This window comes from Salvia splendens, chromosome 3 (assembly GCF_004379255.2).
Source record: "Salvia splendens isolate huo1 chromosome 3, SspV2, whole genome shotgun sequence".
Classification (NCBI taxonomy): Eukaryota; Viridiplantae; Streptophyta; class Magnoliopsida; order Lamiales; family Lamiaceae; genus Salvia; species Salvia splendens.
Genome location: NC_056034.1, coordinates 18,919,908 through 18,991,802, shown reverse-complemented (window position 1 = coordinate 18,991,802; position 71,895 = coordinate 18,919,908). Strand labels below are relative to the sequence as shown.

The 71,895-nt window shown below is 40.2% G+C and overlaps 4 protein-coding genes and 1 pseudogene across 5 annotated transcripts; 3 read left to right on the top strand and 2 right to left on the bottom strand.

Annotated features, from left to right (window-relative positions):
* Positions 1–13,655: 13,655 nt before the first annotated feature.
* Positions 13,656–29,422, top strand: LOC121795359 (annotated as a pseudogene).
* A 367-nt stretch (positions 29,423–29,789) lies between these two features.
* On the bottom strand, positions 29,790–37,607 carry LOC121795357 (aminopeptidase P2-like). Its single transcript, XM_042193882.1, has 13 exons — positions 37,141–37,607; positions 36,759–36,884; positions 36,531–36,650; positions 35,314–35,589; positions 34,156–34,328; positions 33,368–33,622; positions 32,559–32,710; positions 31,785–31,975; positions 30,845–30,953; positions 30,582–30,736; positions 30,379–30,471; positions 30,111–30,191; positions 29,790–30,023 (listed from the first exon to the last, which is right to left on the bottom strand). The coding sequence occupies exons 1-13, from the start codon at positions 37,465–37,467 to the stop codon at positions 29,952–29,954; spliced, it is 2,130 nt and encodes a 709-aa protein (XP_042049816.1). The 5' UTR covers positions 37,468–37,607; the 3' UTR covers positions 29,790–29,951.
* Positions 37,608–39,236: 1,629 nt separating this feature from the next.
* On the top strand, positions 39,237–40,964 carry LOC121796699 (serine/threonine-protein phosphatase 7 long form homolog). Its single transcript, XM_042195493.1, has 4 exons — positions 39,237–39,934; positions 40,002–40,089; positions 40,168–40,614; positions 40,698–40,964. The coding sequence occupies exons 1-4, from the start codon at positions 39,237–39,239 to the stop codon at positions 40,962–40,964; spliced, it is 1,500 nt and encodes a 499-aa protein (XP_042051427.1).
* Positions 40,965–44,592: 3,628 nt separating this feature from the next.
* On the bottom strand, positions 44,593–45,526 carry LOC121796698 (B3 domain-containing protein REM1-like). Its single transcript, XM_042195492.1, has 3 exons — positions 45,461–45,526; positions 45,106–45,370; positions 44,593–45,026 (listed from the first exon to the last, which is right to left on the bottom strand). The coding sequence occupies exons 1-3, from the start codon at positions 45,524–45,526 to the stop codon at positions 44,593–44,595; spliced, it is 765 nt and encodes a 254-aa protein (XP_042051426.1).
* Positions 45,527–54,157: 8,631 nt separating this feature from the next.
* On the top strand, positions 54,158–63,066 carry LOC121795354 (DNA polymerase zeta catalytic subunit-like). 2 transcript variants are annotated; one of them, XM_042193880.1, is made up of 16 exons: positions 54,158–54,369; positions 54,553–54,635; positions 54,782–54,839; positions 55,100–55,149; positions 55,252–55,364; positions 55,507–55,549; positions 56,035–56,103; positions 56,598–56,747; positions 56,834–57,005; positions 57,095–57,186; positions 57,264–57,351; positions 57,421–57,647; positions 57,806–61,275; positions 61,398–61,701; positions 61,828–62,442; positions 62,562–63,066. In XM_042193880.1, exons 1-16 carry the CDS (start codon positions 54,264–54,266, stop codon positions 62,733–62,735), a joined length of 5,814 nt encoding a protein of 1,937 aa, XP_042049814.1. In that variant the 5' UTR covers positions 54,158–54,263; the 3' UTR covers positions 62,736–63,066. The 2 variants fall into 2 exon arrangements, with proteins under 2 accessions (XP_042049814.1, XP_042049813.1); XM_042193879.1 differs by having other exon boundaries at positions 57,264–57,647.
* Positions 63,067–71,895: the final 8,829 nt, after the last annotated feature.

The following is a 71,895-nucleotide window of genomic DNA, read 5'->3' as shown; positions in this document are numbered from 1 at the left end:
CATACTTGTCATCAAGTATAAAGACAAGAAAAGGAAATAAGGCGAATTTCAATGCATGATTATCCTATGACCAACTCTACAGACACAACAAAACTAAAAACTCCTAGACCTAGACACACTAACAGATTAACAAGGAGAAAATAACACTTAAAGAAAACAACACACAAAGGCATGAACTAGTTTCCATTTTTAGGCAGCCGTCCCCACAAGCTTAAGGTCTATCCGATTCGTCTATAGTATCCAAATCCTTCTTTTTCCTTCTTCTACCTAATCGGTCTGTCAGTTCGTCAAGATAGCTTATTGACTTCCCACTTGGTGGATTCACTCGATCACTCATTCCTCACCAGGGATGTTAGGATCGAATCACTCTTAAGTCAACGTTATACCACTGATGCGTCGGGTTATGAGAGTTTCTCCTTCCTAGATTCCCATTTTTTTCTTTCTGGGTAAGGGTACTATTGCTTCCTGCCCGTAGGATTTTTCTTCTATTCCCTCTCTTTGTTTTAATTTTTATATTTCCCCTGGACTTCGTCCAGCTTATACCTCCCTTTTTTTTATTTTACTCCTCCCCTGGACTTCGTCCAACTTATACCTCCTTTTTTTATATTTTACTCCCCCTCTGGACTTCGTCCAGTTTATACCTCCTTTTTTTATATATTTTACTCTTCCCCTGGACTTCGTCCAGCTTATACCTCCATTTCCTAGACTTCGTCCAGCTTATACCTCTTGAACCAGACTCTACTCTCTAAGCATCAAGTGGTGGCCGCTTTCTTACAAGTTAGCTCTAAGTGTATAGGCTTATTATAACTCACATCTATAGTGGGGCTTCACAGCTAGGTTATCTAAGGCATCTTTTATCGTCCTTACTTCATTCAAACCGATGTCAGTTTATTAAGGAAACAGACCTCAAAGTTGACATGCATCCTATCTTCAATAGCTCTAACTAAGGGAATCTTGCCTTATTATATTCACTAGCTCATGCGACACACATAATGAAACTAAACCTAAAGACACCTAATCACATTAAAACACAACTGTACGACTCCCTCCCCCTCCCACTTCACTCAAGCTTGTCCCCAAGCTATCCTAGTGAAGGGGGAAACAGGGAAGTACAAAACAGACTACCACGAAACACATAACAACAGACACTCACAAACAAAACAAACTTCTCACACTTAGACCGAGCAACGGGCTAAGTGGGAGAAAGCCCAACAGACATAAACCAAAACATACCCAAAAGAAACGCAAACGTCTCACACTTAGACCAAAATTTGGGCTAAGTGGGAGAAGACACATATAGGCGAAGACAAATATAGACAACATGCGGCATGTTGGAAAAAACAAACACATAACACAAACAGCAAGCAAACAAACATAATAATAAAACTGAAAGAAGATAAAAGAAAACTGAAAGTAAAGTTACTTGGTCAAGGGGGGTTTCAATTCGGGGTTTGGCCCCCTCGGGAGCCAAACTGGGGTGGTACGTAGGGTCGGGTCACTTTTCCTTTCTTCCTGGTCGGCGACTCCAGCTTATCCTCCTCTTTCTCACTCGGTCTAGACACTGGCTTCTTAACTGTCACGGGCTTCGATGCAGATGGGGCTATCAGGGGCTTGGAAACTGGTGGGGGCTGCTGGAGAGAAGAACTTCTCTGCCCTGGCGGCTTGGACACATTGCTGGGTCCAGCGGCCACTTCGTCGTCATCATCATCATCAAGGTTACGGCCTCCGCCATTCGATCATTCTGCACGGATGACCTCCCTGCCAGCTCAGTAAAACTACCCCTAAGGGCCTTAATCTCGTCGCTGACATCTCCAAGCTCCTTCCGCATTAATCCCACTCCCTTTCTCATCTCGTCATACTCTACACTGGCCGCCGTTTCGACAACATCATGTTCTGGCTTCACTTGGGGTTCCATTCTGCCGACCTCATAAAAGCAAACATCCTTCCCATGCATGTAGAGCAAGCCCTTGTTGAAGAAGTAGTCCACACTGAAGATCTCAGGCGGCTCGCACATCACTACCTCCGGCGCAGATTTTGCTATCTTCATGATTGAGTTTCACTGAAGGTAAGCACCGAGAAGGTGGCATGTGTACATGTGGCGGGAAGGATTTGCAGCCATCTGGTGACACGCCTGGGCCAACCAATAGCTCAAGTGCACTTTCACGCCCTTGGCCATGCACCATGTGAAATAAAGGTCTACCGTAGTCAAGGCAGAAATGGCAGTTCCAATCAAATTATAGCTTATGAAAGTTTGAGCAAAACGCAGGATTCGGTTGTCGATATGGAAGGCCTTCGAGTAACTGGTCTTAAACTGTCCCACTTTCGGATGTGTGATAAGCTCCCAAGCAGACTGCAGTTTGAATCCCGGAGTGTACTTCGGTGGTCCCACCACACGCTCATTCCAAATACCTTCGTCGTCTTCTGCGCGGGTAAACAAACCCAGTCGGAGGGACCAGCCCCTGATGCTCATTTCATGTTCCTCTGTAAAGAGTCGGAAAGTAATTGAGTCCGCATCCAAATCAGTGGTGGTCTTCAGTCGTAAGGTGGAGAAAAATTCCCGGGCTAATGCTGCTCGTACCTCCGTGTCACTGTGCTTTAACAGCCAATCAAACCCTATTGCGCCGATGAACTGACGAAACTCCTCGTCGGAGTCTATCTCCTCCAACTCCTCCCGAACATATTGTTTCACGGACTTTGCTAGCTTTCCAGAACCACATCTCTCTTTGTACGTTGCCGTTCTCTTGGGATCCTCGAACTTCCCCATTGCTTCCAGTAATCCCTTCGTTATCCAGACTTCATCTGGCTCAAAATTCAGCGCCTCCTCTGGTTCATCCAACGCTTCCTCTTCAGACTCGCTTCCTGGGGTAGGGCCAACTCGTTCCTTGGCAAATGGAACTTGAGTAGGGGACGGGAGTGTTGCTTCAACAGATTTGCCATCTGTAGTCTGCTTGGACTTCTTGACCCGGAAAGTAGCAGCATGTTTGCCCTTCCTTTTCCGCTCTGCCGCCAGGCTGCGCTCTTCTATTTCGTGCTCATCCCTGCTAGACCCAGGGACTATCTCCGCTCGTTCGCCCTCCATTCCCGGGGCTAGACATTCCCCCTCCGTAGGTAGAGTCAGATCTTCAATCTCGTCACTCAAGTTTCGCCGGACCCTATGCCTGGCCGCTCTCTTGTCCACCGGTGAATCTGCGTTTGCCGGATTTTTGTCCAGATCTATCACTAATTTCAGCCCACTCTCATTGGGCTCCGAAACATCATCAGTAATGGGGGCCTCCCCCCCTTCAGACAAAATAGGGGTCGCCCCCTCAATGTAGCCAGGGGTTTCCCCCCAGCAACTGACTGATCAGAAATTAGGGCTTCACTGCCCACGAGCCTTTCTGGGGTTTCTCCCTGAACAACTTTCTCAGAAATAACAGGGGTTACCCCCTCCAAAACACCGACCTAGGTCTCCCCCTCGGCAACTTCAACAGAAACAACAGGGGTTTCCTCCTCAATCACACCGTCAACAGAAACAGGGGTTTCCCCCTCACCAGTATGTGCTAACCTTTGGTCACCAACCGCCAATTGCTCCATCCCCGCAGCCAGATCCGTCTCTTGTCCCTGTTCTTCGCCTACTGCGGCGTCTTTCTCTGATGCACTGGTGGACAGTTCGGCTCCTGCATATACAATAGCGGGCTGGGCCTTCGAAACTTCCGGAATTTGCGGTGGTGGTGGTGCGGTAGGTGCTGCTTTCTCCATCATCGTCGTGAACAGGGCGAAAGCTTTCATCGACTCTTCTGCACCGCCGAATTTCTGCATTAATTCTGCCATGAACGTTGCCGCACTTGAATCGGCAGATGTGGTGAGGTTCCCTGCATTTGGTGCGTTCTCCATGATCTGAATCTGAAAATTACACAAAATTCTTGGGAGAAAAATTCCGATTAGGGTTAGAGAAAGGTGGGTATTGCGAGAGATAATTTGAGGATTTTTTTAGAGTGAGAAAGAGTTTAGTTTGGGAAATAAAGAATAAAGAAGGCAAAGAAGTAATTTAGGTAGGGATGGGAACGGTTTGCAGGCGGTTGCAGGCATGATGTAAGCAACCATACGCCTTCCCGTAAAGTGAAAATTTGAATTTCGAAACTTTACCACTTTCCTCCCAAACTAAAATCTCTCAGCCCCATGTAAACGCTACCTTCCCGCAATACCACACTTAGGAAAAAACAACAAAAATGAAACGCCAGACTCCTAGGTCAAGGATTCAAAGGTGACAAAACAATTTCCCTAAAGAAATCTGGCATTCCGAAAAAAATTTTGGAAAATTAAATTTTTTTCTTTGTTTGGGTTTTTCTTTACTTTTATAAAACAACTAAATATTTACACTTTCAATTTAGTACTCCCGAGATCCCCTGGTTCAGTATATAGATTAAAAATGCATTCATATTTACCTGACCCAGGAATTCGTCGAGAGCACTCATCACTAAACCAATCAGGTGATAATAGAGAGTGCGCGTAGTGGCACTTCCTCCACCACACACGGCTCAGAATTATCCCTAAAAACCTTCACCCGATGACCATTAACAAGGAAAGGAGTAGAGTTCAAGGCACTTCCCTGGATTTCCACAGCTCCATTTGCTCGAAGACCGACAACAGTGTACAGCCCTATCCACTTGGACTTCAGCTTCCCAGGCATCAGCTTGAGTCGGGATTGGAAAAGGAGGACCTTCTGACACACTTGTAGTTCCTTGACCCGGAGGTTCTTGTCATGCCAGAGTCTTGTCTTCTCCTTGTATCACATTGCAGACTTATATGACTCCAGTCTTAGCTCCTCCAGCTCTTGAAGTTGCAATTTCCGCTCTTCCTCGCAGGATTGAGGTCTCATGTTGATCTCCTTGACCGCCCAATATGCTCGGTGTTCTATTCCCACAGGCAAGTGGCACATCTTGCCAAACACTAACCTGTAGGGCGACATCCCAATGGGCGTTTTGTACGCTGTCCTGTAAGCCCATAATGCATCTCCAAGCCTCTTACTCCAATCCTTCCTTGACGGATTCACCGTCTTCTCCAGTATCGCCTTTATCTCCCTGTTGGTGATCTTTGCCTTCCCATTAGACTGAGGATGGTACGGGGTGGAAAGTCTGTGGTGGACTCCTTACTTCCTCATCAAAGCTTCTATGGTTCGGTTACGGAAATACGTCCCCTGGTCAGATATAATCGCTCGGGGCAAGCCGTATCTGTTAAAAATGTTAGCCCTAAGAAACTTAGCCACCTCCTTGGCTTCACAAGACGTGGTAGTCTTGGCTTCTATCCACTTTGAAACATAGTCAACTGCCACAAGTATGTATGTATTCCCATATGAAGATGGAAATGGACCCATGAAATCCACCCCCCAGACATCGAAGATCTCACAGACAATCACTGGGACTTGCGGCATTTCATCTCTTTTAGAAATTCCCCCTGTTTGCTGGCATCTCTCACAGTTCTGACAGAATTCAAAAGCGTCCTTGTGTAACGTAGGCCAATAAAATCCACTGTCTAGGACTTTTCTCGCTGTCTTCCTCGGTCCAAAATGACCTCCACACGCCAATGCATGGCAATGATTAAGCACATCCTTCTGCTCCCATTCTAGGATACACCTTCGGATTATCTGGTCAGCTCCCATTCTCCACAAGTAAGGATCGTCCCAGAAGTAATACTTGGCCTCGCTCTTGAGTTTCATCTTCTAGGCCCGGGAAATTTCTTGTGAAATAGGCACCTCTCTTGTGACGAAATAATTTGCCAGGTCTGCGAACCATGGCTTAGTGTTCATATGACATTTCCCTTTCTCAGAATCTCCTGGACCTGTTACCGCCATTATCAAATCCCAACTGATAGGTCTAGGAAATTTTCCTAAATGGTACAGATGCTCCTCCGGGAATGCATCAGTTATAGCTTCGTCCGTTTCCCCCTGAAAAATCTGACTCAGATGGTCAGCCACTTTATTCTCTGTCCATTTTTTGTCTCTGACTTTCCAATCGAATTCCTGCAAAAGCAACACCCAACGGATTAACCTTGGCTTGGATTCTTTATTCGCCAGCAAGTACTTGATAGTCGCTTGGTCGGTGAAAACTATCACTCTCGGCCCTAGTAAGTATGGGCGAAATTTCTCAAATAAATACACGACGGCCAGCATTTCCTTTTCCGTGGTGTCATAGTTTCTCTGGGCCTGGTTGAGTGTCTTCGATGCATAGAAGATCACGTAATTTTTTTCCATCAATCCTTTGACCTAGCACCGCCCCCACTGCGAAGTCCCTCGCATCACACATTATCTCAAACGGCTGACTCCAGTCGGGTGCCCTAATGATAGGGGCAGATACTAGCTTATCCTTCAATAGCTGAAAAGCTTTCTTACACTCTTCGTCGAAGATGAAATCAACATCATTATGCAAAAGATGGGTAAGTGGCTGAGCAATCTTTGCGAAGTCCTTTATGAATCTCCTATAAAACTCTGCATGCCCTAGGAATCCCCTGACTTCTTTTTGATTCGTAGGGTAAGGTAATTTTGAAATCTTATCGACCTTTGCTTGGTCAACCTGTATGCCCTTCTCTGAGACTACATGCCCCAGGATAATTCCCTCGGGTACCATGAAGTGACATTTCTCGAAGTTAAGGACCAAATTCTTCTCATGGCACCTCTTCAATACTACGTCTAGGCTAGCTAAACAGGAATCGAACGAGTCCCCATATACGGTGAAATCATCCATGAAAATCTCGATACAATCCTCTAGTAGATCTGAGAAGATACTCATCATGCAACGTTAAAAAGTGCCTGGCGCATTGCACAGTCCAAACGGCATTCTTCTGTAAGCATACGTGCCAAAAGGGCAAGTAAACGTAGTCTTCTCTTGATCCTCGGGGTCTACATAGATCTGGAAGTATCCACTATACCCGTCAAGGAAACAAAAATATTACTTCCCAGCCAACCTCTCTAGCATCTGATCAATGAAGGGTAAAGGAAAATGATCTTTCTTGGTTGCTTCATTTAGTTTCCTGTAATCGATGCACATCCTCCATCCAGTGACAAGTCAGGTAGGCACAAATTCATTCTTATCATTCTTAACTACCTGAATTCCTGACTTTTTAGGTACCATGTGAACCGGGCTGACCCATTCACTATATGGAATAGAGTAGATGATTCCCAGCGAAAGCAGCTTCAAAACTTCCTTCAAAACTTCCTCTCTCATATTTGGATTCAGCTTGCGTTGCGGGTCTCTACAGGCCTTCGCACCTTCCTCCAGCCTGATGTGGTGCATGCAAAGATCTGGACTGATCCCTACTAGGTCTGAGAGAGTCCATCCTATTGCCTTTTTATTCCTTCTGATTACCTCAAGTAGGTCTCTTTCTTGTTCCTCGGTCAAGTCGATGTTGACGATGACCGGGAAAGTCTCATTTTCTTCTAGATAGGCATACTTAAGGCCTGGTGGGAGAGTTTTCAGTTCCTTCTTGGGGGTACTTGTTTCCTGGGGCAAGTGATTCTTTTTTGTAGCATCTGTTGTCATTCCCTTCCCAGACCTGGAAGAATTTTCCATACTAGCTACATGAGCTAATCCCCTTGACCTGGCTGACTCTGGATTCGTACAAAATTCCCTTGTATTCATTGCCTCGCACCATCTAGCTACTTCTCTTTCAATAGAGTGACTTAATTCTGAATTATCAATCTGCTCCTGAATCAACTCAGTCTCAAGATATTCCTGGACCAGGGGGTTAATAACATCGATAGCATGCATATTCTCAACATCTAATGGTTTCTTCATTGCTTCATCTATGCTAAATGTATATTTTTTCCATTATAATCCAGGCATATGGTTCCATCAAAAACATCAATTATGGTCTTGGCAGTACGGAGAAAAGGTCTCCCTAAAATTACACCGCCAGACTCAGCAGACTCATTGTCACTCATTTTGATAACATGGAAATCGGCAGGATACAGAAAATCATGCACTTTGACGATAACATTTTCTAAGACTCCCTCTGGACAAATGCACGACCTATACGCCAATTGGATTACCACCTTTGTATCTACCATCCATACTCCTACCAGCTTCTTGTAAATGGAAAGCGGTAAAACATTTATCGATGCTCCTAAATCACACATGGTATGCTCAATTCTGACATCACCGATTGAAATGGGTAAGGTGAACATACCTGGGTCAGTGCATTTCGAGGGCATCCTTTGCTTCTGAATCACCGCGGAAACATTTTCTCCAATCAGAATCTTCCCACTGGGCCTTGTCTTCCCAGCTATAAACTCCTTGATGAATTTGCTGAAGACCGGTAATTTCAAAGCTTGTAAGAATGGTAAGTTGATCTCCAACTTTCCAAAGATATCCATAAAATCCACTGGTTCATCCTTCTTCCTCTTTGCCTATCCTCGGTGCGGGAACGGTTTCAATTGTTTCTCCGCACTTGTAGATCCTTCAGCTGAAAACTCACCCGTTTCTTTCCTCGCTACCTCATTTTCCACTTCTGGCCCTGGGTCTAGGAAAAATGGTTCAGCCATACTCGGTAATGGTTTCCTCAAATTACCTTCCCGAAGGTCATCTCTTCTCTCGGAACTTCCTGCTCCAAAATTTTCAGACTCAGGAACTAGATCCTTCCATTCCATGCCCTTCACTGGAGTTGTTTCTTCATCCTTCATGTTGGTCCATGTCACCATGTCATCTAGATTCCTTGGTATCTTAGAACTAGACTGGCCGGAACTTAGTCCTGGACCCAGATGTGGTCCACTTCCTTGATTCTGGTGAAAGTTCCCCTGGCCTCCTGAACTGTTGTTGTACTGATTTCCTGGCCCTTGGTTTCCCTGGTAATTGGTTTGGGTATTCTGATAATTTCTGGGGTAGTTCCTTTGGTGTGGCGGTACATAAGAGTTCCCCTGGTGGTTTTGATTCCTGTTTCCCCAATTAGAGTGATCTCCCTGGTTTCGGTTGTTCCATTTGTTCTGCCCCTCCTGACTTCTCCCAGACCAGTTAGTCTGCCTTTCTGGTTGATGCGTCAACTGGGCGTTTTGTTGTGGAGGTGGCTGGTTCGGATCGTTGTCAGACCATCTGAAATTGAGATGGTTTCTCCATGGTGCATCCCTCTGTCTCCCTGGATTCCAACTTCCATCTGGGTTCCAACTCCCCATCGCATTAACTTGGGTCTGGTAATCTCCTTCTTGAGGACCATAATATTGCTGAGGTGAAATTTCTCCTGGCCCTGGAGGCTTTTCTTTTTCATGTGAGGCTGGTGGATTAGTCTTCTCGATTGCATTCAAGAGTGCTTTCTCAAGCCTATCTATTCTCGCCTCGACCCTCTCGTCATCCTGCTCTCTCAGCGCATTTGCTGACCACCTCCTCATAAAATTCCTCGGGCTGTCGTATGCCTTTTTGGCCTCTATCAACTTTCCCAAGATCTCTCTCGTTTCACTTCCCTTTTTCTTCGTGAAATTTTCCCCGCTCGAGGAGTACATCAAATCCTTTGACTCGGGGTTTGCTCCTTCATAGAACAGATAGTAAATCTCTGCCTCGATCATTCTATGATTTGGGCATGCATCTAACAATCCTTTAAACCGCGACCAATACTGACTAAGAGACTCATCATACTCCTGCTTACACTCCACGATTTCTTTCTTGAGAGCGTTGGTCTTGTTTGAAGGGAAAAAGTAATCTAGAAACTCCAACTTGAAATCCCTCCATGTTCGGATGGAATCCGGAGGTAGCCTCAGTAGCCATGTGTTAGCCTCTCCCTTCAGGGCGAATGGAATTGCATGTAGGCGGTAATCTTCCTCCGTCGCATCGTTGGGCCTTTTCTGAATACTGCACAGCTTGCTAAACTCATTTAGGAACTCGTATGGACACTCATTCCTACGTCCAGAGAACGTCGGTAGAATGCCTAACACATTTGTCTTAATATCGATGGCCTCTGACGTGGGTTCATAACTATAGCCTGAGCTGGCTCGCCATCTAGATGGGCAGTAAGCGAACCGATCTCCGGATCTGGATCGACTACGTGTGCCATGTCTCTGATCTCTGCCTCCTCTGTATATGTTTCTGAAGTTGACTTTGGATCCTCCTTTCCTGACGAACTCCAATCGTCGTCACTCTCCGAACCAAACGGAAATGGATCTCCCGTAGATAATCCCGATCTGGTGGTGACCGTAGATGCTGTGTCCCTGACCTTCCAAGTAAACTAATCGTTCCTCCACCCAGATGAGTTACCCCAGTGTCCAAACCGTGAGCTTCTGCTCATAAACTGCAAATTAAGAGAAAGAAAAACAAATCAAAACTATATACGCCAAAATCTCTAAACACAATCATAAACTACGCCATCCATCCCCGGCAACGGCGCCATTTGAAGCAGCATATTTAACAGAAGATTCGTGTGTACTTTTATGCTGGGTCGAGCCCTCAGGTCCAGAGAATCTGCTAGATCACAAGGTCTAGGAACTCAGAGGATCCTGGAAGTCTCGGTCGTCGGACACACAAACCCCCCGCGCTTTCAAAAACCCTCAACCAGCTATACTATGGATTAGTATAGGGAAACAAGGGTCGATCCCACGAAGATGGACGCGTAAGAAAGCATTTAGGAGACTTTGGGCAAGTTGTTGCCTGCTGCCACGCAATTTTGGGTTGAGGTTTAACTACTACTAGACCTAAGAACGAAAATCTGACACTGGACCTAGGAAACTGAAAGCATCATGCTGACGCCGAACATCCTTATAACCACGAGATCTCAAACTAATTTCCTAGACCCAGTAAAGAACTTCCTAATATAGCTAGACAGAAAGCGAGTAAACAGTGGGGACCATTTTCCAGAAACAGAAAGTACGGAAGAAAAGCTGCAACTAACAAACTAAGAATTTAACTAACAATGACGTGCATCTCATTACCTGAATCAAACGCGAACATGAAGAAAACACGGCACAAATCCAGATTCAAACAAAATGTAAAAGTTTGGACGTCGGAAACTTGCAATTAGTCGGAAATAGAACAGATCTACATATACTAGATGGAATTAAACGAAAACACGAAAACCAGGCATCGACCACGACTAATTCTATTTCTGATCCAGACGTCGGAAGCTTAATCCACTCCGTATCCAAGCATTCCTAACCAAACAACCAACAAAATCAACTCCATAACTTCCGATTCAACAGATCTGTCCCGATCTACACAAGCTTCCAACAATTCTACTCAAACTCAATAAACCAACGCGAGAAACAAACATCCAGTTCAGCAACTACGTCAAACTCAAAACAATTTGCATCTATAATCGAAATCAACAGCAGTAAAGTAAATACGGAAACAGAAAATGCATAGATAACGAGAATTCAACAGAAAACAGGGTCGAGCTTCGAACAGCGAAGCTCGGTGAAATTCACGACGACAAATAAAATGAAAGCAAATAATTGTATCATCGCCCTACACAAGGACGGCGTTACCCAACATCAAACAGCAAATGAAATGACCCGAACCCCTACAAATTCCCGAACAGTCCCCCCAAGTGTGTGGAAGTGAGTGAGCTAAGAGAGCCAAGAGCAAAGGGCCCAAAAAAAGTCCTCATCCTCCAGATTGTATGCTCTTCTTCCTTATATAGGTGCGGGTTTGATCTTCTAGAAGCCTTCGCAGAAATCTCCATTCTACCCTTCAGTTTCGTGATCTCCTCCATCTAGTCATTTTTCTCCACAATGCTCACTTATTCGTCAGATTCCTTGGGTCATGCAATTGTCCTCTCTTCTTCCTGGACCTGGCGAACTTTCTACACACCTAGCTTAAAAAGATGTGTTAGACCCCGTAAATGCACGAATTCAACCCTTTAATCAATGCATGAAATTAGCCTTATCAGCATGCATTAGTCATTCCATATCCTTCCAAAAACTTCTTTAATTTATCATTATAGTTCATATAATTGAACATGCGCAATTCATGATACTTTAGCATTTGTCTCAAAGACCTCTTATGCTTGAAATTTCACAGGTCGTATGGAGAAATGATGTTTACATTCTTTTTCCTTGAAAATCTTGAATTTTTCAAAATATTTTCATAACAAGATAATTTTTCCATTAATCAAGTCCTTTCATAAACAACTGATCATTTTCTCGTAAACTTCTTCTTCTTACCTCATTGTTGCGGTTGAACGTGACGAGTCGAGGTGTTGGGATCCTTGTACTTAACATTTTATTCATTTTTTCTAATCTAGTATTATTATTCTAGACTAAGACTTGAAGGAAAGTTCTTGGGTCCAGAGCGAAAGAACGGTGCTCTGATACCACTCTGTCACGACCAAAACTCCCTAGTACTAGTGAGCGTAGCTATTTCGCAACTAACTTAATCTCATCAAACATAACTCATCGCAAAAGGAATAATTAACTCGAGGAAATAGTCTCAAAGGCGAATGGGTACAAAATCAAGTCATAATCAGAGTATTGAACCAATTACATAGTTTTTTTCCTAGTACATCATTTAAATGCAGCGGAAGGTTCCAAGACAAAATAATATGTATGAAGACATACTATTTCAGCTACCTAGTTACTTATTAACGAGTTCTTCCCAACACCTTCATCTCCTCGATCACGTTCAACCTGCACGTTAGAAAAGAAACATGCAGGGCTGACCCGATTCCAAAGAATAATTTAATTAAAATAAAGAAACAAAGTGAAGGATGACAAAATGGAAGAAGAATGATAATTTTGAAATAATATCAGATTTAGTACATATCTGAAATAATATCAGATTTAAAATGTTAAAAGTGTAAAAATACCAAATTGCCCAAACCCTCCAAAAGGGTATTTTCGACCGAAAACAGTGAAAAATGACCATTTTCGAGATAAACCCTTAGTCCAGGGATGTCTGACGATATTTTTAAAGTCCAGGGACTATGGGCGAGATAAACCCATAGTCCAGAGACCATTTTTGTAGTTCACTCATAATAAAATAAAGGAATATAGCAATTGAAGCAAAACGAATAAGGGAGTGTGCAATTAAAACAAAACGCTGGCTTAAATGATAAAATAAGGAGAAGCAGCAATTGAATCAAACGGTGCCGTTTAACAGCACAACACCCCGTGCTGTATTTCCACCATAGAATGTAGTATAATATTGAATGGATCACGATAATTTAGTGAAACAAGTACTTATTGAACTAAACTAAAGACGAGGTCTCAAATATTGTGATCAAGATGAAACATAACATTCCAAAGTAAGTTAGCTTGAAAGAAAAAAGAAAAAAAAATTGTCAACAAGCTCTTGGAGTTTTTCCCTATGTCAATTTTATTAATTTTCTTTTGGAGTTTCGCTTTGGATTTTGGTTGCCAGAATAGAACTGCAAGACATAATAGTAAAAAAAATTCTTATAGTTAATTTTTACTCCTATTCCTATATATAGAGCCGTAAGACATTAATTGCTACTTCATCTATTCCATTAAAACATGAACATATATAAGAGCATAAATTTAAAAACTTAAATGTTATGTATACTTAAAGTGAATAAAATATTTCATTTAAGCACAGTTTACTTTGTGTGTAGATAAATAGAAAGTGCATGAGCGAAATCAGTAATGGTCTTAATAGGAGCTTAATTTATTTCTTTATTTAACTTAAAACATTATGTAAATCATTAAAAGAATATTATCATCCCTTATCAAGTCAGAATATTAAAAAAATAATTGACCTCTTACCAGTATTTTTTTTGTGTTCGCCGTTATTTTGAAGGTATTAAATGAATACTAGATTTCTATTAATGTTCGATGGAATTGAATTATTGCACAACTTTCACATTCCCTGTCCTCAAATACGTGCTATACTTCACAAGAAGTGGTATCAAATATTTAAACTATTACTGTATAATTTGGATTACTGACTGATCTAATGGAGTCGAGCGCTGAACGCCGCCTGAGATTGATTCAGACCCATCTCATTCCCGACCTCGATGAATCTTCGTTTCCGATCTCTGCCAATCCCACCGCCGGTGAATTCTTTATCGGTACTTCTTTTTCTCTCTTTTTTTTAATGTTAATTTCTGAGTATCATGTGGAATTCAATAGAGTAGGGTTTTTTCTTTTTTTGTTTTAGACCACCGATAATATTCCTTGAGTGTACTGGATTTTTTTTTTATTCCGCCTTTGGGAGAGACGCATGACCCTCATGCGTCTCCTTTTAATGAAACGCATGACGGAGATGCGTTTTTTATAGAGACGCATGAGGGACATGCGTCGTTAAATTTTTATTTTTTTTTCTTTATTTTTTTTGAAAGACGCATAAGCGTCATGCGTCACAGGCAAAGACGCATAAGCGTCATGCGTCTTTCATTTTTTTATTTATTTTTTTTATTTTTAATAGTAAAATAAAATAAAAATAAAAATAAAAAATGAAAGACGCATGACGCTTATGCGTTTTTGCCTGTGACGCATGACGCTTATGCGTCTTTCAAAAAAAAATAAAGAAAAAAAAAATTAACGACGCATGTCCCTCATGCGTCTCTATAAAAGACGCGTCTCCGTCATGTGTTTCATTAAAAGGAGACGCATAAGGGTCATGCGTCTCTCCCAAACCCGGAACAAAAAAAAAGTTCAGTACAAACACGGAATCTAAGTTCTATTCTAGAACAAAAAAAAGAAAAAACCCCAATAGAGTATTTAACATTTTAGGCTTTTCTTTGGAGTAGTGCTTTTCCATTTCTTGTTGTCCTTTTTCCTGTAGCAAAAGTTTCCTTTTTATGGAAAGTTATTGGTCTGATTCTGGGATTTAGCTTTATGCACTTCAGAATTCGGAATCAATTTATGTTTATTTTTATACTATATACTTTTGATTTCAGCATCTTTATGGGTTCCTCTACTTTGTCGAAGACGACTCGCTTGAAATACCTCCTCTTTGTTACTAAAATAACTTATCTTTCTCCCATTTGTGTGTGTGCGCCGAGGAAGGAAAGATCGGATCGGTGGTTGTAATTGGAAGGACAAAGAAAGCTCTCCCAGAATATTGTTTACAAGCGGTTCGGTTCATTGATTGCATGGTTGATTGCACAAAGTTTGAAAATTAAAATATCCTAGTACTGTAGTACTCCCTCCGTCCCGCGTCTCAAGTGAGATGCTCCTTTTGGGCATGGGATTCTAGAAAGTGTTGTTTAGTGGTTAAAAAAATCATCATAAAATAGGAGAAAGAAAAATGTAGAGCTAAGTAGGAGAGACAATGAAGTAAGAGAGATAAAAAGATGTTGGTTTTACCCAAAAAATGAAACGCGTCACTTGAATTGGGGCGATCCAAAAAGGAATACGAATCACTTGAGGTGGGATGGAGGGAGTACTGAAAAACTGGTTGGACGGGCTTATGCCCCCTAATCCCTTTCTACAAAAATAAGCGGATGTGCTAAAGTTACTTTTATTTGGATGTTAGAGAAGGATCAAAGAGATTAATTGAGAAAAAAAATGACGTTTCTAGATTTGCTACATTATTGGATTCTTCATGCTAAGCTTCTCTTCTTTGAGGAATTTTTTTATATACGTTCATCTGCACATTGGTTAGGAAATCCTGAATCAGAATGCCTCAACTTGCAAAGGCAGGCTTCCATCTTACTTTTTCTGGCATGAGTAAAATAGGTTTACCTGATGATAGAGCTTCCTCTTGGAGTTTGAAAATTATGGGGTTTTAGCTTGAAAGTTCGTATATTGTATTACTAGCTACCTTTTACAATCTAAGGAGTTTACTCTTCTAGTGTCCGTTTAGTTCAAGACTGACAGATTTTAATGTTATACAGACCAGAAGTACAGTGTAGTTCTTCCAGAGAGATTGCAAATGGGGAAATGGAATGTGTACAGGTGGAAGGTTTACTCTTTCCTTGTGCGTATTTCATACTCCCTCTGGCTTAACTGGGGAGAGAATAAAGTAAGAGAGAGTAAATGTGTTGTTTTATGCTAAAAATGGAAATCAATCGTTGTAGGGGACAATAAAAAAAGGAAATCAATCACTTGTAGTGGGATGGAGGGAGTATATGTTATTTTTCAGTAGACTTATTTGTTCCTCTCCCGGCTACTCAGTACCTGACACATCATGCATTGTTTCTTCCCTATAGATCCGCCCGTTCTCCATTGAAGCTTGTTTATAGATTCCCTGATCATTCCGAGATTGGCTCGTTGCATGATATTTTTGTGTGAGAATGTTTGCCCTTCTCCCCTGCACTACATTGCTAGAGAAGTCTACCCCTATATATTTCATTTTCGTTTTTGATGAATAATACACATGTGCTCAGTTTCATGTCTCCAGCTTATCCAATTTCTGATACTCATCCTCTTGCTTTTTCATTTAATTTGTTGGTAACTTCAGACACTCAGTTGAAAGTTTCCAAGACTACAAATATTTGGGTACACGCATACGGATAGATGGGACTGTTGGAGAGTAAGTTTATTGGAAAGCTTTGCTTTCTCAGGTCATAAGAAATAAAAGGCTATTGACTTTATTTTAGCAAAATAATTATGTGCATATCCTTTTTTTTATGCAGTTACAAATGGATGACATATGGAGAGGCAGGTACTGCTCGATCAGCAATAGGTTCAGGACTTCGACATCATGGATTACAACCAGTAAGCAAACTTTGTCACTTTCATTTCCCGTTCCATCATTTCTCTTCCAAGGTACTTTTTTGAATCTGTATTCATTATAATCCACTCGGGCAATCTGAATATCAAAATACTTCAAAGTAAGTGAAACGGAGATCTTTAGTGATTACACTTAGTTTTTGAGCGGTAACAACAAAATCCTAAGGACCCTTCTTTTTATGTGTTTAAATTTTGTAGCTTCCACCTATATTTTTCTTATGTGAAAAAAGTTAACCTGAATATAAAAATTCTTTCAAACCTGAATTTTGCTCAATTTTGCTCACTTTAAGACACTGACATATTTTTTTCTGGAGCAGGGAGCCTGTGTTGGACTTTATTTTATCAATAGGCCAGAATGGATGATTGTGGATCACGCCTGCTCAGCATTTTCGTACATATCAGTTCCTTTATATGACACCCTTGGTGTGTAGCCGTGTAGGTGCAAGTCATTAAGTTTTCTCTAGCATAGTCAAGTCCATTGATTTTGTAGTCTTCCGATGCATCTGCAGGTCCTGATGCTGTTAAGTATATTGTGAATCATGCTGAGATACGGGCCATTTTCTGTGTGCCAAGTACCTTAAACGCTGTGAGTCTTTTAATATCTCCTGAGTTCTAGAACTTTTGGGTTGATTGGTTACATGAGTTCTACGACAAACTACTCTTAACTGAACACTTGTTTCCAGTTTTATCTCCTGCTTGGCTTTTGTGAATGAAATATATGTCAAGAAGGCCCCAATTTCGAATCTAGAATCTAGATCTACCAAAGCATGTTACATATTGAATCATCCATATCATCTTATGTATTGTAGCATGTAAGTTTACATTTTTTTTGTTCTGCTGTAAGAGAACAGATAGTATGCAATGTATAATCTTGATGTGGTTATTTATATGAGTCTCCTCATTTAAGTGTCTGTGTCTAAAAATTCCTGTCAGAGATTCCTTCTGTACGTGTAATAGTGGTATGCACATATACATACTTTTAATTACTTATATTCTTGTACTACATCATGTTCTTTTAACATCTAGTAATTGATTTGTGAATGGCATAGGTAGTTGGAGGGGTAGATGAACATCTACCATCTCTACCCTCTGCTACAGGAGTCAAGCTTGTTTCATACACAATGCTACTTAGTCAGGTATTTATAGTGCCTTATGATTTTCGTTTTTTCTGATGCTATGTGTTACCACTTATATTGTAAAATGATGCAAATTTTTGGGGCATTCACCCCTCTAGTGACCTCATTTTTAATGTATTAAGTTTATAACATATTATATGTGTGCTCCTTTCACATTTTTGGTTGTATAAACAATCAGATTTTCTATTTATTGAGTAAAAGCTGCCTTCGATTACAAAAGCATCCCCAGACAATTGTTTCCTTGTCTTTTGAAATTCCTATATACTCCCTCCCTGAAGAGTATGCACTATTTCCTTTTTCGTCCGCCTCCAAAGAGTATGAACATTCCAATTTTGGAAACTCTCTTCTCTCTAATGAGGTGGGACCCATTATCCACTAACAATACTTAAAAAACTTTCTATTTCTTACTTTACCAATAATGCATTAAAACCCGTGTCGAACCCAAAGTTCACCTTTGGGGATGGAGGGAGTAGTATATACCATTTGCAGTGCAGTGCTTTTAGTTCACAGTATTCTGAGAAGAACCACAACAATCACATGTATAGAGTTGGGTATAATAAATGATTCTACAGAAAATGTGGGTAGATGAATTGCTTTAATGCTAGGTGGGCCTGTGGAGTTGGTTCTTGGGGTCCTTAGGGAGCTGGAATCAAGGGGGTTGGGGGTCCGGATGGTGGTGGTTCAGTCTACGTCTAGAATGACGGTGCTGGAAGTGTTGCGATGGAAATTATTTATATATAGGTAGAGGTGAGATTCAAAGATGATGTCTTATTTATCTAGGCTTGTATAGCATGTTGAATGAAAATGATCATGAAAGAAGAGTACTATTTTAAATGAAACAGTTATAATTGCTTGAAATGCATAGGTTTGCGAAAGATTTCTCATTGGGTAGCTACTTCTTTATGCTCACTTCATTTTTTGAATAGCAAAATCTGTTAATTGAGCTGGTAGCTATCACACATTATTTTTATCCATGAATATGAATTACTTTTAATCTTAGGCTCTAATATCTTTCGAATGGCTTCTTTACCTCCACCTAAGTGGTTCTGATACAGACTTGCCCACCATCATTGCAGTTTATACCTGATGAATTTTTCTATTTGCTGACAAAGTCAGTGGTTAAAAGGTCTATTATTAAAAGCTAAAATTGTTGAATTTAGGGTAGCAGTAACATGCATCCATTTTGGCCTCCCAGACCTGAAGATGTAGCCACTATATGCTATACGAGTGGTACCACTGGGACACCAAAGGTAGCTCTCTCACTTTTCTTCTTCGTCTAGTATTATAGTTTGAGACACACTTAAACATTTGATTAAAATAATATAGCTCTTCTTTTTACTTCTTTTCTTCCAATAGGGAGTTGTTCTATCGCATGGAAACTTGATATCAAGTACTGCTGGCATGACCCTTTCAATCAAATTTTATTCCTCGGATATTTGAGTTCTCTCTTGGAATATGAAGAGTTATTTTCACTCACATCCCATGTTATGTCTGACATTACATTTTAATCAGTTACATATCTTATCTTCCCTTGGCACACATCTATGAACGAGCTAATCAAATCATGTCAGCATATTATGGAGTTGCTGTTGGCTTCTACCAGGGGGTATGTGATTCCTAGCTGTAGTAAATTGTTTCACTCCTGTTCTTATAAAATTCGGTGAACTAAAGACTAAAAGAATCATATTAGAAAGATATAAAACTCCTCACTTGAACTCCAAGAAACTCTATCCCATTCCAACTGCAAAGTTGGATATTCCTGGTACACCTGAAGGGGTTTGATTTATCTGAAAGGGATGTTCTTACATTGCTGTCTATCTGACATGAAACTATAAAAGTTTGTCTGCATTATGGGTGTTTCTGAAGGCAAAGTAGTATTCTACTTTTATTTGCAACCTCTGGACCTTCTGTTGAGTGAACTGGTTAAAAACAATTTATATTTTATTATTTTTGCAATTTTCCAATTAGTGGATCATGTATGCACTAATTTGCAATGCTTCTTACTATGCACGAGTAAAGCAGGGATCTAAAAACAGGACCAGGATACGATATCTAAAGATCTTAAAGCGCGACATTTTAAATATTGTTCCTCTACTTAAGTTATCTTTTGTATGGTGAAATGAGCTTGTTGCACTCGTATAGTCGCTTTTATCATTCAGGAGCTTTATGTGTTTCCTAATTTACAGGATACCTTGAAATTGATGGATGACTTAGCTGCTCTAAGGCCCACTATATTTTCCAGTGTTCCTCGTCTATACAACAGAATATATGCTGGGTACATCTCTTCAGTATTAAGAAATGATTGTTTTTAACTCTTCTGGTCAAGTGTCAAGGTGTTCTGTTTTTCTATTTTATTTTCTTATTTTTTGTTTCTTGCAGAATATCTAATGCTGTTAATTCTTCTGGTGTGCTGAAAGAGAGGTTATTTAATGCAGCCTACAATTCCAAGAGACAGGCTGTAATGAATGGTATGCTTTAACTGAGACTGAAGCTGGGTGCCATTGTTTTCTTCTTCTTTTTCCTTTCTTCTTTTATTCTCATGTTACTTTGCAATCTATATCTTGCTTCTCAAGTTGCTTAATTACTTTATATTGTGCAGAGTATGTCATTTGATTCCTTCTTTCTTGTTTATGATCTGTTTTTAAATGATTATTTATTTATACTTGGTTGTCATTTTTCCATTTGTGAGGTCGAAAGCCATCACCTATGTGGGATAGTCTGGTGTTCAATAAGATAAAGGATAAACTTGGTGGCCGTGTTCGTTACTTGACTTCAGGTGCTTCCCCGCTGTCTCCTGATGTGATGGAGTTCTTGAGGGTGTAAGTTCTATTTTGTAGATATTCCAGTAGTCGGAATGGCTCAAGATAACTTTCAGTATTCACAAATGTGAAAACATGGTAAATATATATAGGTGCTTTGGCTGCCCAGTGATTGAAGGATATGGCATGACAGAAACTTCATGTGTCATCAGCACTATGGAGGAGGATGACAACCTAACTGGTCATGTTGGGTCTCCCAACCCTGCTGGCATGTGGTAAGTCATTAAAAGAGATTTTCATGTATATGATATATCGCATTATAATGCATATACTCCCTACTCCGCCATTAGGAGTCCCGGTTTACCATTTTAATCCATCTGCCATTAGGTGTCCCGGTTCACTTCTACTATAAATGATAGGTAGACCCCACATTCCACTAACTCATTCCACTCACATTTTATTATAAAACTAATATATAAAAATGGGTCCCACATTTCACTACCTTTTTCCATCCACTTTTCTTCTTGTTAGTATGCCTTGAATCTGTATATTTCGCCGCTAGCCTAACGGGGTGTAATCTGAAAACAATCTAAAACAATCTGTTTTCCGTTTCTTGCCCATGAACGTAGCCAACACAACGTTGGTGAACCACGTAAATTTTGTGTCTCTTTATGTTACTGTTTGTCTCGATTACACAATTGCTCTATTCTGTCACAACACTTCATATTTCTCAAAACCCGTGCCGAACTCAAATGGGACTCCTTATGGCGGACAGAGGGAGTACATCTCAAATATAATGCCAAGGATTTTGTTCATCCTTGGTAGGAAATATTTTGGAAAAGGGGATTACGAAAGAGTATGCTAGCACTTACTTTTGTGTTATGTTGAGCTTGTTCTTGAATTGACACTTACGCATTTAACTGGTTTTCCATGCCTCCAGAAATAAAACTAGTTGATGTTCCCGAAATGAGTTATACCTCGGAGGATCAACCTCATCCTCGTGGGGAGATCTGTGTAGAGGACATATCATTTTCCAAGGCTACTATAAAGATGAAGTTCAGACGTAGTTATCTAACACTTGGAATTTGAATTTTCTGGATCATGTTTAGATGTTATAAATGTTAATCTTGATTGAGCATACAGGAGAGAAGTGGTTGATGATGATGGTTGGCTGCATACAGGAGATATAGGACTATGGCTACCAGGTGGGCGCCTCAAGATTATTGATAGGTAAGTTATCATCTGTAACCCCTCCAAAAAGAAAGGGGAGGGGATATGTTCTCGAGATCTTGTTCAATACCTCATGGGGTCAAATAGTTCTTGTTCACTGTTGACAGGAAAAAGAATATTTTCAAGCTGGCGCATGGCCAATACATAGCACCTGAGAAAATTGAGAATGTGTATGCAAAATGTAAATTTGTTGCACAATGCTTTGTGTACGGTAAGAATAATATTTTTATACTAACTCAAGCTCTTACTTGATTCTTTCATCTGAGGACCTTCATATTTCTAGGTGATAGCTTGAACTCCTATTTAGTTGCTGTGATCTGTGTGGATCCTGATGTGTTAAAGGAGTGGGCGGCATCAGAAAATATCAAGGTACTTCCACTAGTAACTATCAGTGAAACTTTATTATTCTAAAAGTAAAAGCTTATATTTGATCAACTTTCTTCTGTGGGTTCTGCTAGATGTCAGGCTACAAATTCTTTTACTTTTCTCTCTTATTTTTTGTTTCTTAATCAATCTGCTGAAGATTACATGTCATTTACATCAGTTCTTGGAGTTATGAATTACTGCACTTTCTTGTTTTGCTGTTGAAACCTACATCCAGTAGTTATGCCTGAATACGAATCCAAAATTTCTTGTAGTCATTATTATGGGGATTCTATATTCATTCTCGATTTCTTTGGTTTTTTGGGGGCCAAGCTGAAAAATACGTCAATTGGTCGTAGAAGAATCTCTTACATATATTCTGCCAAAAACTCATCACTCATGATTCTGTGTATAAATTAATACTTTTATTCAACTTCCTCGAAATTCCAGAAAGCTTTTACTGACCTGTTTTAAAATTGGTTATTCAACTTTCAAGGTTGCTTATTTAGTTTGCATTTCATTACTAAGCTCTCTTCCTACCAAAATACTAAGATTACTTTGCAGTCCTCTAAAATACTAAGATTGTTGGTATTTTGGAGTTGTGCTTTTGTTGAGGGTGTATTTGTCCAAATAATAGGAGAGAGAATTAATAAAGTAGGGGAGAAAGAAAAAACAAGACGTGCCACAATGGTATATGGTGTAAATAATGAATATATCGGGGTATTTGTTATGAATTGAATATCCATTTTAGATAGTGGTCTACTGAAACAAGTCATCCAAATAAGACGAGATGACCTATTGAAATTTTATACTACTATAAAATAAAATAAAATTCGCTTTCAGAAAATATAAATTACTTAAATATTGCTTACTAACTTCGTTGCCATGAGATTCACGGGAGCTAAACTAATAACATGTAAGGAAGTAGCTTCGGAATTACAATAGTTAGGAACTTGCTGACTCGCATGTCCCGGAGCAAGATTGCCTTTTGGAATTATTGCTTCTCTCTTGTTTTTCATCCATAAATCCTTTATGCACTGGTGCTGTATTACACAAACTTTACCCTTTCATAAGAGAACAAGTAATAACTATAAAAATTCTGAATTCAGTTATCTATATTTGGAAGTACTTTAGTATGTATGTAGTGTTGCCATTCTCCCTTGGGAACTTTGTGTCAATCTCTTTGCTGTTTCTGTGCAGTATGAAGATCTAGGACAACTTTGTGCTGATCCAAGAACAAAGGCTGCTGTACTTGCTGACATGGATGCTGTCGGAAGAGAAGCTCAGGTATCATAGTCCTTACAGAACTATAAGTGATATTCCATCAAGGATCAACATTTCTATAAATTTTTAGACTTCACTTTTTGTTTATTAATTGATGCTCTTGTTGGACGCAGTTAAGGGGTTTTGAATTTGTGAATAATACGGGTAAAAGCTGGAGGGTCTATAAGCGTGGAGATAGGAGGGTAGTTTGGCCGGCTGAGGGAGACAAGGAAGCAGTTGGAAAGTAGTTAAGCTGGAGGGTCTATAAGCGTGGAGATAGGAGGGTAGTTTGGCCGGCTGAGGAAGACAAGGAAGCAGCTGGAAAGTAGTTCAGCCAGCAGAGAGAAAGAAGAAGGCAGCTGGGGAAGTTTGAGAGAGAGAAGGCTGTTCCTATTTTAATGCATTTCGAATTCAATAAGTTAGCAGTTCTTAAATTTTTGTTGTAACCCTAGCGACTTAGAAAGCTATAAATAGATGTAAACCAAGAAGAAAAAGAGTATCTTTTTGGAGGATCAATTTGTGGACGACGTAGTCGTTAGGCCTCTTCTTGAGGAGTGTTACTCGTTCATTTCCCTTCAATAAACACTTTGAGTTCCCTTGCCTTATTCACTAGCCTTTACTCTTTAACAAATTGGTGCGGTGACGATGGTTGTTTCGAGGACGGATATGCGACTGGATGGGTTGGAGAAGGCTACGGAGGAATTCAACGCTCGGTTACGACAATCAGACGAGCGGGCGATAGCCTTGGAGGCGAAGGTCGACACCATGGTGGCAGAAATCCGAGCAGGATTCGCGGCGATCAACGCCAAATCCGGTGGTCCGGGTACGGGCGAGAACGACCCTCCGGAGAGCTCAAAGTCGAACTCAGCACCCACGGGAGGCAAGACACCATCACCGATGCCGACTTTTGAAGGGACTGATGCCAGGGCATGGCTGGCACGGGCAGAACAATACTTTCTGATTGCGGAGACAATCCCGGAGAATAGAGTGGGCATCGCGATGGTGGCACTGGCAGGAGCAGCCCTTCCGTGGTACCAGCTACTGCGTAAGCGAGTCCCAAATCTCTCGTGGGCTCGTTTTGCACGTGAACTGATGAAGCGTTTCGGCGGTAATGGGGCGCTGGACGAGTATGAAGCGTTCGCCGAGGTGTGACTTACCGGATCTCTTGTCGACTACGTGGCTGCTTTTGAGGCACGTCTGGCGCAGGTTCCCGACATTGCCAGCCACCAGTACCTCGGGTTTTTCATGGCGGCCCTCCGTCCTGAGGTTCGCCTCCAAATGAAGGCTGCGAAGATCACAACCTACGAGGATGCAGTCGAACTGGCATTGGACATCGACTCCCTCACAGCCGCACACGCCCCAAAGTCAGGGCAGTCGATCACACAGGCCAGTTCCCATTCCAGGCCGCCGGCGGGATCCTTTTCGAAGGGATATTCCCACACCTCGCCAGCAGTATCGTCAGGTTCGTCTCGACCTGGTCCGAAACGTTTCCGGAACATGTCCACGGAAGAATATCAGAGACACATCGCGGCGGGCACTTGCTTCAAATGTGGATTGAAATTTGGGCCGACTCATAGGTGCCCCCCAAGACTCTGAATGTTCTCGTCTGGGACAACGACGACGGGACATCAGACGACAATCCGTTTGACGAACAGGAAAATGCAGACCCGGACCTGGAACTACAATTGTCGGAGTTGTCCCGCCATGGGATCGACACGTCGCGAACCATGAAGCTTTTTGGTACTATCGGACAGGAACAGGTTAAGGTTATGGTGGACGGCAGCGCCAGCCATTGTTTCATTTCGGAGCAGCTCGCCAGTTCGTTGAGGCTACCAATCACCTCGACCTCACCGTACTCCGTGCTACTGGGAGACGGGACGAAACGGCGCGCCAACGGCATTTGCCATCAAGTGCCCTTGACGATGGCGTCTGAAACATTTTCCCTATCATGTTACATTTTTTCCTCTCCGCAATATTGATGTGATACTGGGGGTTTCTTGGCTGGCCTCTTTGGGAAACGTCCTAGCTAACTGGCTGCACTCATCAATGAAATTTTCAGTCGACGGCAGGCTGGTAACCATTCAGGGAGACCCCACCCTTATGCGCCGCGCATGTTCCCCCAGGACCTTCGTTCCCTTGACGTCGGGGACTGCTGCTGGGTGCTCCGGTCAGTGGAGAAGGAGGCTGGACCGGATGGGTTCGGGATCAGTAGCTCGCTGGCCGCTGCTGCCCGCTCCCAGCTACTGCAACTGGTGGAGGCTTTTCCCTCACTCACACGCCCCGATCCAGGGCTGCCGCCACCCCGCCACACGGACCACCAGATCCCTTTGTTACCCGGGGCAGACCCCGTATCGGTCCGACCATACCGGTACAACCATCTGCAGAAGGATGAAATGGAGAAGCTGGTGGCGGAGATGTTGGCGTCAGGAGTAATACAGCCAAGTACCAGCCCATACTCGAGCCCGGTTCTTTTAGTCCGCAAAAAAGACGGGTCATGGAGGTTCTGCGTCGACTATAGGGAGCTAAACAAGAGGACAGTGCCAGACAAATACCCAATTCCAGTTATCCACGAACTCCTCGATGAAGTGCATGGAGCTAGATGGTTCAGCAAAATCGACCTTAAGGCCGACTATCATCAGATTAGGGTGGCTCAAGCCGACGTGCATAAAACCGCATTCCGCACCCACTCATGGCACTGTGAGTTTTTGGTCATGCCGTTTGGTCTCACCAATGCACCGGCAACCTTCCAGAGTCTGATGAATGATATATTCTGCCCGGCACTGCGGAAATCCGTCCTGGTCTTCTTTGACGACATCTTAGTGTATAGCGACTCTTGGGAGGCCCACATGGGTCACTTACGGCAGGTGTTCGACTCCCTACATGCCCACTCACTGGTAGTTAATCCGAAGAAGTGCCTTTTGGGACGCGACAGCGTGGAATACCTCGGCCATATTGTATTCTATGATGGTGTAAGGATGGATCCAGCCAAGGTCTCGGCGGTACTACGTTGGCCGACCCCAACATCTCTAAAAGGCATCCGGGGATTTCTCGGCCTCATCGGGTACTACCGTCGTTTCATAAAGAATTATGGTAAAATTACAGCTCCCCTGACCGCCCTCTTGAAGAAGCCGCAGCCCCCCTCAACCAAACCACGTTGGAGCTGGCCAACTGACGCAGCAGCAGCGTTTGACGCCTTGAACACAGCTCTAACCTCGGCCCCCCTCTTGCGAACGCCGGATTTCTCCATGGAATTCACTATTGAATGCGACGCGTCGGGCCGGGGCTTGGGCGCGGTTCTGATGCAGGAGCGCCAGCCCGTGGCTTACTTCAGCAAGACATTGGCAACTCGTTGGCTCGCAAAATCAGCGTATGAGAAGGAACTTATGGCCCTCGTCCTCGCCATCCACCATTGGCGCCCGTATCTACTTGGCCGTCGTTTTATCGTGCACACAGATCAACGGAGCCTTCGCCAACTGCTGGCACACCCTCTCGCGACCCCGGCGCAACAAAATTGGGCTGCCAAGCTATTGGGATATGACTTTGCTATCGTCTATAAGGAGGGGAGATTGAATAGAGCCGCCGATGCCTTTTCGCGATGGGATGAGACCTCGATTGAACTATCAGCGATCTCTAGACCGATTTGGGCGGAATGGGCAGCCGTCCAGTCGTCAATCACCGCTGACCCGGCATTGGCCAAGATAAGGTCAGATTTGGAGGCAGAGCTTCCGTCGAAGGCCCACTACGAGTTGATCCACGGTGCCTTATTCTATAATGGTCGACTAGTCATTCCACCGCATTCCCCGTGGATCCAGAAGCTGCTGGCCGAGTTCCACATCACGCCAAGTGGCGGCCACTCGGGTGCCTATCGAACCTATCGCCGAATAGCCTCTAACGTCTATTGGCCGTGAATGATGAAGCAAGTCACTAACTTCGTCGCCGCCTGCGCAACTTGTCAAAAGAATAAGTCAGAAACCAAATCCCCGGCTGGTCTCCTGCAACCTTTTCCGATCCCGGACAGAATTTGGGAAGATATAAGTATGGACTTTATCTCCGGTCTACCCAGGGCAGGCGGTATCGATTGCATCTTGGTCGTCGTGGACCGATTATCGAAGTATGCTCACTTCATCGGCCTGCGCCACCCGTTCTCGGCCCGACAGGTGGCGGACGTCTTCACCAGCGAGGTCATCCGGCTCCATGGCATTACCCGATCAATCGTTTCCGATCGAGACCCCATATTCCTAAGCTCGTTTTGGCGAGAGCTATTTCGCGCCACCGGGACTAAACTCAAGATGAGCTCGGCATATCATCCGGAAACGGATGGACAGACCGAGGTGTTGAACAGATGCCTGCAAACATACCTGCGTTGTTTTTCGTCGGAGAGGCCTAAGCATTGGTATAAATGGCTCTCGTGGGCGGAATATTGCTACAATACGAGCACTCACTCGGCGGCGGGTACGACTCCCTTCGAGGTGGTTTATGGTCGGCCCCCGCCGACGATCCATGCGTTCCTACCAGGGGAGATTTAGGCCCAAGCCACCATCGACTGCCTGCGCGCGCGCGACGAAGCCTTGGAACTTCTAAGGCACCACCTTCGTCAAGCTCAGCACCGAATGACTGTATCGGCAAACAAACGCCGCCGAGATGTGGAATACGACGTAGGCGACCTGGTTTACTTGAGGTTCAGACCGCATAGGCAGGCCACCTTATTCTCCGCCTGAAATCGGAAGCTGGCTCCTCGCTACTTTGGCCCTTTCAGGATCGAGGCTCAGATCGGCAGCACTGCCTACCGCCTGCTGCTGCCGGTTTCCTCTCGCATCCACCCGATTTTTCACGTTTCCCTTCTCAAACGAGCCATCGGGGAGGAGGTGGCTGATCCGACGTTACCAGACGGGGTGGTCAAGCATGAACCCCCATTCCTTCCTGAGGCAGTATTAGACCGTCGCTCCGTGGACCGCGAGGGGGACTCGATAGACCAGGTGCTAGTCAAGTTGGGCGACTTGGATGAGGAGGAAGCCACCTGGATGGATGTGGCAGACGTTCGAGGCCAATTTCCTTTCTTCAGCCTTGAGGACAAGGCTGTTTCGACCGGCGAGGCAGTTAATACGGGTAAAAGCTGGAGGGTCTATAAGCGTGGAGATAGGAGGGTAGTTTGGCCGGCTGAGGGAGACAAGGAAGCAGCTGGAAAGTAGTTCAGCCAGCAGAGAGAAAGAAGGAGGCAGCTGGGGAAGTTTGAGAGAGAGAGAAGGTTGTTCCTATTTTAATGCATTTCGAATTCAATAAGTTAGCAGTTCCTAAATTTGTGTTGTAACCCTAGCGACTTAGAAAGCTATAAATAGATGTAAACCAAGAAGAAAAAGAGTATCTTTTTGGAGGATCAATTTGTGGACGACGTAGTCGTTAGGCCTCTTCTTGAGGAGTGTTACTCGTTCATTTCCCTTCAATAAACACTTTGAGTTCCCTTGCCTTATTCACTAGCCTTTACTCTTTAACAGTGAACGCCATAACCTTAGTGCTCGAGCCGTTCACATTGGAGAATGGCTTGTTGACTCCAACATTTAAGGTAAATATGCTCTCCAGTTATATGCATAATAACAAGTATGGTATTAATTTTTGTGTAGTTAAAAATATATATTGACAAAAAAAAATCAAATATATTATCATGACTCGTGACGGAGTTGGTCATCAAAATCTTCTTGCGTGTTAATATACGAAACTCTCACACACAACACATTTATGTTCAAATTGTGAAATCTTATTGTTTAGAAAATTTCTATATTTGCATCGACAAAAATGTTTACTTGGTAGTTTATGATACTTTAATTAGTTTTTAAATGTCCTAAACCCTGCAATTTTTTTGCATTTTATCCATTTATTTGTTTATTGTGGAATGTCAGGTAAAACGCCCTCAAGCAAAAGAATATTTCGCGCACGCAATAGCTCGCATGTACGCTGAGCTTTCCACATCTGATCCAACCGGAGCTCCACAAAAAATGTTCCGACAGTCTCAGTTTCACACTACCCTTGGGTTACAAAACTCATACATCTTAATGCCAAACTATACTAATATCCAATAATTCGAAACTCCGGTATCCAATCTTTCAGTCTCTAAAATCTCAATTATGCGTATTTCTTTTGTTCATTCTCTTGATTGTGAATAAGCTGGGTTTGGTCTGTTGATATTGCTGCTCATGTGTGAATGTATTATTAGACTGCAAATTCATATTTAATTAAAACAAGAATGATAGAATTTACTGATTATCAGAAGTGGGACTTATAGTCTTGGTATGAGCTTTCATAATCTAAGCTCAAAATATTAGAATTCAGTGCAAGCTCATTTCCTCTTCACTTTTAGCAAGTCTAGCGTTTATTGGATCGTTGAACCCGAGCCAGAATGGGAGACTCTACCATCCATCGAAGCTGTGTACGACCGACCACATTATAGAAGAAGATGCACAATTTGATTGACTATTTTCTTGATCAAAGTAACAGCGGCATTAGAAGCAATATGTTTACATACTGTACAAAAGAAATCATCTGGCGTCAGTATACCACATCTTAGTTTTATATGAAATTGAACAATATGTTTACATATATGCACACACTTTGACAGGAAGTGTATCAAGGCTTGACAACTGGTCTCGTGTTATCCTTGAGCCACTGATATGCGGAACCTTCCACAAAGGGAGACACCTAAACACACAAGAATTGTGGCTTGAGCTACAAAACACAAAACACACCTGCTTGCTAATATGACAAGTGAATCGAATTTATACTTACCTTCTCCCAAACTAGCTTATGGTAATCGTTGAGCCAATCTATCTCAGTGGTAGAGAGTAGCGATAAGTCGCACAATTTGGTCTGCATCATGTGTAGCAAATCGAGATATTAAGGCTTATTAATGGTGGCATTGGTTGAACATCATGTTACATTGATGAAATGTATTAGTAGAGCATGTAAGGCAATATAAAGCTCTAATTAGCAATGGACAAAAACAGGGGATAGGGATGCAAGGATATGAATTCGTGCTATTAGCAAGTCAAAATACCTGAATAGGAACAAATGTGAGTTTTTCGAAACCCAAATAATCCACTCCTCCAAAGCGATATGGTGTGTGCACCTCTTTCACACAAAGAAGATTCTGAAGGAGGATGGGGATAATAATTTACACAAGCATCTTAGGAAAGGAAATGTACAGTTTTAACTAATGAGAACTCTATAGCAAGTAATGCACTGACGCTATGAACTTACTTCAATCCTGATGCCAAATGCATGGTCTTCATAATAACCAGGTTCGTTGCTGACAATCATGCCCCTCAGCAATGGGGTCATATTTCCAAAGCGAAAGCTTATACTTTGAGGGCCTTCATGAACATTCAGTGCAGCTCCTACTCCGTGACCAGTACCTAAAGTTTGCACAGAACATTACCGTCAATAAATTAGCAGATCATCTCAATTAAAATAAGAAGCTCAAATAAAATACGACAAGCATACAAAATGGAGTGAGAAAATACCATGACGGTAATCAAGACCAATCTTCCACAATGATGATCTTGCAAAGGAATCTAACACAAATCCAGGGTAATTATCAGGAAAAATAGCCTGATCAAGAGCAATATGACCCTGGAAAAATCACGGGGCGTTGTTAGTGTGTTTCTTTACAACCTCGGCTCTACATAGAGATAAAATGAAGTAACACAGATGACAGAACAGAGTGAAAGCAAACTATAAAAGACCACACAACCTCTATCTAGCATGAACATAAACTGCAAACTGGTCCTTGATGATCTAAGTGCCTTAGGTGCATGGGCAACTAGGTGTGCTCCCTCGTCTATTTTATCGATTGAACAAATAATAAAATTGCGAGAAGCTGTTCAATTATTTAAACCAACTTTTCTAACTGTTTCATGCTCAGTGGATTAAGATCAAGTTATATAAAGTATATATTTCATGGACAGAACACCCATGTAATAGCTTGGCCCAGTTATTTGAGAAGCACATTGTCCTATTTTCTCCCCGGTTGCTATCATTTGGGTTTCCCATTAATGAAATTTATTTGTAAAAGCTGAGCAGACTCGGATTCATTTTCTATGATTAACGTATCGGTCCTTTCGATATTTCTTCTCAGAACATGTAGAACCACAATTGAGTATAATCAACAAGGATTCTTTTTGTAACATAACTTTCAGTGACAAGTGCATAGCATATAAAGCAGCAGTCATTTACCTTCTCTTTTCTGGACTTCACACTCTTACATTCTTAGTATGAGTAGGACAGAAGTCAATGTCCTTTAAATGGTCAAAATATTTGTATAAAACAGGTTTATGCATGTTTGCCATCCACCCATCGTTGAAGAGAACCATAGTATGTGATATTTGCATCAATGTGTAAATTCTTCTTCCAGAGAATTGTAAAGGTAATCAAGTGAACAAAAAACTGATGAAAGAACATTACCTGAAGGACTCTGGTGAAACATTCTTTTTCCCATGAAGAAGGTTGGCCGAAATGTACAGTCCTAGTAATGTCAGTTGTTCCATCTATATATTGAGCTCCACTGTCCAGTAGGAAGAGTTTCTCGGGATCTACTATGCTACAATTGTTAGGTTCTGGTTTGTAATGAATGATTGCACCATTTGCACCGGAACCTATAAACGGTCATGTTGGCATAGTCAGTCCCATCATCTCATTTAAGAAAACAAATCAGTTGGTATAATAGTCAACACAAACGAGTCAAACATAGGTGACCTCATTTGCCACAACCAATACTTTAAGGAATCAAGCATCTCCAATTCAAACTTCTGGAATATGGGTTAGTTATTTTCCAATAGATTGATTAAAGCATAAAATCATGACATAATTATGCAGACAGGTCAGGCCAAGGCCAATAAACAAATTTTTCCACCAGAGATCCAAATATTCACAATTCCTGAATGCAATCATTATATATTCCAACTACCTTTAACATTTAGTTTAAAAGAGACTCGATAGTGTCAGATATCACTAGCCCATGATGATAACTGATAAGTCACACTAAAATAGTTAGAGCAACTGTCCACAGATTCTTGTTTAGTGAACTATCACTAATTAAGATTTCAGAGTAGGATAAAGACAGATTTGACCATTATCTCCGTGCTTATCGGGATACTCAAAGAATTGATGAGGAAAGTATCTATGATCATCCCACAGTACCCAAAACAGAGAGACAAGTAAAGGAGTACAATTATGTACCACTTATAGTATCAAAACTTGTATCCAGAAAACCATCTTGCCTAGATCGGAATTCAAGAAGCTTATCCGCAACATCTAATTCTGTCAAAATGGCACCACTACCAATTTCCTCCTCTAGCCATGCCCAAAACTGGGCCATAGCTGCTGCATCCCTGCAAAAGGTCCCTCACTTTTAACTGGACCTGAATTGCCATATTTTTAACATTGATATGAAAAAATGCCACCTAATGCTTGTAAATAAAAGTGAGTTGGAAAAGTATTTGTACAGACGAAAGGAAACTGATAAGCATATAAGATAGGAAGCCCTAACTTAACCCAAAACCATGGTCAAAGGTAAAGGGTTGACTCCCTATTATATGCTATTCCACACTTTCGTGTGAAACCGATGTGGGATCGTATCAATCCATCCCTCTTTTAAACCGGACGTCCACGGACGGCACACGCCACGGGCCCACCATCCGCTTTACGGCCCTTTTTCCTTTCGGGCCCACGTTTCTTCGGTGGCACCCCTTGGTCACACCTACGGGTAGCCCCTTTCCGTAGGACATCCGGATCCACGTTCACCGCACCAAATTGATAAGCATATAAGATAGGAAGCCCTAACTTAACCCAAAACCATGGTCAAAGGTAAAGGGTTGACTCCCTATTATATGCTATTCCACACTTTCGTGTGAAACCGATGTGGGATCGTATCAGAAACATAAAAAAAGAACTACAGAAGAAGCATATTTTGTAGTGCTACTTTAATGGTTACCTCGGCGGTGGAGTGCAATAGTAATCAAAAAGGGCAAATTCGCATATGCAGTTACCTGAGATGAGAGTTGCGCATTCCTTCTAATTCAGCTTCATTTTTTATGGCTTTAGCAAAAGAAATAGGTGAGCTCTTATACACTGCAGCAGGTCCACGTGACTTGTTGACTGGGCCATTTGCCACAGTCCTTTTGTTTTTATTGACATTTCCGGAAGTGCCAGAGTACTTATCACAGGCAGATTTGAAAGCATTCACAATTGCAATGCTAACAGATGATGTGTCCAGCCAAAGGCATGCCCCTTTTGCAGCCAAACTGCAATAAGAAATTATGGTCAATCAAAAACATCTTTACTACATTAGACTGAATGGTTTTTCATATTTGCACTATTAAGAGACAAAATGAATCTGGAAATTTCTGTGCAAAAGGTGCTTCCAATTTAACGTCAAAAAGCAAACTCTCAGCAAATAAATAAAAAATACGAACTTCTGCTAAAACACATGCAATGTCTGATAGGTCAGTAAGCTGGTTAATTAAGTAGCAGTAAATCTGAAAAATAGAAACACAAATGAGAATATCCATGGGCCATGTGAAGTGGCCAAATAGGTATAAAGCCCTGGGGATACCATTATAAAGTTTAGGTTTGTCTAGATGCTAGAAAACAATATATAGCAACGGTAGTCGCTACGTACTAATTATTAGCATCTTTTTTGGAATATCTTCAATCAAATGCTTCTCTGCTTTGATAACATTCATCTTAGCGGTGAACATAGTAAAGTTTCTGATCCAGTAAATCATATGGAGGTGGAAAATGGAACTCAAACAAACTAGTGGAAAGGGGGCTACACCTTTCAACTTCAGAAAGGATGGACTCGTATGGTCTCACCTCAATCCCAGCATTCTTCAAATAATCCATTACATCAGGGTTGATTTTGGCATCATTTATAAACAATTTTGCTCCATCAATCTCAACGATTAAATAGGCATACATGACTGGTGAATGTGGTATATCACTACCTCTCTGTCAAAAAGAATTCACATGTTAATAGTAATAGGAGACAATAGCAAGAATCGGATAAAGTTTCAAACTTATTTGTGGTTTATTCATGCCCAAACCACAATGCAAGTCCATAGCACACAATGCAGTGAATGAAGAATAAGATCCATAAGGAACCTTTTTACAGTCTCTATTAAAGCATACAATATCCGATTGCCGAACCAACTTAAAAAGTCCAAATGAAAAGATATTCCTTCAAGGTCCTGGGTCCCTGCAGATAAGCAAAAAGAATACCTAGGGCTCTAAGAATGCAACTGAAGTACAAAACATAAGATTCAGAAGCAGTCATAGCAAGTTAGATGATGTTTGCTGCCATTCAATAATTTCCTCAAATGAAACAGATGCGATATTTGATATCACACCCTAGAGGAGCGAGAGATGGGATCTAACATTTCCAAAACCTTTCTACTGATTTAGCAAAAAAACAAATGGAACTAATGCGGTTTATAGTCTATTTGCTAAAGAAAAATATTATATGAAGACTCTCTTCGTCCACGATTAATTGTCTCATTTCTTTCCGGTACGGGTTTAAGAAATGTAAAGAAGTGGGTCGAAAAAGATAGTGGAATGTGGGTCCCACTTTTTATATACTTTAATGGAATGTGGGATCTACTTACCAATTATATAAAAGTAAAATGGGACTCCTATTGGCTGACGGACCGAGAAAACAGGTATCCTATTGCCGGACGGAGGGGGTACAAAATTGGCTTACTTATTACTGAAAAATATCTGGATTTACTAGCATTGATGCCACAATAATCTCTAGGCAAACCACACCTTCTGATATTTTTAAATCGAAGCACCTTTTTAACAGCACAAAATCCTCCTTTTTAGGTTTTTCTAGTTTAAAGATGCCCACCTGCCAGGAAGGACCATGCACAATTGCACATCTCTTTTCTCAAATATTTATTTACTAAAGGACAGAAAATTACATAGCTCGAAGAGTTACCAAGTTCAACAGCCATGCAATCTCATCCAGCATTGAGATAACAATTGCAGATGAATCAGCATTACTTAGTTCAGAACTCAATGAAGACAGCTTGGATGACACATCTACACCAGCATATTTCAGGTCATGAACTCTGACAAGTCTATTTGGAGGCTTTGGTCTGGATTCTTTCCATATCTCATCCACGAGATTAACATCATACACGCACACCAACTCGTGATTCTTCTGAGATATGGCCTCTTTCAATTCATCTGCAGAATCGGAAGAAAACAGGAACTGAACCCTTCACCAAAAACCAAGTAAAGATGGAAAACTGGGATCAGATGGATGTAAATGAAGAAAATAGGAAATCTATAAATGCCAAAATGAAGAAAAATTAACAATGTAGGATAGCCAAAAACCGAACAACATATACAAGGAAATTTAAAAAACAATTTCTAGCAAGTGAAATTCTTATAATTATTTAAGAAAGCTTCTTTGCTAAGAATCCGACTTCAAAAACCTTGATTGAATAACAAAAGATGATTTAATAATAGCTATTTGATGATTGTTTATCATAATCATCCTACAGGAAAATATTCTCCATGTATGTAACAGATCAATAGTCAACTGCAGAAGCATTTGATACTAGAGTTTGGAAGGAAACAGTAAGCATGGACAAGGTACCCAGAAAATGTCAAGCTGTGATAGCTACAGAAGAACTTTGGATCTGATCATTAGGAAAACTCAGAATCTCTTAATCTCAAATAAGTTATGCCAAAAATCCACTGGAACTTTCTGATCTAATTGTGAGCCAAACAAACCATGCCGGCTTTCGAAAGATGGTATAGGACCTAAATATATTTGTCAGAAATTTCTTGGATGTACATCAACATATATCTCAATTATGCAAATTACGCTTAAGCAACCACTAGAGGAGGAATCAAATCAATTTCTGAATATAGCCTCTCAGCACCAAAGCATATCAGGCATGCTCACCTACCACAAAGATCAAGGCAAAGAACATCTTAATCCTATGCAAACTAACCATAAAACTAGAACACTTGACAGGGCCACCAACCCCCAAATGAGAGGGCTTAATGATGATAAATTGATGTAATAGTGGGTTAAAATGATATTCTTATCACGATAGTGAGTTTCATAGAGAATTACAAATATTAAATTGGTTGAACTAATCACATGACAGAACACCATATGTGAATTACGATTTTACTCACAGGGTCTATCCCAACTCTGCTGCCAGGAGCCAGGATTCCATTGAGCCACTCACTTGTTGTAGGTACTCCTAAATTACCAGCCCTCATGAGAATCCAGCCAGAGGGTAACTGTTGCTCAGCCTATTAATGACAAGAAGAGGAAATACTTAGCTGCATAAACAAATCCTAGCAAGTAGCAACAGTTGTTCAAAGTGAGCGAGAGAGATATTAGTCATCTGCTTGCCAGACCTGGAGGAAGTAGCGACCATCTGTCCAAAGAGCTGCTTTATCTTTTGTGACAACAGCAGTGCCTGCACTACCAGTAAAACCTGATATGTATGCTCTCCTTGTATAACACTCAGCAATAAATTCACTCTGAAATTGGACAAGACGCTAGTAAGATTTTGAAACTTCAACCACAATGTTCAACGAAAAGTTAAGATGTTCAAAATTTTGCCGAACAGTATTGCTTGATAATAGGAACTCTGATTTCCATTCCTAATTAAATTTTTTTAAAAAAAACAGAAAATTGCGACAAACCTGAATAGCATCAGTGTTGCTTAATAGATAGGAACTCTGATTTCCATTCGTAATTAAATTATAAAAAAAATAGTAGAAAATTGCGGCAAACCTGATGAGCATCCTGAGATGGAATGATATAAGCATCAATGTTGATATCGGGCCTGACAAAGAGCTCGCGTATCGCGGTGAGCTTGTCGTCGGGCTCAGAGTTGTTGGGCTTCTTCCGCAGCTCCGAGGAGGGCCTGGCAGATATGGAGGCGGAAACTTGGAGGTTATGAGGAGCGAGTGATTTGAAGGGGGATCTGGGGAGGTAATAGTTGATATTGCGGCGAAATTGGGGGTATATGTTGAGGAGGCCGAAGCGGCTCCGGGCGTGAAGGTGAAAGGGGGAGCGAGCGAGCATTCTAGCGGTGGAGAGAGATAGGGCAGACTCCATGAAACTTGGAATTCGAGCTGAGAGAGAGGGAGGGAGGGAGAGAGGATAAGGTGTGCTGCTTTGTCTTGTATGTTGGTGACACGCAAGGGAAGAGGAAGACGCAACTGTGCTATTGCTTTGAGAGAGCAGATGAGCCTAATTATTTTGTCCAATTATGTGCATCTTTGAAAGAAACACTACTACTAATTGATTTGGATGATTAAGTCTTTAAAATTACTACAACCTATCAATCAAATGTTCTTCACATTTAATTTGGGCGGTTTTTAAAAAATAAAAAGAAAAAAAAAGAGTTAAACAAGTTAGTAAAACGTGGATCTTATTTTTATGTAGTGAAGAGAAGAGAGTAAAAGTAAGAGACTGAGTAAAATAAGAGAAGTATAAGAGAGAATAAAATTTTTGCCAAAAAATAAAATGACTCAGCTACCTTGTGATAACCCAAAAGAAAATAGTACAACTCAACTATCTTGGGATGGATGGAATATTAGTTTTATGGTAATAAAATAGAATATGAGCATAATGAGTGAGTGGAAAGTGATATTCATTATTAATAATAAAATTTAAAAAATAAAATGATAATATTTTATGAACAGACCAAAATAGCAAATGTGAACCATACATGAGTATCTAATTACTAACTTGGTATTGTGGTTATTGGAGCTATTGGTACTAATTGTAGAGATATTTGTGAATTGTGATTATGTATTGACATTTGCGCCTATACTAGACTACTACAAATCTACAACTATGTATATGTTCGGGGTAATTCTTTTGTTGTTCTAGAGTATAATTAACGTTCCATAAGTGTACTGGACTATTTTTTTTGTTCCGGCTTTGAGAGGGACGCATGAGGGTCATGCGTCTCCCTTTAATGAAACGCATGACGTAGATGCGTTTTACAGAAAGACGCATGACTCTCATGCGTCTCATGCGTCTTTCAATTTTTCGTTTTTTAAAGACGCATGAAGGTCATGCGTCTTAGGGAGAGACGCATCTCCATCATGCGTCGCTTTCTTTTATAGACGACGCATGAGGCTCATGCGTCTCTAATTTGCATAAATCAGACCAGACACGAGAGAGAAAGGGCAGATGCAACTCAGCGATTTCGGCGATTTCGTGGCGATTTCCCGTCATATTCCGGTAAGTTTCCTTCAATCTTGCAACATTCCTCCCTTATTTGTTGTTTATTTGCATATTTTGTGTAGGTTTCTCTCAATTTTGTAAATTAGGGTTTATAAGAAATTGTTCAAATTTGACTGATGTTTTGTTGTTTTGTTAGTTGTAATAGATTTTATTGGTGAAATTCATTCTATTGTATAATTTTTGATATGTTTGATATGCTTGGTGTTGCGATTTTGGTTGTTATTAGATAAGAGAGTAGGGGTTGAAATGTATCTTGTAATTTAACCTTCTAATTTAGTAGTTATATGTAAATTAGGCATTATAAATCATGAATTGTGATGAATTGGAGTTTCTAATATATAGTATTCAATGGATTAGGAGTGAATCATTTGGTTTATAATGTTTTGTTGTTTTGATGATGATTTGAATTTATATGTTATTTGTATTTTAAATGTGAGTTTGTAATTGTTGTTTTGTGAATATGTTATTAGATTAGATGGACAGTTCTAGCGGACAGTTATTATATGGACCTAAAGATCCGTCAGTGCTATATCTTCAAAAAAAAACACATTTCAAATAAACTACTGAAAGATGGCACAACACAAGTTTTCAAAGTTCGAAGGACGGAAATTAAGACATGGGATGTGGACATGCATGAGAATGTGAGGTATTGGCTTGACCCATTTGGTTTCAAAGCCGTGATGGATTGTGGGAAGTCGATGAAGGTCGACAATGAGCCTATCACGGCTTTGATTGAGCGTTGGAGGCCGGAGACGCACACTTTCCATCTACCAATTGGAGAGGCGACGGTGACCTTGAAAGATGTGCAAGCCATTTGGGGCTTGAGAGCGGACGGTCTCATTTTCACAGGACGTGACCATCATGTCGGATATCCCGATTGGCCTAGCAAGTACCGAGATTTGTTGGGATGGATACCGGATACAAACACAGAGACAAAGCAAGGCTGTTTGCTGATGACCGCTCTGATCAACCAGACGATGATACCTTTGGGTGATGACCTACCTACATATGTATACATTCAAATCGCACGTATCCATGCCCTAATTTTGTTAGGAGGTCTCATTCTACCAGACACCACGGGGTGTAAGGTTCCTTTTATGTGGTTGAATGCATTTGAGGATCCGGACGAGGTGCGGAATATTAGTTGGGGAAGTGCGGCTTTGTCGTACCTGTATCATTACCTGTGCGAGGCTTCCATTGATAAGAGGAAAGAGTTGGGCGGGCCTATGATGCTTCTGCAGCTATGGGCGTGGGAAAGAATGCCCACATTGAGGCCGTTGTTCATAGGAGCACTCGTGCACGAGCCATATACGCCATGTGGTGCCAGGTATATATTTAAATATTTATTTGTTTAGACATCTTGGGTTATTTTTTTACATCAATTTTATTTATAGGTGGAAAGGAACTACACAAATAGGAAATGCTCCTAGATATTCGGTTGAGCATTACTGTGATCAAATATCCTTGATTAGACCTGACCAGGTGAATATTATTTTAATGTTGACTTAATTTATGAATTTATTATGAAGTTAATTTGGCGTTTGCATTGCTGGTTTGTAGTTTCTGTGGACGCCATATGCACATTGCATACTGCCTGACTACTGTAGTGATATGAATGGATGCTCCTTGTGCGACACTTACTTGGTGTGTTGGTCCTATATTGAGGCACATGAGGCTGGACGAGTGCGCCGACAGTTTCATCGATACCAGGATGTTCCTCAATATGTAGATAGGAGGCTAAAAAATGGCGATCATTTGGGCCAAAATGATCGGCGTGGTAAGAAGGGTAACAATTGGGGAAACACGCATCAGTTCTACATTAGGGAGTGGGACATGAGGTGTGAAAGGTTCCAGGCTACCGAGGACGCCGCAATGATGTCCATGAACATTCCTATGAGTCCGGGGTATATGGCGTGGTATAACAAGATAACAGTGACGTACCTGACTCAACCTGGGGTACGGTCAACTGCTGGGATGAACGAGTCGGCTTCTTCGATGAGATTACTTGTAAGTTTGTTATATTAAACTATATGCTTTCATGTGTTATAGATTGTTTCGTATTGATATTTGTATAATTTTTTTTTATCTAGGTTGAGGGTTTTCAGCATGTTTGGCATTTAACTACTGAAGAAGAAATGGACCCAAGAATGCGACAGATTCGAGAAATTGCTAGGCATGCCCTTCAGTCTACGAACCACGCCGATGTCATGGAGTACCCGGATTCCCAACACCAAGATGTGGTCATGCCTTATCAACCACAAGTAATTCCACCACGTCGTGGAGTGACTGGTGTTCGGACTGGTGGACACGGTTTCACAAACAGTTCAGGATATCGCAACCGCATCCCGATTATGTAGTACCAGAGCCGATGAATCCAAAGCATGACCCACCTCAGTGGTCTTTATATCCGACGCATGAGTCTCAATCACAGTGGGACCGTCCCTTGTATTCTCCAAGCCAGTCTGAGCCTGATTGGAATCGTCGCCCCTATTCACAAAGTCAAGATGTGCAGAAATGGAGTGGAGCCCGAGCATCAGAAATATGACGGGAAATCACCGGAATCACCAAGAAATCGCCTGAGTTCGCGGTTGCCTCTTTCTCTCGCGCAGAATGTGAGCTACTGACTCGCGTCGCGTCTGTTTTGTTTAACATAAAGACGCATGAGCCTCATACGTCTCTCCCCAAGACGCATGACGATCATGCGTCGTCTATAAAAAAAGGGACGCATGATGGAGATGCGTCTCTCCCTAAGACACATGACCTTCATGCGTCTTTAAAAAAATGAAAATTTGAAAGACGCATGAGAGTCATGCGTCTTTCTGTAAAACGCATCTACGTCATGCGTTTCTTTAAAGGGAGACGCATGACCCTCATGCGTCTCTCCCAAAGCCGGAACAAAAAAAAAGTCCAGTACACTTATGGAATGTTAATTATACTCTAGAATAATAAAGAATTACCCATGTATATGTTGCGTGATATATGGTGGTATTACAAATAGGAAGTAACAAGGATACTACTACAAATCTACAATTATGGTGCCGTTCGGTTGCCATGACTAATATCATGAGACTATCCATCTAGGATTAAGTTGTGGGATTATTTTAGTTGGAGGGATAAGGTTATGACCAATTATCATGAGACTATCCATCTAGGATTAAATTGAAGGGTTCAATCTTATGAACCAAACATGATACATATTTAATCATGAGATTTAATCTTGCCAACCGAACACCCCTATATATATATGGTGTGATATATGGTTGTATTACATATAGGAAGTAACAAGGATGTTTCGACATGAATAAAATAAATACTAATCTTACTATTTTGATTTGTGAAAGTGTGATAAGATAGGAATGAGTTACACGTCGTCATATTTTGGAGTCTTGTTGCTATCTTTGCCTCTAAGGGCGTGCTTGATTGCCCTGATATCATCAGATAAGCCCGCCTATCTAGGGCGTATCTAGTCTGTGATTGCCCTGACAGTGTTGCACAAGGACCCGGGATACTACTACCGACCCGGTCCCCATTAAGATACCACGCTAGCTTTGGTGTGTTCGCGTATCAGGGGTTTCGGCTCCGATAAGCTTCATACCGTCGTTCCCGATTGTGTGAATTTCGTTTTATTGTCTAAAAGACCCCTCATAGGGTCAGATTAATAAAATTTGGCGGAATACCGTATAAGCGAACATAATTTGGGCGTCGATTTGTACTCACTCCCGGCTGCGTCGCCGATTCCAGGTTTGTGTCATGTATTTCGTATCATTTTTTTCATGGATTGCATAATTTCCTTTCAATTACATTGGCTGATGTTAGTTGCTACTTTAAATTCGCAGCGGAATTCCTTTTTTCAAGCGCACGGACACGGCTATCATAATCGGTCTGAATTCAGCAATGGATAACGGAGAGGATTTCCGTGAGGTAAGTCAATTCAGCAAGTGCCCAATTGTTTACGCTTTATTACAGATCTGAATTTATATGTTAGGGTTTAGGCTGGGCATCTGCCGATTTATATTGTTGTATGTCGGCCTATGTTATTTTCCAATTCTCAGAATTGTTGTGTGATATACATAGAAAACAAATTGTTTTATTGGAATAGAAGTTTGCATTTTGTGTAATGGCATGCTTGTTCAGGTTTCATGTCTACAGAATGACATGACGGCCGTGTTGATTTTGCTTGAAGAGGTTATACGGAACTATCAAATTAACTTGCTGGTCATTTCTTTTCTGATCTCATTACTCCGCCCTCAAAAGCGCAAGCGTAAACGTTGGGATCGTCTAGGTCAGTCAGCGGTTCTAGATGCTATCCCGGCTCATGTATGTCAGCTGGATAGACTAGTGCGTGTAACAGATAGGGCATGTGTGGACAATTTACGAATGGATAGAAACTCCTTTGGGCGTCTATGTCGCATTCTCCGGGATCGGGTAGGCTTAATAGATCAAAAACTAGTCAGTGTGGAGGAACAAGTAGCCATGTTCCTTTGTGTGCTAGCACATCACAAGAAATCTCGCATAGTTGGCCATAATTTCATGCGCTCTTCTCAGACCGTGTCAAAATATATACATATTGTGCTCCGTGGAATTCTCACACTGCATAGTATTTTTTTGGTAAAGCCAACACCAATAGATGAAGCTTGCTCTGACCGTAGGTGGAAATGGTTCAAGGTACAGACAGATTATACTGCTTCACTAAATATTCGATATAATGCATGATTGTTTATTGTGTTCTACTAACAGGGTTGTCTAGGGGCTTTAGATGGTACTTATATCAATGTACGCGTGCCCATTGCTGATGTTCCCCGGTACCGTAATCGAAAAGGCCACATCACTCCCAACACATTGGCCGTATGTGACCCCCAACTAAGATTCATTTATCTCCTTTCGGGATGGGAGGGCTCAGCGGCTGACTCGAGGATTTTAAGAGATTCATTTAGGTCTCAAAGTTCCTAAAGGTGAGTTTTACATAGTTGGTTAAGCTCAAGTGTCCTGTTTAGTGATTAAAGTTGGTTTTCAATTTCAGGATGCTACTACCTCTGTGACAATGGATATCCCAACGCCGAAGGTTTCTTGACGCCCTACAAATCAGTCTGTTACCATCTTAAGGAATGGGAGGTCGGAAGGCAAGCACCCCAGAATCCGGCTGAGCTGTTTAACCTTAGGCATTCTAAGGCGAGGAATGTCATCGAAAGATCATTCGCGGTGCTGAAAATGAGATGGGGTATCCTCAGATCAGCAAGCTTTTATCCGGTAGATGTTCAAACCGGGCTGATAATCGCATGCTTCCTGCTTCATAATTACATACGAAGTCAATTGGTGGTTGATCCCGTTGAGGCTGAGTTGGTAAACGAGGCTGATTTAGATGACGATATTGATAATGAACCTCCTTTATGTGCTGATAATATCAGTTCCGTGGAACCAACGGCAATATGGAATAAAAAAAGGGATGATCTTGCATGTGAAATGTGGGCCGACAGAAATCATGGATGATTTCTCATCCCGTAGTGCAAATGGTTCCTCATTCATGCTGATTTTTTCAGTTTGTATTACAGATACATTCTTCTATTAATTGCTCGTTATGTTGCTTGTATTCCAGACAATTTTGTATTGTTTTTTCCTAAGGACATTTTTTCACATAAGGAAGTCATCAAATTCTCGTTATGTTGCGTTGCTTAATATTAGTACTACCCGTTGGAGTCTTGCATTGAACTGTGAATTGCACTAACCTTTATGAAGCAGGTTACAGCTTGTAGTAGTCCGCAAAATATACCATTATAACAACCATAATATCCATTATTATGAATGTGATATTTGAAGCAAAACAATCACAAACATAATCAACTACAATAGCTACCTAACATCCAATATAATAACTACCTGAGCAAGAAAACTTGGCGATATATAATCGCCTACAACAAGCTAAATCGCACGTTGCACAAAACAGAGTTCTACTACATACGTACTGCAGTTCCAAATCATTCCCAACACTTATTCCCGATCAAACCACACATAAAACTGGACCTCATTCCGATCAATGAGTTTGAAGTGGCAGCGAGTACCAACCACGATGTTGTTAGCCTCTTTGAATCGTCTCCAACCGCGTTTCACCCAAATGTTTGTGTCACTGTGGTCGATAACGATGAACCAAGAGTCTCCGTTCACGTTGAAGTAAACCGGGTATTGCAGAGAATTCATCCGAATGTGGCGGCGCCAAAAGGCCATCGGAATCTCCAAAGATCGAGAGATGTTCGACCTGTCCATGGTTACAGTGAAAGTTGGGCAACCATCATCCAAAACCCCGGGATCCGGCGCATAATCGTCCTCTTCCGATGAGTCACCCCCCTCCGTGTCTGATGGCACATAGTCGTCCGACGTATTGACATCCGGGGCATCACTGTGGTCGGAGCCGCCGTATTCGTCTTCTTCTCATATTTTAATGTATCACAACAAAGTAAAGTCAGTGACAACAATATAGGTTAAGCGAGATCTTCGTAAACGCACCTTGTAAATTACTCAATCGAGGACATCCCGTCCTGGGGTTATACCGCTTCACATGAAATATGCCCGCGTCGACCATAGTGAATGTAAGCACGTCATCGTGAATAATGTTGTTAGCGAGCCGAAACTCCGACCAGCCAGTGTGAAAATGGCAACCACTCGCAATGTTTAACAACCTCACCTGCCAGCTCTGTCCACTAGGCATGACGAGACGACAGTCGAAAGGTAGTTGCGCTGCATGAAGAGCCACAAATTCGGGTGGAATGCGCTACACAGATATAAGAGACAACTACTTAATTTTTGGTCTAACCAACGACGACATAAATTTCTGAACAGAACATAAGTTTGAAAAATATACCAACTCAGTCAAGCAGTGCTCTATAGAGATCTTCTTCATGAACGAAGGAAGTCTGAAGTAATCCATGGATGTAGGGAATGTATGCTGATATTCGGATGGCTTTTGACGAGATTGAAGTAGTGTATTTAACACCCCTCAACCGCGCATGTGACTGCTTACTGTTATTGGATTTGATTAGCCACTACACTGCCCCAAAGCTGCCATCTTCTTATACAATACAAGGCTCCGTAGCTTTTGGTTATATCCATGCATTGACTGCAGTGGTAAACCCCTCACGCCATAGCTAGTACATTTGCAGAGGGTGCAGACGGTATTGAATGAGTTTGGGGCGGTTGCTTTGGAAGTATATGCATTACACTTGCTTATACTAGATTTATTACAAGTGGGGCACATTAAAATCTTCATACCTGCCTCCATATCTTCTCTACAAACTAAGCTAGGCAAGCTATAATTTATTTATTGCTCAACCATAAATCATAAACACTTGTCGGATGTAAATGGTATTGATAATGGTTGTGTAAAATGTATAAGAACCAGCCTCTACAACATTATCATCATCCATTGAAAAGCCTAAAACACTATACACAATGAACTTCATAATTCCTCCACAAGCAGTGTTCTTCTACAAGGGTAAGTGGACGCCAGAGATGGATGCCATGCTTCTTTCAACGCTAATCACGTTGAGGCGCGGACGTGAATGGGAAGATGGCAATGTGCCTGAAGATGTACTCCGCAATGTCCGTGATGTGATTATGCATCCGTTTGGAATGGATCTTACAACGGACGACATAGCAGGTCGTGTTAAATTGTTGAAGGCTAGGTACATAAGTTTCAAAAAATTGGTGAAGACAAACGGTGTCCAGTGGAATCCTCAACACAGGATCGTTGTTGCCTCGGATTCGACGTGGAATTTTATATTCAAGGTTGGTCTTACTACATAATTGTAACATTATTTCTGAACTTGAGCGAATTTATTGAAACCATAACTATATCTTCTTTCGTAATCTTGCATGGCAGCGGGATGCTTCGGCCGCGGCATATTTTTATCGGGACGAACCAGATTTCAGCCTTCTTGCGAGCTTCTTTGGCCAATTCGACGTCAAGGTAGAATTCCCTCAAGAGGTAATAGCAATTTCAGACAATAGTGCGGAGGTCATAGTGCTTTCTGATTCCGACGTCCCATACGCACCAAATCGGGTTCAGCCAATTTATTCACCCTCCGACTCCGATGAAGTCACATCCCCGATGCCGGTACCATCGTGGCGGCATTTGCCGAAGTGATGTTACATTGCACCCTCAATGCCATTCGATATACGAAGTTTGTGTTTTCACCCACGATGCAGAGCATGGTTGTAAGATTTCAATGGGTCATTAAAATCTAATATAAAGACAATCCTTGAACGGATGTCGAATGTTTGATGATTATGTTCGATATTGCGTTTATGTCTCCGGTTAGCGTTTATGTGGAACTTGGATGTTTGCGTTCATAACAAAATTTATAGTCTAATATTACAAATACGAAAATCAAAGAGTCGTTTTGCCACAATGAATCGTAGAGTAAAAATCATGTTCCATACAAAAGCAGATGCTGAATGGTTGTTGCCAAAGGAATAGAAATCCAGATACACAAGAGGTTCAACATTACTATTAGCAAAAGATAACAACCAACTTCTACACCACAAAATACTAAACAACAGCAACCATAACGTCGGTCAGAGCAGCTTTACAACATGTTGTCGGTTTCCAAGAGATCGAACACAAACGCTGCACGGGCAGTTTCAGGCAAACCCCGAAACAGGTCAAGAAGCTCGGTTTCTTTAACAAGCTTCTTACAAACATAGAACTGTAGTTTAAGAGATAAGCCTGGAATACCTTTCAATTGCTCATATACCTCAGCCCTCTTGTTGCTTAGATCGAACTCGTAGCCTATCCTCTTGGAAATTTCTTTCAAACGCTCATTTGTGTGGGTGTGAATCTGTCCCATGAGAGTTAGCACGCCATCCATCTTGTCTTCGACTTTTCGCTTCTTGACAACCTTATTGGTAACCTTGAGGCCTGCCCCGGATGCAGAGCCAGAGCAAGCCCCCACCGCGGGTGCTGGACACACCCCGGCCCCTGCTCCTGGCCCGACATCAACACTAGCAGCAGATCCAGGTACTCCACCCTCGGTGACAGATTGGCTGTCATCGATCACCTCTGGAAGGATCCCGTCCGGGATTGGCTCATCAGGAAATAGCTCTGCAAAGGTCATGTGGGGGGATATGACATCATCGACTGGAGTTGCATTTGTATTCCCGTATATTGTGCCCACAGCAGCAGCAACGTCTACACCACGTTCACCATCGGCACGGTCCTGACCAAAAACCTCCTTCCAGTCTTCATATTGAGGCCACAATTTGTTCCTCATGTACTTGGCATGTCGATCTTTCTGGATACAAACGATCACAGCACACATATCAAAAGTTATGGAGTCCATTATCAAGTGGATATAATCTGTTCCAGATCGAATGCACGCATGAAAAATACCGTTTACAAAAATTACATCCAATTTCACAGTACATACCTTGCAAAATAGAGCCCACTGCTCATCATCGCATTCAATTCGGTATGTACCATCCGAATTGAAGCCAATGCCGCTGTGGTTAAGCATCATCTTGAGTGATCCATAATTCCTCTTCCAAGTGGTTATTTTCGAGTATATGTGGGGGTGTGGCATGATATCGGTATTTGGAAATTCACTCTTTATCGCCTCCCTCGCGCGAACGAGGTACCCAGAGCGAAACCCGTTGTCGGATTTCCATCCGTTAGCTGCCAACTCTTTCAGTGTTGCCATTAGGATCTCCTCCTCACGAACCGACCATATGCGTCTCGACCTATCAGCTTTTGAGTTCCTGTTCGGATACAAATCGTTGCTACCTATTGCGGGAATGCACTAATCAACTGACTATCTAATTTAATTGTATGCATAGTAAGAGCTACATAAAACAAATACATTACTACCATCTGGACTACCATTGTTGTCGCTACCGTCATTGAGCAGAGAGGCCATACCAATCAAATCTACACAACTGCAGGTATTACAAGGCAATATAATTTAGGACGACACCAATACCGCCTAAATCAAATCGACACAACTGCAGGTATAACAAGGCAAAATAATTTAGGCCGACACCAATACCAATCAGATCTACACAACTGCAGGTATTACACGGTAAAATTTATGCTTAATCTGTCATTGAATCCGTGAGGTAAACCGACACCAATACCGACTAAATCATACAGAATTTAGGCCATGGGAAACTTAATTTCATATAGTCAAACCAATCGGCTTATATCATACATTCTATAAAATGATGTTGAAAGGAATACACACCTGAAGTCTGGAAATCTTCGGGTAGAGAAGAGGGGATTTCGCAGAAGGTTTTGGGCGCCTGAAATCTTCAGCTTAATGAAGGAATAACAATGACTGGCGCGGGAAATACATTTTGGGCGCCTGATTGAATTCGATATACGGATGATTTAGGGTTCAAGGGCGAAATTGGAAATGTAAAAGGTTTTGGAGGACAAAATAGGCAAATATGCCTCTCGAATGACAAATCAAAAACAAGATAACGTATCTTACGAACTTTTTCAGGGCAATCAAATGGCCGAATGAGATAAGGCCTATCAGCCATATCATGCAAAACCCAATACATCTGCTCTATCTCATCTCACCCTCTCAGGGCAATCAAACGCACCCTAATAAGTAGTAAATAAATGGATATATATGGATAATATTTGTGACAACTTTCCATATATAAAAATGTCCATATTTTTATAGAACGGACATAAATGAAAAGTATATATATTTTTATGTGGCAGAGGGAGTGTAAATTACATACTTTCAGAATGTAGTAATTATTCATTTCAGTTGGTTAATGAAAATAGGTTTTAATTCGCCCTATTGTCTAATATCGGAATTGTGACGCCTTCTATTATGCTATTCCTTCCGTCCCACAATAGGAGTCATGTTTTGTCATTTCGGTCCGTCCTACAATAAAAGTCATATTTCACTTTTACAATAAATGGTAAGTAAGTCTCACATTCCACCAACTTATTCCACTCGCATTTTATTACTTCATAAAATTAATATATATAAGTGGAACCATATTCCACTAACTTATTCAATCCAATTTTTTTTACATTTATTAAAATGCGTGCCATAACTAAATATGGCTTTTACTCTGATATCTGGGTATGGGCCGTGTTACATAGGGCACTATACGTGGGTTAATGGTTATTGGGCTTAGTCTTTAGATGTGGGCCATTGTTGATACTGGCCTCTAAAATTCATCGCATGTAATGTAAAAATGTTGGCCTTACATGTTACTGTTAGTATAAAAATATACTCCCTAATTAAAATCAGACCAGTAACACAAAAGTTTAATTTTTCAAAGAACGGTCTTCTGTGCGTGGCACATACCATACATATTAATACTATATTATTTAATGATTAATCACATAATTAATGTGATAAAATACAAATAATATCATAAATATTGTCTCTAGCTATATTGATTTCCTGCCAATTCATCCATAGTCTGGGAACAACATTTTTAAAAAATTATTGCCACCAATCATATAAAGGATTGATATGAGTAGTTATTGCTGGGTTGGTTACGATTGCAAATGATCTCAATAATTATGATCTCTTTTATCATTAGTGAACCTCTATATTTTGAGGAGGATAATGGAATGAATAAAAGTATGAAAACTGAACTATGGCACACACATGATTTGCATCACCAAAGAAAAATAACTAGAGGCATCAAGTCACGGATCCCTTAGCTTGTGTATAAAAAGAGAGAGGCGTCAATAATAATAAGAGTAAATTACTAATGATATTTTCATACAATAGATCTAAGATTTAACTGTAAATTAAATCCATTGTTACTATGTAAGTATTCAGTTTTAAAGATAAAAATGAAAAAAATAGTCATTTTTAAGGAGTGCAGTGCAGACTTGCAGTGGTTGGAGAGTAGTTTCCTTTCTCTCAATATATCAGGATGTGGTTGGCAAAGAGAAGAATAATAATAATAATCATAATTTTATCATTTGGACCATGTATATTAGTGGCATGCTCAACTCTCTCTGTTTTACAAACAGATATCTAAAGATTACATACTGATCATGTATATTAGTGGCATGCTCAACTCTCTCTGTTTTACAAACAGATATCTAAAGATTACATACTGATCAACATAAGTTGAAAATTACCTACTAAGAAACATGCAAAACAGATAAACTATGATCACTTCCCAAACAATTCTGTCATTAGATCGCGTTTCAGAGCTTCTTCTTCTGGAGATAAGTCCTTCTTGGCCATCAACGGAGTAAGGATAACTGTCTTGATCTTACATTCCTGAATATCACATTCCCTTTCACGTGTGACCCTAATTTCAAGTAGTGCTCTGAAATCATTAGGAATTGTATATGACGGTGTTGTAACTTCCTTGTCTTTTCTTTTAGCCTTAGCTATAACCTCGATCAGTTGATCGAGTTGCTGATTTTGTTCAATAATTTTTTCCTCCCATTCATTGTCTTCAAGAAGATTGGAAGCATCAAAATTAGAACTTGATGACATTTTCAGGGAGAGTGAGTTTAATAATTGTGAGAGGATTTGTGTGTACTTTTCATCAAGCATATAGGTAAATATATAGAAGTTATTAGTTGAACATAGGATTCTACCACTATCATTGTGAGCACATGAATTAACATAGGATTCCACTACCACTTGTGATAAAAAAATGACTTTTTCATCTAGTCATTATTTGATTTTCGTGATCACATGGGATGCCATTGGATTCCACCACCACTAGTGAACACATTTCATCTATTCATGCTTTGATTGAAGGGCCTTATTACACAAACTGAAAATTACATACTCCCTTCGTCCCTAAAAATAGATAACATTTTAAACGGCATGAGTTTTAAATCACAATTGATAAAGTAAGAGGGATAGAAAGAAAAAGTGGTTGGGTATTGTTAGTGGAGAATGTGACTCACTTCATTAGAGAGAAAAAGTTTACTTAATTAAAATTGATCTATCTTTAAGGGACATTCCAAAATGGCAAATGTGGTCTATTTTTAAGGGATGGATGTAGTACTAAACAATCCAATTAAAGGTTTCATACTAAGCAACGAAAATTAAAGGTTATATTCTAAGCAACGAAAATTAAAGGTCACGTACTAAGCAATGAAAATTGAAACCTACAAGCACCAGAAGTTGAAAGTTACATACTAAGAAACATCGTATGTAGAAAGTCGAAACACGTATGTAGAAAGTCGGTGGAAACTTGAGTAAATCTAGACTGGCAGTATCTATTTTATATTTTAAAATAGAAACTTGATTCCAAACTAGCTCATACGCTGAGAGTCAGCGGTTGGAAGAGAGTTCACAGTGAACAGAAATGGCGACAAGGGAGAAAGAACTCAATACATGGCAATTTACTCTATTCATATATTTTGTGATATAAATAATAAAAAAAGAAAAGAAAAAAAGAAAAAGTAAAAAAAACCCTTATTCTGAAAAGGTCAACGAATTTAATCCTAATTCTGAAAGACCCCAAATTCTGAAATCTCTCATTTTCATCTGTGCCAAGATAAAAAATAAAATAAAGGCTGAGCCATTTGTGGGCTTGTTTTGTAAGGAAAGCTCTAACCAATATATTAGGAGTAGATTTATAGGCGGGCGTTTCAAGTTCTGATCGATAACCGTCGGGAAACACAGTTCGCCAGAGATTCCTCAAAAGTATGGCCTCCATCTCATCAAATGAAATATTTAGCTTCGGCACGAGATTTTGTGTAGTGTTATTTTGTGAGCTAATAAAAGGGTTATTTGCATGTAAATACATGAACTTTCAATATTTCTGGTTTTTCCCTCAAACTTTTATTTTTAAATCTAAATATTGTACGTGAACTTTGAGTTTTTCTTATTTTTTCCCAAAATTAATTTTTCTTTAAATTGAAAATGACGTGTTAGCCGGAGGTACAAACGTGGCAAAAACGATAAAAAATGGTATTTTTTCTTAAAATACATGAACTTTCAAGATTTTGTAGAATTTTTTTCATTTTCCCCTAAGAGCATCTCTAGTGGTTCTGGACATGCAATAGCCCTCCCATAGCCTTGCCACTGCCACATCATCAGCACTAAAATCCTCCTGCCACATCATTTGGACATGCAACTGAACAAGCAACTGGACATGCAATAGCCCAGCCACATCACTCAATTATGAAAAACAAACAATTAACAATCACACATATACGCGAAAATATACTATTTTCATTTAAATTAAAAAGTACATTTTAAAAAATTACATAATTTTAAATAAAAACTAATGCCTTGCAATCCTCCGCGCCCACAACTCTTCAATTAAATCCTTTTGGAATCGAATATGAGCATCCGTTTGACGCATGTCGGCATGTGCTTGGAGGAGGGCTTCTTCATCGTGAGGTACCCCACCTCGTACGTTGGCGGCGGCGACGCCGTGGCTTGGACCTGCTTCATTATCGTCGTTGGCCCAATTAGTCAGTTGTACACCTTCATCTTCGACAATCATGTTGTGCATGATAATACAGGCGTACATTATATCAGCAGTGCAGTCGACATTCCACAAACGCGTTGGTCCCTTAACTGCAGCCAAAGCGTTAACAATACGCATAAACAAGTCTCGCCTCATCCTAAAACGACGCCTGAAATGGTTGGCGTTAAAACGCGGCTCCTCTGCGGAGTAATCTGTGAACAGGCGCTGATGTGCAGCTACATGATTACGATCAACCACTTCTCGACGGTGGACAACTGGTCGTGGGCGAGGTACCGCCGGCTGCATATAACTCTGCAGCCATCGATCAACCTCACGGCTCGTATAGGTATCTAGCTCTTCGTTCATCATACGCTCGTACTCATCAGCATCCCCACCACGGCCACCACCACTACCACCGGCATTACTCATTTCTCGTTGTTGATCTTGTACAGAAATTAAGATAGAGAGAGTACTCGTTAAAACAAGTGGTGCGAATGAAAATGACGTCCAAAGCGCGTATGTATAGTGTTTCGAAAAATTAAAAAAATAAAATTAAAAATCTGACGCCGGTATGACGCCGATCCAGGCCTACAATGGGGCAGTGCGGATCGACGTGAGAATCGGCGTCAGCCCAAGAATCGGAGTGGGCACGCCGATTTTGACGCCGATTTCGCCGACGCCGGCTGCAATGGTTCGGTGTCAGCACCGGCGTCAGCGAAAATCGGCGTGCCGGTGCCGACGCCGCCATTGGAGATGCTCTAACATAATATATTCTCTAAATCATTTAATATGCAATACTTTTTTTTAATTTAGACATGAGTATTAATTTGTATTTATTAATATATATGAAGAGTGAACTTTTTTAAATAATAATTTATTAAAATTTTTAAAATGCTTTCATATAGATAAAGAAAATTATATAATCAAAATAAAATTTATGTGAATTTGTACATAGTAATGTTAGATCGCAAAATAAAGTATTGAAATATAAAAATAAAAACAATCACCATTCTAACCCAATGCAATTTGAAAAACAAAATTTGCCATTATCTCAATTCACAATATCTCAATTTGAAAAACAAAATAAAGTATTGAAAAACAAGTCAAAGCTTACAAATCAACGGTTCCACTCAAATATAAAACCCACCGCCACCATTGTTCGGCGCCAAATCTCTCCTCTTCCAATGTCAAGTGGCGGGAGTTAACTGAATAGGGTTCGTAGTAGACTACGGAAGCTCGAAATGGGGAGTTCGCAGCCCCAATTGTTCAGCGTCAGAATTGTTTCAATTGACTATTACATGGCGCCTCCGATTCCCGACTTCGACATTTCTTATAGTCATTTCCACGGTAAATTTCTCTTATTTTTTACTAAATTGAGGGACTACTTTTTTTTTTGTTTTATTTTTTTGCCAGTCTTCTTGTGGCTTTTATCCTCTGATTCCTCTCCATGCGGTTTCCTTCTTTTTTGTTGCTTCGGTTTTCCTTTTTGATATGTATGGTTGTTGAGGTTTGTGAAGCCGCCATGTTTAGGTGGGAAGGTGAACGAGGTTCCAGTGATAAGGATATACGGTTCAACTCCGGCTGGTCAGAAGACTTGTTTGCACATTCATCAAGTATGCCAATTGGATACTCGAAATTCTTGTTCTTTTGTATGATTAGTTTCTAATTCCATTATTAAGTATGCTAATTGAATATCTGGAATTCTTGTCAATAGTTTGCATTCATGAGCTATTTCTTAGGCTCTCTTTGTGTTTTGCAGATTTTACCTTATCTGTATGTTCCTATTTCTGATCTGGGGCCTATAACAAATGATGAAGGTATGACTTGAGCAATTTCTTTGCTCTCAGTTTTTCAAATTATGCAGTAATATCTATCTTAGAGAAAACAATAACTGTGGGACTAATGATATTTTATTTGAACTGACTAATGACTTATGTACTATGCTTTATTGCCTAGGTATCATGTACTAGTATTCATCTTTTACCATTTCTCCAAATGTTTTGGATTAAATATAGTTTTCACCTGGGATTCTAATCTTTCTTTCTTTTTTCTTTCTTTCTTTCTTGTGATTGAGCAGCTGATTCAAGCATGCATTCTGTATCTCTTTCCCTTGAGAAGGCCCTGAAGGTTTTAGTTGAATCTGAACACCCACCTTTTTTTACATTCTAAAGCATAGTTCACCTTCACTAGTACTCCATAAAATAAGAATCCATTTTTAAAATTTAACAGCTTAAAGGAAATACTGGCTCAAAACGTCAACATATACATGGCTGCAATCTTGTTCGTGCAAAGAAGTTCTATGGTTATCATTCTTCAGAGGAGCTCTTTGTGAAGATATATTTGTATCCTGATGCTGCTAGTGCATATCGTATTTCATAAGTTGTGCCTTTAGATTAACACGAGAAGGGAATTACCATCCTTTTCTCTTTATAGTTGGCTCCTAATTCAAGCATTTAATGTATAAGACCTTGACATAAAGATCAGCTACCATCCACAGGATGTTTCTCGTGCTGCAAATCTTCTTCTGGTACCAACCATTTTATGCTTCTTTACTTTTCAGCATCTGTATTGATTCAATAACTTTTCTGCTTCATGTATTGTTTCTGTAAGCTATTTGGATTTCTGTTATAAACTATAGCTGATATAGGTTAGCTGGTCCCAAGTTTGGTATGATAGTTGGAATACACATAGTTTTTTTTAATTATTTTTGGCCCCTTTTATTCTTTTATTTTTTAAATTTCTGCCTAGCTCTGTATGGTTGTGCTGGTGGGTGTACTGTGTGTGTATGTGTGTTTACGTAGATGTATTTATTTGACTATCTTGCTTTTCTATATTATTAAGTCGAAAGCATTACTCAATACATTACTTTTAAATTGATTGTAGAGTGAAAATAATTGCCAGTTGGAAGTTACTGCATGTGTGACCACTTATCCATTTTGTTGTCTCCCTTCTTCCGCCCCCCCTACAATTTTGCAATCCTGGGGGACATCTAACCGTTTCTATTATCTGTAGGTAGGTGCTGTACCAGATACAAATTTACAGCCATATGAATCACATATACCTTTTCTTCTGCAGTTCTTGGTAAGCTTATCTCCGAACACAAATCAATTTTGAGTAATTAAGTTCCCCATCTTGTGGCTCATACTCATGGTTCTTACTGAATTGCAAGTGCTTAATCATCTCATGGTTTGAACTTTGAATTCTTCACAGGACTCACATGGTGATTATCTTATGGTTACTGTTATTTCTATCATAGCACCTGTGTGCTAGTTTCCCTAATGTTCTCTATATATATCTCTTGCCAATCAATGTTCAATATTTCAGTGATTTCCACTTTCTTTTTTTGGTGATGTTCCATTCAATGACATTTTCTTTACATGCCTTGGATAAGTTTGCCTAGTTTTATTTTCTGACAGTTAAGTTGAAAATAACTAACCTCTTGAGATTTGTAAGGATCTCTTTAAAGCTTGGTCATAAGTGGAAGCAAAATTTAGAAAAACATGTGTAATTGATTATTGGGTTCTGCTCTAATGGTCTCCTCTTTAACACTTATTTCTACATTTCATAATTTTCAGATTGACTATAATTTGTATGGAATGGGCCATTTACACGTTTCTAAGATGAAGTTTCGCCATCCTGTTCCAGATGTTTACTCACACCAGAAACTCAAATACAGTAGTAAACTGAGAACATCAAGAGATGACACCACTTGCATGGATTTTCAGGTTTCTCTGGTGTTCCTTTTGCTCAGTCTAGTGAGTGGATTATGAATTTGGATTTGAATCAGGCTATACTATGATTTCTTATATAGGCAGATTCAGGGGGTGATTTATCTTTGGCTACTCCGATATGGATATCTTCTACGATTCCCGATGGGTGGATATGGCAATTTTCAAATCAACTCAGTTCTTCAGCAGGTGAAGTTTATCCAATGTTCAGGCGCCAGAGTACCTCTGAACTGGAAGCAGATGCTGTAGCACATGGTTGTTGCTCTACCGTTGTCTGAAGGTTGATGTGATTCTTTCCGTGGCCTTTAACTAATACATACTTTTTCACTCACATTGATTTGCAGATATCGTAAATCAGCAGTTTATATCATATGTCTCTATGTCTCAAACTCCTTCCAACACGAAAATGGTTCAGTCGCTAATACCAATATGGGAGGTTAGTTTCTGATCAATATAATTTCCATGAATTGCTCACTAATTTGGCTAATGATGATTGTTTCTTTCTTTTACTAGGAAGAACATGCGGCGAATGGGGTGACTAAAGTCACACTTCTTGATCCAGAGAAACCATTACCACGAGATGTTTTAAGGGATCTATTAGGTGGGGCTGAGTTTGAGAAATTTATCGATGTGTTAGATGATTCAGATAACTGCTCACTTTTGACTCCAGAGTCAGTTAAGTCTTCAGCTGTTTGTGGAGATTTTCTCGACCCTACGGCTGCTAACCTTGAAGAAAGCAGTTATTTGCCATCCAATTATTTAAAGGCAGTTGAGAAGGATGGACCTCTTATATCATTAAGTTCACCATTACAGAAATTTGTTGCAGCAGAAACTAATGAGACTGATGCAGCTAAACAACTGCAACTATCTGCCAATGTGGAACAGTCAACTGCAAAGGTGATTCTCAATATTCATTGCTCAAAATGTCTGCGTTATAAAACCAAACATAAGTATGGAGAAGATATTTCTCTATTCTTCATTGACTCAGAACTTGTTTTTCTGTTATTTGGGTTACATTTCTATTAATTTTTGTATTTGTGAATTGTGTTCATTAGGATGAAGATGCCTTAAGGCTTTTAAAGTGGCTTGCATCATCTCAGGCTACAGAAGATATCAACTCAGATGATGAACTCACTCGTGAGACAATTTTAAGTCCCTTACTTCCTTCGAAAGACATTGACAAAGTGTTAGAGAGAGCCAATGTAGATTATGAGAGTGAATCTCAAAAAGAGTGTCAAGATATTCTTGATTCTGTTGGTATGATTAATAATGAAGACCAGGACGCCATACCCTTCCAGTCTGCCGAGTACAATGATCCTGTCAAACATTTTTGGAGTAGGGTTATTCCACAAGTGGATGGATCCAGTGACGATCCACCATCAACTCCCTGCTCAGGTGAGTCACCCAAAACAGAATATAGTGAAGCAAAGTCAAATGTTGAAGCACAATCATGGTCTAGAATAGCCTCAAACTTGAGAAATAAGCATCTAAATAAAAGACCTCAATGGGGTTCTTTACCTGTTTGTTGTCAGAAAGTGAGTGATTTTTTGCCTCCCAGTGTAAAAGAAGATTTGGGAACTTCTTTGACTGGAAATGATACAGATAAACTTCCATGTGTAAAAGTTGATAAGAAGAAAGATATATGTCACACTGGGAAAGCTAGTGTAATAGCTGAATGCTCCACACGGGATTTGATGAGGAGGAAGCGATCTTGTCGAGTCGAACTTGCTGATCATAGGAGCCCAGTGGGAGTTCGGGATACAAAATTCTCTGATTCTGATTGTGCAAGCAGAGATGTATACCTTGCCTCAAGATCAAGGAGTTGTGATGAAAACAAAAAGGCTCTTACTTCACGGACAAAGTCACATGCAAGGAATATAAATTCAAGTGTTGAGGTCTGCAGTGAGGCTATTCATATAAACCCATCTTGTTCCCCTGTTTTAGGGGAATTGCATGGATCATCTTGTGAGGATGGTATGGATGCAGAAAATCTACTAAAAAATGAAAACACTGAGTGTGTTAATCATAATTACAGCTGTTCTGGTGAATATTTGCACAGCACTGTTGATAGTAATATGAATGTTGACGAATCTGAACATGCTCATGTTTCAACTACAGAGACTTTTGGTAAAGTTTTAGGTCGCACAATGCTACTAACTGATATTGTGGAATCATGTACTGTCCCTTCAAATTCAGCTGCAACTGAGCCTGCATACGACACTGATTGCACAAGCGAAAGGTATCCAACCTCAGTCTCTATCCACAAGTTGCTCAACTTTCCAACTGAGAATTTGAAGGGCATGGAAAGGGAGACAGCAGCCATGCAGTTTGAAAAGTTACCATATTGTGGAAAAGATCCTGGTATGGATGAAGCTTATGACTCATCAAAAGACCAGGAAGCTGAAACTGTAAAACTTACTGCTATGACCATTCTGAAGAAACCTCCAACTATAGATTGGAAAGATGAGGGCAAGACTGAAGCTCCTTTATCTCTTCAGGGAAGATCTGCAAATGATTTGCAGCCTTTCTTTGAGAGGAATTTCCTGGAAGACGAACAACTTCCATGTGTTAGCCCTAGAAAAAGTGGGCTTGTCGATAACCATGAAGCAGTAATGGGTGTTCCTGTTCTTTACCAGAATGATGGGTCATATTTATACATGCTGACTCCTGCAATGTCACCCCCATCGAGGCAATCTGTTGATAGATGGCTGTTATCTGATTGCTCTGACATTTCCAGGCACAGGATGGACTCACCACCGCAATTTCTTCCGATATCTGATGGATTATCTGGTGATTTGGTGGAAGAACGAGATTCTCAGGCTACTGACAGTTCCATCCAGCCTGAGTCTGCTTTTATGTCCATGCATGACAAAAGGCCAAACCGAACTCAACCACCAGAGCATAATCAAGAGATTAAGAGGAAACTAGAAACCAGCTGCTCACTAGATACCTCTCAGATATCTGGTCCTGATAAAAAGATGAGGTTCACTCCATTAAGTCAGATTGGTTTTCGAGATCCAGCAAGTGCTGGTGAAGGACAGCAGCTAACATTGCTTAGTGTGGAGGTACAGGCTGAGTCTAGAGGGGATTTAAGACCGGATCCTCGCTTTGATGGCATCAATGCTATCATTCTTGTTCTTCAAGAGGACAATGCATCTATGTCCGATACTTATGTTCTTCTGCGGTGTGATTCTGCTAATCTGGAAAAGGATCTTGATGCAGTTTCGGAGTCCAAAACATGTGTTTGTCAGGAAGAATCACAATTGCTTAATCATTTCACGAAGCTAATCCATGATTTTGACCCTGATATTCTTATGGGCTGGGATGTTCAAAGCGGTTCCCTTGGGTTTTTGGCTGAAAGGGCAGCACATCTTGGCATTGGTTTGCTGAATAATATATCGAGGACGCCATCTCGAATCAATATATCTTCTGCAGATTATAAGGCTTCTGACAAAGAAAAAGATTCCAAATCTGTAACTGGTGAAGTAGTTCATCTAGAGAACTCCATAATTGAGGACGAGTGGGGCCGGACACATGCCAGTGGTGTTCATGTTAGTGGTAGAATTGTGCTCAATGTCTGGAGACTAATGCGTAATGAAGTTAAGCTAAATATGTACACAGTTGAAGCTGTTGCTGAGACAGTGCTGAGGCGAAAAATTCCATACATCCCTTGGAAAGTGCTAACAAAATGGTTTGCTAGTGGCCCTGGACGAGCAAGGTATAGATCTATTGATCATACAAGTGAGAGAGCAAAGTTGAATTTACAGATTCTGAATCAGCTCGATATGATAAACCGAACATCAGAACTTGCTAGAGTATTTGGTATTGACTTCTTTTCAGTACTATCTCGAGGCTCACAGTATCGTGTTGAATCAATGTTTTTGCGTTTAGCTCACACACAGAACTATCTTGCCATTTCCCCCGGAACCCAACAGGTTGCTAGTCAACCAGCAATGGAATGTATACCGCTTGTTATGGAGCCAGAATCAAGGTTTTATGCAGATCCTGTTGTTGTTTTGGATTTTCAGTCTCTTTATCCATCGATGGTAATTGGATATAACCTCTGCTATTGTACTTGTCTGGGAAAGATCACACCTCCAATGACACATGGACTTGGCGTCTGTGCATATTCACCACATTTAAATACGTTACGCAATTTGAAGCACGAGTTACTGGTAGCTCCAAATGGTGTCGCCTATGTTCCATCAAAGGTACGGAGAGGTATACTACCTAGGCTATTGGAAGAGATACTATCAACCAGAATCATGGTGAAACAAGCAATGAAAAAGTTAGATCCGTCTCAGCTTGTTCGACACAGGATATTAAATGCTCGACAGCTTGCTTTAAAGCTTATAGCAAATGTCACCTATGGCTATACAGCTGCTGGGTTTAGTGGACGCATGCCTTGTGCTGAACTTGCGGATAGTATCGTGCAGTGTGGCCGTAGAACTTTGGAAACTGCAATCTCTTTCGTAAACTCAAATGACAAGTGGAAAGCTAAAGTTATTTACGGTGATACAGATAGGTTTGTAGTCTTACTCATTATAATGCTTTTGTGAGTCCTTTAAAATCGAAAAGAGTTAATTGTCGAAAAAATTTGGTTTGGTTTTCTCCTTGATGAGTTACTCATGCTCTTATTGGGTACAGCATGTTCGTGCTCCTTAAAGGGCGGTCTGTTCAAGAAGCGTTCGCGATTGGACGAGAAATTGCATCAGCAATAACCAAAATGAATCCCAGTCCTGTCACATTGAAAATGGAAAAGGTTTATCACCCATGCTTCCTCCTTACAAAGAAGCGATATGTTGGTTACAGCTACGAGAGCCCCGATCAGAGCAAGCCGATCTTTGATGCTAAGGGTATTGAGACAGTTCGAAGAGATACATGTGCTGCTGTATCCAAAACCATGGAGCAGTCATTGAGGATCTATTTCGAAAGCCAGGATATATATAAGGTACGGAGTATTTTGGGGGAGCGTACTAGTGGGTGCTTCAGCAACCCCGACCCATTTGTATAGCAGCAACTTGTTTTTTATGTGAAGATCTGAATGCATATTTGCTTTTCCACTTTCCTTGTTCAGGTAAAAGCTTACGTGCTGCGCCAGTGGACGAAGATATTATCTGGCAGGGTCTCCATTCAGGACTTTGTTTTTGCAAAGGAGGTTCGCTTGGGCACGTACGCAGAACATGCTTATTCACTTCCTCCGGCTGCAATTGTGGCCACCAAATTACTGCGCAAAGACCCTCGGGCAGAGCCTCGGTATGCTGAGCGGATACCTTACGTTGTGATCCATGGTGAGCCCGGTGCTCGTCTAATGGACATGGTGGTCGATCCGCTTGAACTTCTAGCCATCAATTCCCCTTTCAGACTAAATGATATCTATTACATTAGGAAACAAATCATGCCTGCTTTGCAGAGAGTGTTTGGGCTGGTTGGAGCTGATCTGAACCAGTGGTTCCTGGACACACCCCGCCCGGTGCGCGAAACTGCTGGGAAACGCCAGACTGTTGCGCAGAATCCACAGAGGATGAGAATCGATTATTACTATGCATCGCAGCATTGTACTATCTGTGGAGAGGTGGTTCAGGGATCAGCTCATCTCTGCCATGATTGTTCCAAGAATGAAACAACTGTTGCTATAGCCTTGGCGGGAAGAACATCGAAACTCGAAAAGAATATCCAACACCTTACTGCTGTGAGTATAAGATACTTCTCAGAATTCTTATGTATTCGTTGTTGAAAGACACTCCTTTGTTTCTGTTTGACCTAATACAGCAATCTGTTAAATCTCTCTCTCTCTCTCCAAATATGCAGATATGTCGTCATTGTGGAGGGGGGGATTGGGTTGTTGAAAATGGCGTGAAATGTACTTCGTTAGCGTGCTCAGTTTTCTATGAGAGAATAAAAGTTCAGAAAGAATTGCAGTCACTGTCAGAAGTAGCTACAGCAACTGGTTTCTACCCAAAATGCATGGTAGAGTGGTTCTAACTCTTCAACTTTTACACATTATTAGAATGTTTTTTAGAACTTTCATAGAGATGTATGTATGTGTACATAAATATAAATTGTGTACAATTATAGTACTCAAATATTGAGCACTTATGTATACATACATACTAGTGTTAGATTAGATTTTCCGTTCACTTAGTCCTTCCATTTGTCTTATCGGTGGGAGAGAGACTTGGGGAAGATTGGTGTGCAATTCTTGTAATTTGATGTGGAAATATGTAGTAATGGTGCTACTTGTATTATCATATAGGTTGGTTTTATTTGTTGCGAGTGGAAATTGATTGAGATAATAAGAATGTTTACTTTCGAATATTACGTGTTTAATTTTATTCTAATTCATTTGATTTGAAGATTTATAGATTGATAAAAATGACTCAAGCTGATCCACTATTTCTTTTGAATGGTTGATTAATTTTTGAATTTATTTGATCATATAGTCAGTATCTAATCATTCCCATATACGATTATTTTATCATCCCCGAATGTTGAGTTGATTATTTAAGATGCTAACATCCAATTTTTGCCAAATCTAAATTTAAAATGAAAAAAAGTACCCATGATTTCATTTTAAAAATATGAATTAACTAGCATTTTTGTTGTTAAAAAAGATATGAATCCGTTTTTTCTCACCCCTACACCTAGTATTATAAAACCTAATTTCATAACCAGAAGAAATTTATTTATGATATGGTTTGTTATTTCTTGATTTAATTCACAGAAAAATAATTGATAATGGAATAAAAAATCCTTCTTCTACATTAGACGGATAGGTAAATTAATGGTTACAAAAGATTTTTCAATCGGTACCTTTGTGATACAACTTTGAATTCATGTTAAGATGCATACTCTTGTAAATCAATGTCCTTTGTGATAAAACGTCTTTTTTTGTAAAACACCAGCCAAGTTCACGTACACATTCCGATGGGTCATGTATAGGGCTGGGGAAAAATACCGAAATAGTAATGCCGGCCTTATCGTACCGAAAATACTAAAAATACCGAATTTTCGGTATACCATGGCGTGATTTTCGGTACGCTATGATAACTTACCGAAAGATTTCGGTAAGGTAACAGTATGAATTTTCAAATACCGTGGTATGCCGCTGCATAGCGAAATTCAGTATATACCGTAAATTAATATATATACCGTAAAATATAATAGTATATCTTTAAAATTATAAAATACTAAAAATAATATTCTAAAAACTCAAATTATCTATTTTCATTTATGTTGAAAGTCAGATATACCGCAAAAGTACGCAATACCGGAAATGATGTATACTATCGGTAAGAAAATTCGCTATACCGAAGTTTGGTATAGGGCTGGGTCGATACGGTATATCGTATCAAAAATTTTGTATCGTTATCGTATCGAAAATATCGATATGAAATAATTTCATATCATTACCGCATCGAAAGTTTCGGTATACCAAATTTCGTTATGAAAAAAACCTATACCGTTACCGTATCGAAATTTCAGTATATCGTATCGAACTTCGGTATACCATTCTGAACGGTATATCGAAATTTGGTACGATATACCGAAATTTTATACCATTTCGAATACCTATATACCGAAAAATATAATTTCAAAATTAAAAAATAAAAGAAATTAATATAATTTAAATACAATGAAATAAACATTGTTCACGTCTCCATAATCAAAATCCAACACAACAAAATACAAAAAAAAACCATAATCAAGTCAAGTCCGAACAAAATACATTACAATAATTAGCAAAATTATCAACATCTTGATCTTGAGCACCAAACCCTTTATTTTGTTGAAACCATCTAGAAATATTAACCTACATATATTCAATAAATATTTTTTGAATATATAAATAAATTAAATGGATATCTATTTATGAGTTTAAACTTTTAATCTTAAAAAAATAAATTATATTATTATTATAATCGGTGTAAACGGTATGTATCGATAATTCAATACGTATTGATTTTCGATATATTTCGGTATATACCGATAATATCGATATATATCGTATATTCGATAAAATGGTATACCGCGTTATAAGAAAATTTATTTCGTTCTCGTATCGAAAACTTACGATACGGTATTGTATCGTACCAAAAATTTCAGTATACCGAAAATTCGATATTTTTTGATATTTTTCGGTACGATACGATCGATATACCATTTTTTCGGTATATTTACCCAGCCTTATTTTGGTATACCGGAGATTTTGGTAAGGTAAATGTATGATTTTTTTGGCATATCGAATTTATGGTAAGGTATACGGTATGGTGGTTTTCGTAAGGTATACCGTACCTATCCACCTATAATTATACAGTAAGACATCGAAAAGATGCCATTGAAGTTTTTGATGTGATGATACACACAAGGCCATTCCCATACGACTCACTGTTCCTGATGCTACTGAATGTCATGAAGAGAATGTTGGAGCATCAACTCATTGTTGATATGGTCCAACAGATGATAAGGACAAAGTGTCCCGTGAATGTGCATATATTAAACAATGCAATCGACGGAATTTGCAAGGGAAACCCGAAGTGGGATTGTCAATGTTGAGGATGTTTTATAAGCACGGGTTTGGGAAGCCAACTTTGGCAGCCTGTAACTTGTTGATTTCGGCCTTTATGAGGCTTGAAAAGATCAAGGAGGCAAATTCATTGACCTATAACAAGATCAAAGCTGGGCTGTCTATCGATGATAAAGAGGCGACAACGTCGTATGCAGCTCATCGAGCAGCACAGAAGGAGAGGGTTCGGATCCTATATAGGAGAGCACTCAAGGATACTCCTAAGGTTCATGTAAGTTTTATGCAAATTGATACTATGTCTTTGAGCTCAAATCTATTGGATTAGCTTTTTATTTGATGGTTTTTGGTTCTTCTTTTATTTTCATTTTCATTCCAAGGCTGGTGCTCTCTAGAGATGTTTGAGGCCAACAGACAAGTGGTTTGTTTTCTTCTATGACCTATTTTTGTTATTTAATTATCATTGGAAGTTGATTGTTCTTTGAATTTGATTCATACTCATCGTTGGTTGATTATGGATAGAAAATAGACTTATCGTAAATGAGGGATTTGAATTTTGGCCGATCAAAAGAGATTTTGTAATTTAGCTATACGCCTAATTCTGTTTAGAGCTGATTTCTAGTTGTAGGTTCACGAATGGTTTACAGAATCTATTTCTTTGGTAAATGATTAGAATCATGAGGTAGGATTAATAACTATGTTGGGTGGATGATATACTACTACATTAGGATGAAATCGAAGCGGGTTCGACTATTTCTTATTGATTCGATGATCACACGATGAACGTAGGTCTCCAGAATAATTTCCATTGTATCCACGTGTTGATATTTGATGTGTTCTGTTCATTTATGTATCACAGTAGACTTTTTTAGGCGGACGTTGAACTCATCAATAAATGATACCAGAAGGTGAAGCAATGTACAAATATTGGCGGTGCTACAATGCACACAACACCACATCCAGGGGTAATTTATAAGACTTATGCTTTCTATAGTTTGTTGTCGATTTGATTTTCCTTTCTGCCCTAGTAGTATAATTCTGTTATCATGGAGTCCATTGTCCATTTTCCATCATCTTATAAGGGCGAATGAGTTTGAGTGTTCTCTGCCTATGGAGTCCATTGTCCAATTTCCATAGTCAGCTAATTGTGCAATTGGTACAAGAAGAGGCTATGGGGTTTATCAAGTACGGTCTGCCTATGGTTCGACTCCCATTCAAAGGGAAACATTTGTTTTCTTGCACAAATTTTCATGCAGCGTTGTTTAGTGTTTGAGACGAGACAGAGGTAGAGGTGGGAAAAAAATACCGAAATACCGCACTTACCATACCGAAAAAATACCGAAAGCACCGATTTTTTGGTATACCGTAATTTTCGGTAACTGTATCAATTTTTCTATACCGCGATATACCGGATCCTCGGTGCATACCGAAAAATCGGTACATAATTGAAATATTATACATATGTATTACTCCCACCGTCCCACAATAGGAGTCACTCTTATTGTGGGCACATGTTTTAAGAAAGGTAAAGAGAAGTGGGTTGGAAAAGTTAGTGAAATATGAGACCCACTTTTTTATATTGGTTTTATAGTAAAATGTGAGTGAAGTGAGTAAGTGGAATGTGCGACCTACTTACCATTTATGGTAAAAATGAAGTGTGACTCTTATTGTGGGACGAACCAAAATGACAAAATGCGACTCTTATTGTGGGACAGAGGAAATACATTATATATATATATATGTATATATATATATAGGGTAGTGATCAATGTATAACTAATCCTAAGTGTATAACTAGAGAACAAATCTCAGCCACACATCTTAATGAAACAAATATTATTTATTTTAATAATAGAAAATATGTTGAGGGTATTTTTGGAAATTACATTATGAAATTCATTAGCTCATACGTGATTCATTTTCTTCCAGATTGAGATTGTCGATGTTCTGCTCCAGAACAGAAAAAACAAGATGCTGAGATCGTTCTTCTTCATCTTCTCCGCGGCACCGAAGTGGAGGCGTTTCACGGCGGTGATCACACTCTGGAGAGCCAAGAGAGCTGGATTCGTCGGCGGTTTGAAGAAGTCGGCGCGAGCTTTCTGGCGGCGGCGGAATCTGAGGGCCGAAAAAGGTTAATGAAATGGTACCATCCGAGTTGGGATCTAACAGAGAGTCCTTCGACTTTGGACTCTCCAACCGGGAGGATCGGGTGCTTGATCGGAGATGGATTGAATTTTGTTTTCTCGGCGGCCGCGAGGGAGGAGGGTTGGAAAACGGTGAGGGACAATGGAATGGGAATTGAAGGAGTTGTTGAGTTGAATTATGAATTGATTAATGGAGGTTTAATTAAAGTTGAGGAATCATTGTTTCATTCAAATTGGGATGAAATTAGTCGTAGCAATATTGATGTTAGTAGTTTAGAATATATTTTTTTTCCCTATAAATCTCTTGGTTAGATTCATTGTAAGATAAAGAAGAATAGATGTATATTAATATGAGCATAGTATGTGTTTGATGAAATGGCACAGTGAGTTCATTATTTGTTGCTCAACATATTAATACTGTTCTTTACTTCACTCTTGTTTACAAAACACATCACTCTTATTATGATTTTACTTCACTCTTGTTTACAAAACACATCACTCTTATTATGATTTTACTTCACTGTTATTTACAGAACACATCACTCTTAGCATTATTTTACTTCACTCTTGTTTACAAAACACGTCACTCTTAGCATGATTTTACTTCACTCTTGTTTACAAATAACATCACTCTTGTTTACAAAACACATCACTCTTAACATGATTTTACTTCACTCTTGTTTACAAAACATAAGAGTGATGTGTTTTGTGAACAAGAGTGAAGTGTTTTCTGAACAAGAGTGAAGTGTTTTCTGAACAAGAGTGAAGTAAAATCAGAATAAGAGTGATGTGTTTTGTGAATAAGAGTGATGTGTTTTGTGAACAAGAGTGAAGTAAAATCAGAATAAGAGTGATGTGTTTTGTGAACAAGAGTGAAGTGTTTTCTGAACAAGAGTGAAGTAAAATCAGAATAAGAGTGATGTGTTTTGTGAACAAGAGTGAAGTGTTTTCTGAACAAGAGTGAAGTAAAATCAGAATAAGAGTGATGTGTTTTGTGAACAAGAGTGAAGTAAAATCAGAATAAGAGTGATGTGTTTTGTGAACAATAGTGAAGTATTTTCTGAACAAGAGTGAAGTGTTTTGTGAACAAGAGTGAAGTAAAATCAGAATAAGAGTGATGTGTTTTGTGAACAAGAGTGAAGCGCTTTCTGAACAAGAGTGAAGTAAAATCAGAATAAGAGTGATGTGTTTTGTGAACAAGAGTGAAGTAAAATCAGAATAAGAGTGATGTGTTTTGTGAACAAGAGTGAAGTGTTTTGTGAACAAGAGTGAAGTAAAATCAGAATAAGAGTGATGTGTTTTGTGAACAAGAGTGAAGTGTTTTCTGAACAAGAGTGAAGTGTTTTGTGAACAAGAGTGAAGTAAAATCAGAATAAGAGTGATGTGTTTTGTGAACAAGAGTGAAGTAAAATCAGAATAAGAGTGATGTGTTTTGTGAACAAGAGTGAAGCGTTTTCTAAACAAGAGTGAAGTAAAATCAGATTGATCAAACACCTTCTAGCATCAGCATTTACAAATTTCTCTCTGATCAAATAAATAATTAAGAATGAAAATTTAGCCGAATTAGAAGAGGATGAACTTCAATTACTATTATTACAAGAATTTCCGTAGCTCAATTCGCCGTATTTATAGCTGAAACCGATCGCCGCCTTTGCTCGGGCAAATTCTAGCTTTGATGAACAGAGCTCCGAATTCTTCAATAATTCTTGAATTCACATACAACATTCAGCAACCTAAGAGTAATTAAACTCAATTTCGAGCCGGAATTCCCATACCGGATGATGATTCCGGCGAGCAGCGACTTGTCGATCACCGTCTTCAGCTTCACATTCTTCGACCCGGTCAGCTTCTGCGCGCGCTTTGCGATCTCCGCCAGATGCTGCGGCTCCAGCTCCACCACCGACGCCACTGTCGCCACCTCCGTCTCCGACAGCCGGTTCGCGATCAACTCGAACTCCACCGCGATCTCCTTGATCAGATCCACTCGCTTCATGTCCGTGAAGTTAACCTTCAAATGAAGTAAAAATTTACATAATCTAATTTTTTTGTGCAATGACCATTATACCCCACATTGTTATTGTGAAGTAAATTTGTGATAGAGGGAACTAATTTCTCCTTAAATTAGAAAATTAACCCCTAGCCCTTGATTTTGTTGATCTTGTGGTTGTGATTTGTTCTCTAGTTATATGGTTAAGGGGTGTTTGCCATAGATCACTAGAGGCAAACACCCCTTAACCATATAACTAGAGAACAAATCACAACCACAAGATCAACAAAATCAAGGGCTAGGGGTTAATTTTCTAATTTAAGGAGAAATTAGTTCCCTCTATCACAAATTTACTTTACAATAACAATGTGGGGTATAATGGTCATTGCACAAAAAAATTAGATTATGTAAATTTTTACTTCATTTGAAGGTTAACTTCACGGACATGAAGCGAGTGGATCTGATCAAGGAGATCGCGGTGGAGTTCGAGTTGATCGCGAACCGGCTGTCGGAGACGGAGGTGGCGACAGTGGCGTCGGTGGTGGAGCTGGAGCCGCAGCATCTGGCGGAGATCGCAAAGCGCGCGCAGAAGCTGACCGGGTCGAAGAATGTGAAGCTGAAGACGGTGATCGACAAGTCGCTGCTCGCCGGAATCATCATCCGGTATGGGAATTCCGGCTCGAAATTGAGTTTAATTACTCTTAGGTTGCTGAATGTTGTATGTGAATTCAAGAATTATTGAAGAATTCGGAGCTCTGTTCATCAAAGCTAGAATTTGCCCGAGCAAAGGCAGCGATCGGTTTCAGCTATAAATACGGCGAATTGAGCTACGGAAATTCTTGTAATAATAGTAATTGAAGTTCATCCTCTTCTAATTCGGCTAAATTTTCATTCTTAATTATTTATTTGATCAGAGAGAAATTTGTAAATGCTGATGCTAGAAGGTGTTTGATCAATTGACTAGCTGGATTTTAAGCAGATGATAAGAGTGAAGTAAAATCAGAATAAGAGTGGTGTGTTTTGTGAACAAGAGTGATGTAAAATCAGAATAAGAGTGATGTGTTTTGTAAACAAGAGTGAAGTAAAATCATGCCTAAGAGTGATGTATTTTGTAAACAAGAGTGAAGTAAAATCATATCTAAGAGTGAAGTAAAATCATGCCTAAGAGTGATGTGTTTTGTAAACAAGAGTGAAATAAAATCATGCCAAGAGTGATGTGTTTTGTAAACATGAGTGAAGTAAAATCATGCCAAGAGTGATGTGTTTTGTAAGTAAAATCATGCCAAGAGTGATGTGTTTTGTAAGTAAAATCATGCCAAGAGTGATGTGTTTTGTAAACGAGAGTGAAGTAAAAATAATGCTTTTGTGGGGCAGAAAAATGAATTTAAAAAAATGAAAAATGAGTAAACGACAACAGCTTTTCATCAAAACGACATCTTCGCCAATTCCTCCACATCATTTCCGAGTACATGTAAAGCCATTTTTATATCAATTTGACGTTATGGCCCAGCTGTATATTCTCTCCATTAACAATTTAATTTCATTACTAATTTACAGTTAAGAAAACCTCATCATCGAAACTTTAATCAACAAAAACATACTATTTCTGATTTTTACAAATTCTTCTCTCGATTTGATTTTGCTCGGCGTATTTTACTTATGCGCGTGGCTGCTATTGATCTCTCTGTGATCTTGCCTCGCGTTCTCATCGTCTCCAGACGCAGCGTTCGTAAAAACAAGTTCGTCGATTTCGTCTGTGTGAATCTGCTTCTCCGATTCTCAAATCGTATGACATGGATGCACAAATTCTTAAGGCGTCCTCCTCTGCGAAGGCGACGACATCGATCCGTCTCACTACGAAGCCGACGCCTCCAACCTCTCCCCCGAGGAATTGGAGGAAATCCGGAGACTACACACCAGCAATTAGCGTTAGGGGAAGATGAGAATAAAGTTAATTTCCTAAAATACCCTTATGCAATTTTTATTAACTAAAAATGTTTACTTATTTTGATCATTGGATTAAAATAATGAGTGACTGAGATTTGTTCTCTAGTTATACACTTAAGATTAGTTATATCTTGATCACTATCCTCTATATATATATATATATATATATATATAGGGGCACCTTATTCTCCTTTTCACATCTTACATCTTTTTTCCTTCTTAATAATACCCGTTAGATCTAGGGAATCGACGGATCACATTGTTTCAATAAATCTACTTCCGTGTTGCATTATAGAAGGTTCGTAAATGCATTATAGGGGTAATCTAGACATTTTGGCCGAATATGAACCGCCATATTTTTGGAATACACGACTTTCGTGGGATTTGAAACGATCTCAATCTTCTTCTTTCTTCATTCATTATTCTTTCACCCCGTCCCACTCCTTCCACTCTCTCCACAACCGAAACCCTAGACAACTCCCTCCCAGCGCCGCGTCTGAAGATTGGGGATTTTGTTGACCAAATTTCGGAGGAAATAGCTAT

Coding starts and splice junctions, on each gene's coding strand:
- LOC121795357 (XM_042193882.1), bottom strand. CDS start 37,467: ATGGAGTCTGCCCTATCTCTCTCCACCGCTAGAATGCTCGCTCGCTCC. Junction 34,329..35,313: donor TTGCATGGCTGTTGAACTTG/GTAACTCTTCGA, acceptor TCTTTTTGACAG/AGAGGTAGTGATATACCACA. Junction 32,711..33,367: donor ATGCGCAACTCTCATCTCAG/GTAACTGCATAT, acceptor GACCTTTTGCAG/GGATGCAGCAGCTATGGCCC.
- LOC121796698 (XM_042195492.1), bottom strand. CDS start 45,526: ATGGATTACTTCAGACTTCCTTCGTTCATGAAGAAGATCTCTATAGAG. Junction 45,371..45,460: donor AGCACTGCTTGACTGAGTTG/GTATATTTTTCA, acceptor ATATCTGTGTAG/CGCATTCCACCCGAATTTGT. Junction 45,027..45,105: donor TCGATTGAGTAATTTACAAG/GTGCGTTTACGA, acceptor AAATATGAGAAG/AAGACGAATACGGCGGCTCC.
- LOC121795354 (XM_042193879.1), top strand. CDS start 54,264: ATGGGGAGTTCGCAGCCCCAATTGTTCAGCGTCAGAATTGTTTCAATT. Junction 54,370..54,552: donor TTCTTATAGTCATTTCCACG/GTAAATTTCTCT, acceptor CGCCATGTTTAG/GTGGGAAGGTGAACGAGGTT. Junction 54,840..55,099: donor GCCTATAACAAATGATGAAG/GTATGACTTGAG, acceptor GTGATTGAGCAG/CTGATTCAAGCATGCATTCT.
- LOC121796699 (XM_042195493.1), top strand. CDS start 39,237: ATGCATGAGAATGTGAGGTATTGGCTTGACCCATTTGGTTTCAAAGCC. Junction 40,090..40,167: donor CCTTGATTAGACCTGACCAG/GTGAATATTATT, acceptor GCTGGTTTGTAG/TTTCTGTGGACGCCATATGC. Junction 40,615..40,697: donor CTTCTTCGATGAGATTACTT/GTAAGTTTGTTA, acceptor TTTTTTATCTAG/GTTGAGGGTTTTCAGCATGT.